General features: G+C 35.4%; 2 protein-coding genes across 2 annotated transcripts; one reads left to right on the top strand and one right to left on the bottom strand.

The window, feature by feature from the left end:
- Positions 1-4852: 4852 nt before the first annotated feature.
- On the top strand, positions 4853-23643 carry LOC132279285 (kinesin-like protein KIN-4C). Its single transcript, XM_059781218.1, has 28 exons — positions 4853-4962; positions 5413-5596; positions 5692-5838; positions 5942-6094; positions 6207-6460; positions 9485-9663; positions 9908-10032; positions 11013-11049; positions 11225-11316; positions 11406-11522; positions 11596-11709; positions 11805-11888; positions 11984-12191; positions 12502-12602; positions 13383-13481; positions 13685-13798; positions 13860-13976; positions 14065-14145; positions 17605-17676; positions 17758-17851; positions 17932-17963; positions 18041-18126; positions 20274-20345; positions 20462-20689; positions 20775-20910; positions 22030-22140; positions 22227-22718; positions 22907-23643. The coding sequence occupies exons 2-28, from the start codon at positions 5468-5470 to the stop codon at positions 23234-23236; spliced, it is 3804 nt and encodes a 1267-aa protein (XP_059637201.1). The 5' UTR covers positions 4853-4962; positions 5413-5467; the 3' UTR covers positions 23237-23643.
- Positions 23644-41221: 17578 nt separating this feature from the next.
- On the bottom strand, positions 41222-48127 carry LOC132278434 (argininosuccinate lyase, chloroplastic). Its single transcript, XM_059780222.1, has 7 exons — positions 47587-48127; positions 46536-46799; positions 45906-46022; positions 43742-43890; positions 42751-43042; positions 42326-42490; positions 41222-41839 (listed from the first exon to the last, which is right to left on the bottom strand). The coding sequence occupies exons 1-7, from the start codon at positions 47917-47919 to the stop codon at positions 41585-41587; spliced, it is 1575 nt and encodes a 524-aa protein (XP_059636205.1). The 5' UTR covers positions 47920-48127; the 3' UTR covers positions 41222-41584.
- Between the last annotated feature and the right edge of the window lie 12821 nt (positions 48128-60948).

The raw sequence follows: 60948 nt of genomic DNA, 5'->3' as shown, positions 1-60948 counted from the left end.
TCCAAGCTTATACTGGTGGGCACGGACTATCTCGTCATCACTTTGAGGATTTTCTTCTTGGTTTCCTTGACTTAATGCCCTTTGTGATTTTGCATTTTCGGTTGAAGTCATTGTTGTAGCATGGTGCGTTTCTTGATGCAAGTCTCTCGAGTTGATGCTTATAATGAAAGATGATGTTATTTCGTCATCCGAGTTAGGAAGTATATTGTTTTCTTCTTCGAACTCACTTCCCTCATCTTCTTGAAGGTTGTCGGGTATATCTGGAACATCTTTCTTCGCACCATGATTTTCCATGCTAAACTCCATGTCGTGGGCTCGAGTAACAAACTCTTTAAATGTGCGAGGCTTAATCCCTTGTAGGATGTAAAAAAGCTCCGAGCGCATGCCTTGCATACATGTTTCAATTGCAGAAATTTCAGACAAACGATCCTTGCAGTCAAGACTTAGAGCTCGCTAACGGTTGATATAGTTAACCACGGGTTCACCCTTCATCTGTTTTGTGTTTATAAGCTCCAGCATACTTACAGTACGACGAGTGCTTTAGAAATGATTGAGAAATTCTCGTTCCATCCGCTCCCAACTGTCAATACCTCTAGCTTTGAGGTCTATGTACCAATCAAATGCATGCCCTTTGAGGGAATGAACGAATTGCTTGACAAGGAGATCTCCGTTTGTACCAGCATTGCCGCAAGTTTCTACAAAATGTGCGACATGTTGCTTGGGATTGCCTTTTCCGTCAAACTGTTGAAACTTTGGAGGTTGATACCTAACCGACATTTTTAAGATGTCAATTCTTTCTATGTAAGGCTTTGAATACATGCGAGCACTTTAAGGAATGCCATTATATTGTTCTCTTATGCAATTCACTATCATGTCTTGAAGTTGTTGGACAAAAAGTGAGGTGACAGAGGCAGCTTCAATTGTTTGATTAGCGAAGATGTCATTTTGATCGTTAATTGGAGTGGTCTCTGACATGGAATTAGAATAAGGATTCGGTTTTTGCTTGACTCAACATTGTCGTCACACAATTTTAACTTTTCTGTCAGCGAGGCAATTTTCAGATCTTACTCCTTGAGGGAGTGTTGTAATCTTTCAATTGCACAGGCCATAGTCGTCAATTGTTCTTCGTATGAGGTAGTAGTCGTTATCATGACTGGCATAGTAACGGAGTCAGAAAAAATCTTTGGCCTTGGGTGGATCAGCCTTGAACTTGAACTTGTGACTGGAGCAACTTTGGAAGTTATAGGAACCTTCTTTCTTGCCCCCAGCGGGGTGAAGGCGGTATGAGTTTGAGTTGTTACTTTGATAGATTTGGTGGAATCTACTTTTATCGCATCGTGCTGTCTTTTGGCAGGAACAGATGATTTGACTATACTCCACATCATTGAACTTGCAGAGGTGTTTGTACCACTAGACGAAGTTGCAACCTTCTTATCACTTTTTGTGGTGGTATTGATGTTATCCGTCATGGCCGCGATGTCCTTGGGGGTATTCTTGTTCTTCGTCTGAATCTTGTTGGAAGTTATAGAATCTGACGATGAATTTGTTGAGGATTTGATGTAGGAGAAAGATATGAGAGGCAGAGGAAGTCCCACGGGGCATGCCAAAAATTTGTACACACAAATTTCGTAGTTTGCAAATAAAGAACAAAATAGGGAGCAAATAGAATTTTATTAATTTATAAAAATTGAGTGCAATCCTCAGAGGTATTCTTTACAAAAGAAAGAAAATATCCTCTGATTCGATCTTCTTTGTTTGTTGGATTCAAAGGTTGTTGGAGCTTGATCTTGAATCGAGTTGTTGACAATCTTCTTCAAGTATTTGTAGTTGAAGAAGATCGCTGATGATTTCTGATCGAGGGCTGACGAAACTTGATCTCGAACAATGTTGTTTGATGATTCTTTGAACTTGTTGAATCGTAGGGAAAGAACGACACGATTTTGATGTGCTTGTTGTTCTTTGTTGAATTTGAGGAAGAACGACACATCTTTGGATGTGCTTGTTATTCTTCGCCTTCAGAGAGAATTTGTTGAATTTGATGAAGAACGACACGATTTGACGTACTTGTTATTGATCACCGTGGAATTTTAATGAAGAACGACACGATTTGATGTGCTTGTTGCTCTTCGCCTTTGGGTTTGGGTATGGATGTTGGGGATGAGTATTGGTAGAGTTTTTGTATTTCTCTCTGGAATTTTGGATTTCTGAATTTGTCCCTTTAGATTTTTGGCCCTTTAAATTTTTGAGTCTCTCAATTTCTAGACCTTTTCAATTTCTGGACCCCATTCCTCCTTCCTCCAGGCCTCTATTTATAGGTTTCTTGAATTAATAGGATGATGACACATGTCCTCTACTAATAAGGACAAAATCATAATTGGGCCGGGCTGGCTATGTTGTGATTATTGTCTATAAAATAATCATTCCAAATATATTTTAGCAGGAATAATTATCTTTTTTATTTAATCATCTGGGCTGGGTTAATTAAATAATTTAAGTAGATCAAGTTTGGGTCAATTAAATAATTTAATTAAACATGAGACCCATATTTTATGGGTCAATTTGTCAAAACAAAAGTCCATAAAATTTTAGTATCTACAGGTGGCAGCTGCAATAGTGGTGGAGGTGGAGATAGAGGAAGAGAAAGATGGTGGGCAATTATGGGTAGAGAGAGCTAAGGGGAGAGAAACTGAGGGTTAAATTAGTTTAATAAAATGGTTTGGAAATGTTAAAGGGTAATAGTGTCAATTTACCATGTGTTAGATATGGTAGGGGTGTCTTTGTTAACTTTATCAAATCTGAAGGGTTGTGATTGTTCAAAAATAGACTAATTTTCATCTGACTGTCAATAGGACAAACCTCAAAGGGCGTCACTGTAATTAATCCAAAAAACTATTATTAAATAAAATAAATAAATCTAAATGAAATTGTCTAGAGAATTTGAAAGTTTCTTGTGTTTTTTACTGATTTTATTTATTTTTAATAGAAAAGTTAAGTCGATAAAGAAAAATTATATAATGATTGAAAAAAATGATTTTTAAAAAGTAAACATCTCATCACTTATTAGTTATTTGTGAAGCAAATAAAAATAAGAAGCCTGGTTACTATTATGAACCTAATAATTTCTCAGCTTACCATTTTCTTTCAAGTATGATATGCATAGTGAAAGTATTAACCTAATGGAGAACCGAACTCCCCATTTATTAGATAACTCATGTAGAATCCAAACACGAATCCCATTTTCACGGTTTAATGAATGATCATAAAAATACACTTTATGAAGATCTCTTCATTTTCTTAGGGATCGAACATCAATTATGACCATTTGATAAGTAACTTATTAAAATAGATGTAGATAAATAATACTTTCTGAAGATGCATGAGAAGTTTTCTCCTCACATGACTCAAGAAAAAAATAAAAATATTCGATTCACGATAAAAACTTTCAATATATAATCATTTCCTTTTTCTTTAGTCCAATCTAAGGTCTCGTTTTAGAGAATCATCATTTGTTTTTGTTTCTTAATTTTGGTTAAGTTTTCTAAAGGGACAGTGGTTATGATGGTTCATAAAAAAGGGCACACGCACTACTAAAGACAAAAAGTGCTGACCGTTGTAACTCAAATTTCAAAAACCAATCCGCCCGTTATTTTGAACCAGTCCAACCAATGGTCCCCATAGGCCCCTTACTCGTATTTTGTACAGGGCACGAGTGTTTGGTGACTTTGGCCAATTTATAGCAGCAACGTACGTTGTAGGGACATTAGTGATTTTTTTTTTTTATTTTTTTATTTTTTATTTTATTTTAAAATTGTATATGTATTTAATAAAAAAAGAGAAAACAATTTTTTTTTTTAATATTATTGAAAATAGGATTTAGTCACAATAATAGTATATGAAATTATAAAAAGACTCAGACACATTCCAAAGATCTAAAAATTAGAATAAAATAAAAAAATGTGAAAAAACACGTAAAATCTAAACCTTAGGTGACTAAAAAAAAAAAAGCCTTAGGTGGTATATATATATATATATATATGAAAAAATTAAAATATAAAAATTTATAAATGCTCCAATAAGAAGAGAGATCTTATTCCGAATGAATTAAATGTTCTCTAATTAGGTGCATTTGATAATATAATTTGAAAACAATTTAAAAATAATTGACGTCAATAATTTATCATTGAACATTGAACGTTTAAAATTTAAAAAGATTAATAAATCTCGATTTTTTTATTACCACTTTAAACTTCAACACTTAAAATTCTCTCCTTAAAATCCTTATTATTTAATTTCAAATTTCTCAAATAACACTTTTATGTAGCCCGACAAAAATTAAGATAGAATTAACTATTATAAATGTTTTAAGAATGTGAAATATTATAGAAGCATAACATTTTAATAAAAAGAAGAAAAAATTCATTCAATTGTAACGGGTGAAACATTTGTCGCATAAAATTTTAAGTTATTATTAAGTAATGCTAGTTTTTTTCTAACTTCTTAATGTTTTTGTTACCATCAAATTATATTGCATACTTTTTATTACTTGTCTGTCATTGAATAAAAAATGGAGTCCACTCTGACATCAAGTGTAATCATCATTAGACCTAAATAAAACTTTCCAATAATACCATTCATCAACTAATTATATATTATCGTCGATTCGTCACCGAAGTAAAAGTGACTGCATTTAACGCAATCCTATTCAAAAAAGAGACAAGAATGAATACTGGTGATTAGCGCACGTGAGGCTCAAGGAATACCCACTCAAAACAACGGGTATCTCACGTGACAACCTTGCTATTTGAATTCGGACCTGGCCGCCTTTACATCAATTCAATTTAATTCATCTGGATCGTTGAGTTAACCTCTCAGCTTTTTTTTCTCGTTTCGATTCGAACCAATCAGTCATTATCTCTCTTTCTCTATCTCTCTACACCGATTTCTTCTCTCACATCACCACAGGTACGATCACATCACACATTGATCCCTTTCATTCTGATATATTTTTTCAGCTGAAACTCATTAATTTTTTATTTTCTTTTATGTCTGATTCGATCTCTGAAAATAGATACACTTACATACAAGTGTATACACAAATATATGTATTGGCACTGATATTGGTAATGTTGACATGATACGACGATTTTCTTTAGGTGCAAAATTTCAAAATGCAGTGCATGGAACCCTAATTTGCGTATTTAGAATGCACTGTGAGGAGTTGAAACTTAATTGCGATTGTTTCAGCTCAAACTCATTAGAAATGTCCATTTTTATCTGATTGGGATATTGTGTTGACATGATCTGATCATTCTCTATATATGCACATGAAATGCGTGGTACCCTTGTTTGAAAAATGTGATTGATTAAGAATGCATTGTATTGAACCCTAATTTTGATATTATATTTACTCAGTGATTTGTATCTGCTAGAGGTTTTGCATTGCAATTTGGTTTGAGACTAAGCAGAGATGGAGAATTCTGAAATCAAGGACTCATCTCAATGTGTCAGAGTTGCAGTTAATATTAGACCTCTTGTAACTGCAGAGCTTCTAGTTGGCTGCACAGACTGCATTACTGTAGTTGCTGGTCAACCACAGGTATTGTATCTCAATCTGTTTAGGCTCGAAATTGTTTGACCGTAAAAAATAGAAATTTTGATTGATTTATTGTTTTTGATTGGGTGCGCAAACAGGTTCAAATTGGATCGCATGCATTTACATTTGATCATGTTTTCGGAAGCACAGCAAGTCCATCTTTTAGAATTTTTGAAGAGTGTGTTGCTCCCCTTGTTGATGCACTATTCCTTGGCTACAATGGCACAGTTCTTGCATATGGCCAGGTTTAATTTTAGTGCATTTCATCACTATTAGATTTTCTTTGATAGTAAATGTGTAATTGGTTTAAGATACAACCTTGTTTTCTGTGCTTATCTATTGTTAAAGACCGGGTCAGGAAAAACTTACACTATGGGGACGAACTATAACGGAGAAGAACATAATGGTGGAATCATTCCTAAAGTGATGGAAACTATATTCTCAAGAGTAGAGTCGAGGAAAGACTCCACGGAATTTTTAATTAGAGTATCATTTATTGAGGTAAGAAATGCAAACTATATCTTGTATTATTATCGGCCTTTTCTATTTTCAGATTAAACATGAAGTATATAGAGTTGATGTGATTACATATGAATCTGCGATGATTTCCCAGATTTTTAAGGAAGAGGTATTTGATCTTCTGGATCCAAATCCACCAGCTTTTTGTAGAGGTGATGGGGGTTCTCAAGCAAAGCATGCTGGAGTTGCAAGATCTCCAATTCAAATCAGAGAAACCGTCAATGGGGGTATAACACTTGTTGGTGTAACGGAGGCGGAGGTTAGGACAAAAGAAGAGATGGCTTCATTTCTGCTGCGCGGTTCATTATCTCGGGCTACTGGAAGCACAAACATGAATGCCCAATCAAGGTGCGATGTATAGGTGTGTTTGTGTGTGGTAAACATGTGTATCATGGTGATTTTCTCTGATGTGTTTCTGGTTGTTTTTGTTTTAACTTCCATTACTTTAGAAGAGAATCACCGTATGGTGCGTGTGCATTTCTGCTCAAAAAGTGAAAAGAAGTACCTCACAGTTTTTTTTTACTCGTCCTTTGGTTTATGACACTAATATTAATTACACCATGTAAAGCATTTGTCATGTTCTAGTATATGAAAACATAGCATTTGTCATGTTCTAATACATGATTTTCTTGTTAGGATTCAATTCACTTTTGTCTTCTATTTCTTTATTTATGTTTTCAATTTTTATTTCTACTTCAAGTTTTGGACTTATTGTTATTATTGTTATTTTTTAATTCATTATATACTACTGTAATGCCAGGGACATCACATTGGGACATCACATTATATCATTGTAGTACATATCAAAACCTTTACACAATTAACCTGTATGTTTTGCTTTGACAAATGAGATGTGCTATACTGCTATATACTGGCACTTAATAATGTCAAAACATAAGGACTCGTATAACAATAATGTTTTTACAAAGATGTACTGCCAATTCTTGATAAGTAATATTACTGTACATTTTGCCTCTCATTGTTAGTTCCGGTTTCTTCTCCTACTCAATGCATATAAAGAGAATTATATTTCTCTTATGTGGCGATATATTGAAATGTAAGATGTTAAAAATCTACTTGCTCGGTATATACTTTTAGTGTTACGGCTGTCTGGAGGAGCAAAATCACGAGGTCACACTGAAGTTAATCTTTATTAAACAAAGAATGTACCAGGTAAACCCCAAGGGGTTGGCCTAGTTGGAAAAGACTTGAGCCCTGGTGCCTCATGAAGCATCAGGTAAGGATCGATTCCTGCTAGGTGCAAACAATTCCTTCGCGGGGGGCCGGGGTGGGGGGGGGGGGGGGGTGAGTACCAACTAGGAAAAAAAAGAATGTACCAGGTACGCAAATGCATATTAAAAAAAATAATAAAAAGGAAAAAAAAAAAGAAAAAGGGAAACCTGAAAACTGTCTAATTATGAGCTAAAATATGAGATGCATTCCCCTTTAACTTTCATATATGGGTGACTGTAGCAAATTCTAACCAATACCTTTAACTAATGAATCTATATTTCCAATAACCACGAGACTCATTATCTTGCAAATCATCCAAAAGATTGCACTAAGGATTAGATTTTAGAGATCTCTTCCTTAGTTTGTCAAAATCCTTAAATATTAGGGAAGAAAGTGATAGACAACAACTTGCTTCAAATGTTATATGTTTGAGGAATTGATTTAGTAATCAATCTCTAAGAGTGTAAATAGAAATAGAAAATGGGGGAGGAAGAGCCTTGAACCCAAGATCTCCAAGAGCTCCAACACCACGTTAGACAACTCTATCTCAAAAGAGTTAAAGCTGCTAAGGAATTGGCCTAAAAATGTATATAAGTTCCCACAGAGAGCTTCTTGGCCATAATTCATTGGTGGAATGCCCCACCAGAACCAATCTTCTTCAGTAAACATCTTTAATCTAAGCTTAAATGTTGTAGAAACCATCAATTTGTCTGTATCATGATTCTATTTATGTTTGCTTTATATAAATAAATATATATATATGTAAGGATCGATTCCTGCTAGGTGCAAACAATTCCTTCGCGGGGGGCCGGGGTGGGGGGGGGGGGGGGGGGTGAGTACCAACTAGGAAAAAAAAGAATGTACCAGGTACGCAAATGCATATTAAAAAAAATAATAAAAAGGAAAAAAAAAAGAAAAAGGGAAACCTGAAAACTGTCTAATTATGAGCTAAAATATGAGATGCATTCCCCTTTAACTTTCATATATGGGTGACTGTAGCAAATTCTAACCAATACCTTTAACTAATGAATCTATATTTCCAATAACCACGAGACTCATTATCTTGCAAATCATCCAAAAGATTGCACTAAGGATTAGATTTTAGAGATCTCTTCCTTAGTTTGTCAAAATCCTTAAATATTAGGGAAGAAAGTGATAGACAACAACTTGCTTCAAATGTTATATGTTTGAGGAATTGATTTAGTAATCAATCTCTAAGAGTGTAAATAGAAATAGAAAATGGGGGAGGAAGAGCCTTGAACCCAAGATCTCCAAGAGCTCCAACACCACGTTAGACAACTCTATCTCAAAAGAGTTAAAGCTGCTAAGGAATTGGCCTAAAAATGTATATAAGTTCCCACAGAGAGCTTCTTGGCCATAATTCATTGGTGGAATGCCCCACCAGAACCAATCTTCTTCAGTAAACATCTTTAATCTAAGCTTAAATGTTGTAGAAACCATCAATTTGTCTGTATCATGATTCTATTTATGTTTGCTTTATATAAATAAATATATATATATGTATATATATATTAAATGATGTTAAGATGTATGGTAATTAAAAAACAAAAGAATATTATTGATTATGAAAAAAACTACATCAAAATTATATTGTTTTGAGGAAAGTGGAATAATGATAACAAGAGCATGGAAAATATTGAATCTTTATTCTAGAATTAATACTTAAATCAGGATAATAGAAAATAGTGGAGGAAGAAAGTTTTTGTTCTTTTCTTCTCTTTATTACAACCATGAATAGTCGAGAGATGAGAAAAAAAATCAAATATTAATAGTGGGGTAGGCGTTTATTTTAGATGCATACTCATTCTGGAGCTTTGAATCTAGTGCAACATGTGTCAATGGATAATGAATTCCCAGAATTCCTGATGTTTAATTTTTGCATTCACACTTTTTGATGATGTACTTCGGGCATGCTTCTTCTTGACGGGATATCATGTGTTTCCAATATACTTCGTGTTTAATATTTCATTTATCCAAAAAAACCTGTTGAACTTTTCCCTTTTTACTATTTTGGCATACATCTTATAGTTTTGCTTCTCCACCCTTATATACCATCCTATCTACACATCATCACATGTTATACCATTTGGCATTCATAATCTATCCATTTTGTTTCAGTCGTTCACATGCCATCTTTACAATTTCCATGGAGCAAAAGAAAAATGCTTCTTGCCCAAGTGGAGAAATGCATGATGATGTTGGTGATGATATATTGTGTGCAAAACTTCACTTAGTGGATCTCGCTGGTTCTGAACGAGCAAAACGGACAGGAGCAGATGGGATGCGTTTCCGGGAAGGTAATTTAATGTTTATGATATCTGAAACTTAAATTACAAATAAAGCGTGATGAATATCATGATATTGACTTGTGCTGGGTATGGGGTGGTAGCAAGATCAGCCTCCTGAATCTTGTTCCCTTGTTTGCCAAATCCTTAAAAAGTTGTTATGTGCAAACTGTCTATTTGTTGCAAAATTTTAAGCTATTTATTCATTTCAATCTACTAAGGTTAAAGTACTGTTTTCTTGATTTATTTGTCTTAGGAATTCATATCAACAAGGGATTGCTTTCTCTTGGCAACGTGATAAGTGCTTTAGGTGACGAGAAGAAGCGGAAAGAAGGAGGCCATGTTCCATATCGGGACAGCAAATTAACACGGCTTTTACAGGTATGTAAATAAATATCTTTTAATGTTTGAAAGTTTAGCTGACTATTTTAGAATGTACTAATTGAAGATAAACGTCCTTCTTTTCATTTTGGGCTGTCTGTCCCAAAACAAGTGTCTCTCTTCAAATATTAAAAAAAAATGAATCTTTGCTATGTTGTCCTCAAGTTTTGAAAAAGTTCCTAAATAAATATGGTATGTTTTTAAATTTTTAAAAGTTTAATTTTGGAATTTAAAAGGCAGACATTCATTAATTGCATGTATCTTTAAAAAGTTTGAGTCCCGAAAGGGACATTAATTTGGGGACGGAGTGTTTGTCGCCCTTCCAATAATCCTTTGGAGGGTCCATTGAAGTGTTGAAGAAATGAAATAAAACTCATTTGAAGTCTTACCAAGAATCTATTGCACATCTTTGAAAACTCTTGTGCTTTTATTGAATGATTAGTGATTAATTATAAAATCAGCCATTCATTTCTCTTTTATATTTCTTTCACAAAGTGACAATATGTTGATTGCTTTATGCTAGGAAATGTTTGGGATGATGTAGTATCACATTATCAAGCCTAGAAAGAAGGAAAGGGAATAATTTAATGTAAAAGGCACTGTGACAGAAGAAAAGGGGATACTGGAGGACGAGCAAATTTATTTTTATAATACTTGATTTAACATTATGCTTTTGCTTCTTATTCATGATCTTCATAATTGTGATCATGATCGTGATTGTCTCTTTCTTCTTCTTCTTCATTTAATTTTTAATTTATTATTATTTTTTTTAATTTTTCTTTTTGGCATGTGCTTAGTGATGGAGATGGTGATCAAATGGTTGTCTTGCATGCTTTCCTTGAGTTTTCACACATAGTTGCTTTATTTAGTAGTTTATTTTTAATGTGACCGGTGGCAAAGTAATTTTGTATGCTCACCCGATGTTGGTTTACTTAATGAAGAAAATTTCTATTGCTAATAATTGTAATGTGATTCGCTAGGATTCCCTCGGAGGAAACAGCAAAACAGTTATGATAGGTATGCTGTTCATGTATATTCTGATTATGTTCAGTCAATAGAGAGCCTTTTAAAGTAACTTAGCTGAAGTTAAAAAAAAAAAAAAAAAAAAAAAAAAAATAGTTACCTTAGGCATCTCATAATTTGCTCTATAATAACATTTTATTATTTTTTGCTCTTCTTTCTTTGAATGTAGCTTGCGTAAGTCCAGCAGACACAAATGCGGAGGAGACTCTGAACACTTTGAAGTACGCAAATCGTGCCCGCAACATTCAGAACAAGGCAATTGTAAGCTTCCTTCTCAAAGACAACTGATTTGTTGTTTTTGTTCCATTATGCTTTCAGCTTTTGATGTCTCATTTTCTTTCTTTTTGTAGATCAACCGAGATCCAATGACAGCTCAGATGCAAAGGATGCGGAGCCAAATTGAGCAATTGCAGGCTGAGCTTCTTTTCTTTCGTGGAGATGCTAGTTCACCATTTGAGGAACTTCAGGTATGCATTTTTAGGTCAGTATGTGTTCTTTGATATATTCTTTTTGGCTGTTGAATTTATCTTTGTTTTCCAGATTCTCAAGCACAAGGTCTCTTTGCTTGAAGCAAGCAATGCAGATTTACAACGAGAACTTGAAGAACGTCAAATTACTTGTGAGCATCTGGCACAATGCGCTATTGAAGCTAAGGTTTGTAAATGAATAATTGTATTCTTATAATTTTTTTCATGGTTACTTTTGAAGGCACGGTCATGGGATGCCTAATACATGGATCTAATGTTCAGGTTGAAAAAGATAGACTGATTATGAACATTGAGTCAGCTCGCAATGGTAAATCTTGGGATGCAACGGACTTGAATTCGAATCAGGTTTGTATGAATTGCTGCATGGAATTTTCTTATGGTTATTGCAACTTCCGCTGAGTGCTACTTACCAACCTATGTTTCAAAACCTTCTTTCTCAGGATTGTGATTTGTTGAAAACATATGTTGCAAAAATTCAAGAACTAGAAGGAGAACTGTTGCACCTGCGAACTTCGAATAGTTCAAGCCATAAAGAATTTATTCATCGTCTTGACTTGGATGATGGTGCACTTCCCTCGAAGAATTCATATTTCACAAGTCTTCATGAAATTTCCAACATGTCTGATAGAAAAGTTTTGGACATTCCTGGTAAGTTCCTATTAGTTGTTTTACAAGTAACTTGTTCATGTGATTTTGGACATTGTTTTTTATTATCAAGTCTTGATGCTTTTGCTGGGATTCAGCAGTCTGGATCAGAACTAACATTTTTTAGTTTGTTGCATGCAATGTTTTAAGGCCATTGAATATATGTTGGTTGTATTAATAGTTAAAGATTTCACTCTTTACGGTAGTTTTTTTTCCCTCCGGTGTTACACTACATTGATCTTCGTTTCAGTTCTTTGTTTCTATTATTTCCCTACTTGTTAAAGAATGTAAAATTACATTGTTTTAATCCCAGTTGAGATTGAAGACGAAGAGAAGGAGCTAGAACATTCTTCTCTTCAAGAAATGTTGGATAGAGAACTTAGTGAATTGGACAAAAAACTTCAGCAAAAGGAGGTAGAACTTTGCTTATCTTTATCGAACATTTACTTTAGCTACCTGCAAATTGTAGTTATTTATTTTTAAATTTTGGTTGGTAGAGATTGAACCATTTGTTGTTGTTTCAGTGTTTTATGCAAGATAATGTTAACATTGAATTAGAGAAAATGACTTGCATCAATCTAGAAAATTGACAAGAATGATGCATATTGGAGAGGGGCAAATATTTTCAATTACCAGGCTGCAAGCTTAGATGTACTTGATGTAGACTTAAGAACATGCACGTCCTTGCCATTTAGTTAGATGGCTTCACTTCTATACCTGTTCATTTCATTATTTTCGCATCTCTGATTTTGATGTCTTTTAAGATTCACCTTTGGTATAAAGGCTTTACTTATCATCCTAGCCTGTTAAATCTAATGGTGGAATTTAAAATACTAAGTTTTGGAATTGTGGACAGGATATTATGCTTGTTTTCCTGTTAATTTGGTTTCTTTGAACTACAAACTACCGTTTCTCCCCAATGGTGCAAATTACACTTCATAGCTATTGATTTAGATTTCTACAGCTGTAATTGTGAATATAATTTAGTTAGTTTCATAACTATGTGATGATATGCTGTTAATAGTCCCATCATACTATTGGAAATGAAGAAGATGGCAAGAATGTGGTATATCATGCAAAAGGGTTGGAGTTATTATATATTTCTATCTAGGTGTTAGTTTTTAATTTGTTTGCCCATTGCTGTGGCGGTGTGGCCTCATTTATTAATTTCATAGTTTTTGTTGTTTGCTAAAGGCTGAAATGAAGCGGTTTGCAAGTGTTGACACCTCAGTTCTTAAACAACATTACGAGAAGAAAGTTCATGAACTGGAGCAAGAAAAAAGGTCTCTGCAGGTCAGTTTTCTAATCATGAAGCTTATGCTTTGAGTTGAAGTTCACTATATACTGTTTGTAGAAGATGTTATATTTGGAAAATATTATTATAGGAACCCATAAATATTCTAATCTCTTGTAGGTTAGTTTTCTATTCATGAATTTTATTCTTTGAGTTTAAGCTCATTACATACTGTTCGTCTAATCTCTTGTCAAATTGACAGAGAGAGATTGAGGATCTGAGGCATAATCTTGCAAATATTTCTTCCACTTCTGATGAAAGCTCTCAAAAACTGAAGGAAAATTATCTTCAAAAGTTGAATGTTCTTGAAGCACAGGTGAATCCTATCACTTTGCCCCCAACCACAATTACTTCCTTGATAACTGTTCTTTTTTCAGGTTGCAGTGCTGAAAAAGAAGCAAGATGCTCAAGCTCAACTCCTTAGACAAAAACAAAAAAGTGATGAGGCAGCAAAACGTCTACACGACGAGATTCAGAGAATAAAGACTCAGAAGGTGCCATTTTATTGTGTATATGAAACCTGTGTACTTGAATTAGCTTTTCTTTGTAGACTTAGTGTTGATGCAATTGTGCATTATACAGGTTCAACTACAACAAAAAATCAAGCAGGAGTCTGAGCAGTTCAGGTCATGGAAGGCATCAAGGGAGAAAGAAGTTCTTCAGGTATATATATTATTATAGATTTATTCTATCCTTTCGTGATTAATTTTTTGTGATTTGTATAATGTTCCTGAAGCACAGTTGAATTAGAATAATTTATTTAGTGAAAGTTTCATGTATTTCATAATATTGCTACTTCAGAAGTCTTAATTAATATCTTCCTGTAATTTTTTTGTTTTGTTTGTTTTCATTCACTATTTCTAGAGAATTCAGCCATTTTTGTTGTTTGCTCTTATCTAGAAGAATATGAATCATGTCTTCATTTGAATTCGTTTTGCCTTTCTGTAATCTGATAAGAAATGGATTATCATCTGGCTTTGAACCCTCACGGACTCATCCTTTTTTCCTCAAAATGGGTATATCTTCTAAATGTTACAATGATCTCAATTTTACTTTAGCAAATATTTTTATGAGCCATATAACATTATTTTACCCATTGATTTGAATTTTTTCTAGTTATTCTTTTCAACATGTGTAATTGTTTGTGCACAAATGCAGCCTTAGAAGTTAGCACTTCTATTAGGGTTAGTCCTATTGCCTATATTAAGAGGAGCCCTTTCTTCCTAGTCCGTTTAGGTGTATAATCTCTTTATTTTCATTTGAATGTAAAGAGATTTTTTTTTTTAATCTCAATGTGCTACATTTGTCCCTTTTATTTCTTTCTTCTTATCTTAGAAAAAAAATATTGAGGCATTCCTGCGAATATAATAGAGGAAATAGATGACAAACATTTAAAGGCTTGAATGAGGATGATCACCCGTTCACAGTTCTGGTATTTATATATTAAAAGAGCACATATTAAATATTACAGGAAAGGAAACCAAATAAAATCGCTGCAGATTCTATGCCTCCATGATTCTAGACTAACATATCTTAGTTTAACATGGTAAATCAAATCCCATGATTCTAGGCTAACATATCTTGGCTAATATTCCCCCTCAAGTTGGTGCGTGGAGGATATACATCACGAACTAAAATTCATGATTTTATCTCGAAATACATGGCTGATTATCATTTTCCTATCTGAAGTGCCCAACTTGGACAGCACCCTCAAATACGGTCTTGATGATGCCCTTTGTAAGAATGTTTGAAAGTTGCTGAGAGGTAGTGAGTTAGTGACAAACGAAGTGCAAATTTGACTGAAGATGATCTTCTCTTGAATGAGGTGCCGATCAACCTCTTTATGCTTAGTGCCATTTGATGAGTGTAGATTTATGAATTCTGTCGTTGCTCTTCTACACTTCGTACAAAAATAAAAGAAAGACCTGCAAAGACTAAATTAACAATTAAATAGTGATAAGCAGGGTCGAACACAGATCCAAGATTTTTAACTCAAAGTTAAAACCAAAATTGAAGGAATAACACTTTTAAAACAATTTAATGATTTTTTTTTCTATTGAACTAAAAATAAAATAACTAAATAAGACAAATAAATTCTGATCAAATAATAAGAAAAATCTCAAGGAAAGAATCCACCACCATAGCTTATTATAAATAAATTTGTATATTTCTCTTTATGTAAATTTTCCTATTGTAAGCAAATCACTTCACCAGTCCAATTACAACTTGGAAAGATGAAGGAAAATAATAGCGTGAAATAACAATTGCTTGAGAACATATTTTACCCTTCTATTCTGTGTTCTTATTTTGATAAAAAAAAAATAGAAAGAGGATTCTTCGTGTTTGCCAATTAATGGTAATTCGGAGATCATGCTGAATGGGATTTGCTTCAATGCTAATGGTAGACTCTATGCCTAAATATATGCGTAAATAAAATAAAATCCCATGATTTTAGGCTAACATATCTCGGCTTAATATTGTAAGTCAAATCCCATGATTCTAGGCTATTATATTTATTTTGAGAAAGTTTGGTTTGTTCACAGAAAATTTGATGGTTCATGATGTTGTGGAAATTTGAAATTTGGGATGGTTGGTGCTAGGGATGAATTTAATGCGTAAACTTGATCCGTCATGCCTGTAGTTTTAATTTTAATTTTTATTTTTTATAAGCATATAATACGGTGGTTTTTAGAAAAGAAAGTAGTTGTGAATATAGATAATGACTTTTGTATGATGTAGCAGTGATCATAGTGAAAAGAAATACGAGAGAAAGAAGTAAATTTCCTGACTATAGTCTTACAAAGGGCCTATATCCTTTTCTCTTAGTCTTGGATATACCAGCAAAACGCATTTAGAATGAGTTTTCTTGGTCTATGTTATTTGCTTGTATCAAGAGAGTTTCAAGTAAATAGGGCTAAAATTGATTATTTGGATGTAACTTTCGATAATTAAAAATACACTGAAATTTGAGGGTCAAGGACTCGAGAGATACCAAAGAAAACATGCATTTTCATTACTTGGCCTAGATTATTATTAAAGATGGAGAAATTGGAGATGATAATATGTGTTATGATTGAGTTTGTCTTTGATAGAGCAGAATAGTGATAAAAGGTTTAGCGAACAACCCCAAATAGTTAAGTAAAGACTTTATTGAGTTGAGTTGAGTTATTATAATTGGATGAAGAGAATTACTCACTACAAATTACGTAATTAATTTTTGTCTCATGCTTAGTCTTAAAAGTTTGTCTTAATTTCAGTGCTGGTGGCCCTTAATACTCTTTTGCGTAACAATAACATGCTTTTAATGCTCAAAGTAATGCATAAGATCTATAAAAAACTAAAACTATAGTGATAAATCAATAGTAATAAAAATTACACATTGAAAAATGGACAACATGCATGGTATTCCAAACATAATATGGTAAAATGTCCTGTGGGGGCTAATGATATACATATATATATTATATAGATATATGGGCTAATGATATGTTGTGATGGTTTTTTTTTCATATGGACTTTCAAGGCTTTTATAAGTGAGACTAAAAAGGCCCAAAAATGAAATTATCTATCGCTCGAGGGGCCACATGTCAGAGCTTTTTCCTAATATACCATTAAAGGGGGGCCATGTATATGGCTTTGAAAAATATTGGGGCCATTCTTATTTACAGTCTACCCCTGCAAATAAGGGAGAGTTTTCTTATATAGGGATTTCTACTTTTTCTATTTTGGGTAACTGAATTTCACAAATCATGGATACACATAATGGTTTTTATAATTACTGCTGCATCCATTTGGGGGGCAAAAATTTTGCTGCTGCATTATGCCATTTTATTGTTCCATAATTGGGTTTATTTGTTCGAGAAATTGCATTTTACTTTGTGTTTTGGAGTACAAAAATATTTGGATATTGCTGATGCCAATATGTATTGGCAATGTCTGAGTAGAATTTGTATTTCAAATCATCCTAGGAGTTTTGAAATTTGAATAAATTATTCATGGGTTCTGTATTTTGGATGTTCTGATATTAATTTGCTATTATTTGGATTTCGCAGTGCTTGTTTTATCTTAATTTTTTACTATGGTGAGTTATTACATCTTTGGACTACATTGTGTTAACAACAGCTTAAGAAAGAGGGTAGAAGGAATGAGTACGAGATGCATAAGCTATTGGCTCTGAACCAGAGGCAAAAGATGGTAAATTGATGTTCAATTAGGATTTTAAATTCTTTCTAGTTCTGTTGCATCAGTTTTAACTTTCAGTATTTTCTCTGTCAGGTTTTGCAACGAAAGACAGAAGAGGCTGCTATGGTTACAAAACGGCTAAAAGAGCTATTAGAGTCTCGAAAGGCTTCATTGCGTGATACATCGGGTTACGAAATTTACTGCTTCATACAATACATGTTTATTTTGTATAACAATTGTTCATTGAAAATTTTTCCCCTCTTGCAGGTGCTGGAAATAGCAACGGTCCTGGAATTCAGGTATCCATAACTAAATTTGGAAATATTTAATTGTTTTTATTCATGCATTTCTAAGTAATAACCTTTCTCTTGAAAAGGCACTGATGCAGGCAATTGAGCATGAACTTGAAGTAACAGTACGAGTACACGAAGTACGTTCAGAATATGAGCGTCAAATGGAAGAGTGAGTGCCATTGCTTGCTTATTATTATTATTTTTTATGAAGAATAATATAGATGCCAAGCATTTGAATCTTGTGATGGTTGAGTACTTGGTATGAATTAGCTAGTCTTTGCTAGTTAAGAGATTTAGTTTTACTTAGTTGCATTTGCTTTCTGATTGATTTGATTGACTCATGCAGACAAATCCGGCTATCTCTGATTTAAGTTTTTTTTATCTTATTATTTATGAAGCTTGTATTTAATCAGAGAAAAGTAATAGCTGTAATTTTTTCTTTTTTGTTTGTAGGAATTTTGTGTTATAAGATATATATTCTTTTTCACATCTTGGATTGCAAACCTTGCCAGCCTTTTATTTTCTAAGTTTCTTATTTTGACTTCCACACATCTCTTTTTATCTAAATATCAAGAAACTTTAACTGCATATATTACAATCCATTATGGTGATGTTCGAAGAATAGAATAGGCGAGCCTCTTCCACATCAATAACTAATAGGTGATATTTTTAGTGAGACCAGATCCAATAATATCAAGATACTTTTATAGCATAAACAGTTCACTTTTTAGCATTTATTTATATAAGTTTTGCATGTTCATGAAAATGAGGAAGCAAAGTACAAAAATATGTGAAATGGGAAATGCATAAAATTCCATGGGTTCATATTGATTTATTGAATGTACTGGAAGCTATCACCATCCAGTTATAATTTAAAAATCCTATTTTCAAGCACTAAAGCTTGTGCATGTGAGAGGGTGATGAATTAGGCCTTTACCATTGTTTGGTCCTGTCAATGTGGCGCTAGCTTTCTGGCTGGGAGACTACCTGACTTCTGTTTCATTTACATTAAGTTGTGACATGAACAGGTACAGGAGAGAGAGATTGTTAAAACAAGGATATGAGAGCTGCCAGTGAGTGTTGGAGAAATTGGGAAAGCAATCATTCTCAGTTGAGGTTATTGGAAAAGTAATTCCATTTGACCAAGAACTCTTTGTTAAAAAGCAAAAAAATGAAAACAGAATACCACTCAAATATTGTTGCGGGATTTGTGATTTTAGCTAATCTGGATTAACAAATTTTATTCACATTTTGCTGCCAAAAGGTATTGGTATTCAACAAATTCAGTCCGTTCCCTTGGTTATTTATTAAGGGTTTAGTAACCATATCAGTATTGTGCAAATTTGTTGTACCCTCGATTGCATGTTTTTCCTGGAGGGAGTTGTGAAATGAAAACAGAAGTCCACTCAAATTTTGTTGCGAGATTTATGATTTTAGTTAATCTGGATTAACAAATTTTATTCACATTTTGCTGCCAAAAGATATTGGTATTCAACAAATTCAGTCCGTTCCCTTGGTTATTTAGTAAGGGTTTAGTAACCATATCAGTATTGTGCAAATTTGTAGTACCTCTACTGCTTGTTTTTCCTGGAGGGAGTTATGATCCTGCAGAACTTTTCTTGCCCTAAATTTGTTGGTAGCCTTTTACAATCACTTCGACAGCATGGTGTATGAGTAGGAAAAAAGCTCTAGATAATTATTTCAGCATTTAATAGTGCATTTGAGGATCTGGTTAGAGTTTGCCATCTTTGTCAAGGTATCATAGACATGAAAAGGGCGAATATGGTTATTCAATTTGACTAAATTCAGTTCCTGCCCCAAATGCTATTTGCTGTTTTGGTGTTGCCAACTAGATAAATATTTTGTTTTCTTTTTTCATGAACTGTCAAAAATAGAATACAAGTTGTGATCAAGAGCAGGACTAGAGAAGTCGTGAAATGGGTTTAGTTCGCATATGTAAATCTTAGAAGTTGAAGGTCTTGATAGCCTTTTTTCTCAAAGTAACAATTTGCACAAGTTTTATCTTTTGCTGCACGGATGTAGAGTAACAAAGGTTTTACAGGTATTGATGTCATGGTGCCACAAATGCTGCAAATATTTTTTTTTCTCATTCTCTGGATCATCTCTATAAATTTCAGGTCTAACACAGACCTTGAAACTGCAATATGGTTGTTTAGGTTTAGAATAGTAATGCATCTACTACTTTCCCCATTTCATAATTTTCTGGATGTGTATTATGGTTGTATAATTATAAAAATGTTTGTGGTAGATTCCTACTGCCAGTATTAATTGAAGTAAATCATTTTTGAATTATAGGAGGGCTAGAATGGCAAAGGAGGTCGCAGAGCTGAAGGAAGAAGCACAGCTTCTAAAGCAAACAAATTTGAAGTCAGATATATTTTTGCCAATTTCACTTTATACAAAGTTTTTTTTTTTTCCTCAGCATAACTTCATGTATCATTGCTTTAAGGCTTCCCTCTCAAATCTCAATGGGTCTATTGCAGCAATTGTTCCCAGACAATGTCTCCTAGTGCAAGAAATTCAAGGATTTTTGCGCTTGAAAACATGCTTGCCACTTCATCCAGCACCCTCGTTTCTATGGCATCACAGTTGTCAGAAGCAGAAGAGAGTGAACGTGCATTTAGTGGCCGGGGACGTTGGAACCAAGTTCGATCTCTTGCTGAGGCAAAAAATATTATGAATTATCTATTTAATATAGCATCCTCTTCTAGGTAATTATTACAAGAAGTCAAAGGAATCATTAAAAAGCAAAAGGTCACTATAATTTTTTGAATTGTCCTTTGCTGCTTTTTGTAGGTGCTCGTTAAGGGATAAAGAAGTTGACTGCAGAGAGAAGGACTCAGAAATAAGAGACCTGAAGGAAAAAGTAGTCACTCTAATTAGACAGCTGGAAATGCAGAAGGCTGAACTTGTTCGTCGGGAGAAGTTGCAGGTTAGTTCCTTTGCTTTCATGTTATAATTTGATTTAAGACATATATAACAAATAGAAAATACTGCTGGTTGATAAAAAATGTATTTAATTTAGATTAAATTTACTATTATGACCAGATGTTGACATCTTGGCTCTTGGTCGGTTCTTTATTTTTATCAATATGTGCTCAATATAGACATTTTTAAGTCTTGCTATCATCACAGCAGCAAAGTTTGTTTCTGCAACTAATTAATAGTTAATACTGTTAATGGAGAAAGGATGATATTGTCCTACCAAAAGGCCCCCCTTCCCTTTCAAACTGCACCCTTTTCTACACTATATATTTATTAATTGCCTTTCTGTTTCAACAAACTTGTTAGCTTCTTCAGTAAACGTGCAATTTGAGTCCATGGTTCTTAGTTTGTTTTCTATCACTACTTGTTGTCTTTGAACTCCCTGGTATCAATTTTTCTGCTTGAATTAAGAGACCTGAGATCCCTTCGCTTCTGAGTTTCTCCTTAGTGCACCAATCTTACTACATTTGCCTCTAGTTTCTTCAAAAACTCCGCTATTAAATCTTTGAACTGGCAGATTCTTGATATCTGAAAATTTTGTTGCTACCTTTTGCCATGACTCAACAGTTAAGGCTCTTGTAATCACAAGGTTTATGTCTGCCGTTGGCATGGGATTGGTTCAAAGAAAGAAAAGATTTATCCGTATCCATTAAGACCAGAACCCACCTGACAACCCACCATTAAAGCTCTGAAATGCATTACCCAGAGATTAGCTCGAGGCATCAGTAGTTCACCATGCTATCATAGTTTGACTAGCTTCTCTTCTATCATATTGGTGTAATATACTAACAAACATTTTCTGTGATTTTAAGTTTAGACATTTAGTGCCGCATAAACAGCCTTGTGTTTGTGCCGCAATAGTGTCACACCACCACCCTAAAAAAAACCTCTTTTTTTCCAGACAAGTGTGGCATTGCTGCATGAAACTATTTTTTTTTTTTTTGGGTAAAGGACATGTTGCTCTGTGTTTGCCTATTTTCACAATAACCATTTCCATTTGACTTTACCATACTTTATATATGCTAATCATTTTTATTTGGTTGTGGTCTTTTAAATTTTGTTACAGAAATTAACTCCAAAAGAAACGTCCACTGAATATACAGTAAATTCTGGGGCTTCCATGGCAAACAGTGAAGAAGGGCATTGCTCCTCATTTTTTACGCACACAAAATCACAAGTAAATGAGTTGGTGCAATTTTCAGTTTTTAAATTAACTGTTGCTTGGTTTAGTAAAATAAATGAATGGTCTTCATTTGCCCACAGGGAATCCGGAGCTCCATTGTTTTAACAGATGGAAAAAATGTTGAGTCATTGGAAGATATGGATACTTCAGAATCCGAGCATTCAAGTGATGATGACTGCAAGTGGGAACAATCTGAGTTAATCACAAATCAACGGCGACTCAAGAAAAGGAATTCTAAATATGAAACATGCTGCTCGTGTGGCAAACAATCTTCATGCAAGACGATGAGATGTGAATGCCGAGCTGTTGGGGGCAATTGTGGGATGTCATGTGGTTGCCAGGCCACGAAATGCAGCAATAGAGAAGTGGATTTGATTAAGGAATCAGATCACTTCCCACAATCAAAACTAGCCGAAGTCACAGCAGAACTCGCTGATGAAACAGAAAGGAGCCGCGCCCTCGTTTCTCATGGTGCAATGCTACTTCAAAATGCACTATCCGAGAAGCCTGCTGAGACAAATGATGACTGTGTGCAGAGAAGGAAGCCTTTATCTGACATTGGGAATACAGCGGTATGTTTAATTGCTACACTTTTTTCGACAAATTATGCTCATGCTTATCCACTCACATGATCACTGTCAGTCTTAAAACTCTCAAAACACAACTACCAGTTCATGGTGTTTGTTGTAACATTATTATGTGATTAGATCAACTTCATATGCATTCTGTTGTTCCAACTTAAGGTTTTCAACTCCTACAGGTCAAATCAAATGCGCCCAAACCCGATCAGAGAAAGAAATGGCGAAAATCAGTAATTCAGCTTGTTCCTGTAGCCGCACTTTCCTCTCAGCCAGAAAACACCGAAACCCCGAAGAAACCAGAGAGTAGCTTGGTGGTTGAGGCAGACGTGCCATTAAAGTTGCCAAGAGCTATGCGGTCTGCAGCCTCGAATAGTAACAACCCGTTGAGAGAGAGGAATGCTGAGCAGCAAGATGCTTCTGTTGTTAATAAAGAGGGTGGTCCTCCAGCTCTAAGAAGTCCACAGCTGCAGGCAAGAACGTTAGAGGACAAAGAAAACCGCGGTCTCTAAGCTGTTATTCCTTCAAGAAAAGTTCCAGTTATCTGAAATGTCGAGAATGTCATGGCTGGTGAGGATGGATCAAACCTCTGCCGATCAGGCTTCTCTGGTTGATGTAGCAGAGGCAGGTAGGTTTGTGTAGTAATTTAGAACCACATTGATTGGGTTGGTGGCAGTTTGTTCTACTGCTTCTCCCTATTATTGTATTTGTTGTTTTGAATGCAACGAAAGCTTCTTTTCATGTAGGAGCCCTCCATTATCACTTCAAAAATTAAAGTCCATGGTCTACATTTACTATGTTGACACAGCAGGCTGTTCTGCCCTTTTGCCACTGTATAACTCTGTGTTTTAAGTAAAACTAAGTGAAAATTGTATAATCTAATGAAATTATGAGGATTGGATATTCATTTGTTCCATAACTATTTCCATCTCTGGCTGTGTTACTAAAAGGTGGGCTTTGTTAGATGGCATATGTCCCAAAGATAACAAATTGGCTGGTTTTGTTGCTAAAGATGAGAATATTGAGCCATTTTTTTTTTTTTTTTTTTAATTCAAAGAGTAAGATTTAGGGACCAAATTTTGTGAGTAAGTGTTGGGGAAACGGAAGTTTTAAAAAACTTTATGAGGGTTTTTCAAATAAAGATCTTGATTCATGTGTAGAAACAAGTTTTATGCATGAAGAATATAATGATCCATTCAATTTAATGATAGAAAACTTACATCAAGGTTTGAGTAATCTTAAATCTCTCCTCTAAAGTGAATGTTCTTGTTTATTCTAGATCACTTTCCTAGATGCTTCTTCCTTGGATCTCCATCTTTTTGGTAATGGTCTTGCCTTTAGGAATCACCCATAAGCCTCCATGAATGACCTTGGAAAACTAGGCTTGTGGGAGCCTCCATTAGATAAGAAAGCGAACCCTAAAAATTAGAGAGATAATATATTCCTTTTTCTTTCAAAAGTTTCACCTAAAATATACATGGACCATGTATATATAGGCAATATAAAGATAAGGAAAGGAAATAATAAATCATTCTCAATCTCTAATTCACATATCTCAAATTTAATAGGATTCCAATATCAAGTTGGGTTATAAGTGAGAATCCTTTGGGCTTATTATTTTCTTGGCTATAATGAATTAATAATTGGCCCGATCCATAGACCCAATTTAATTAATTTATAAATTAATTTCTACTCCATTAAAAGAAATTAATTGAATTTCAATTAAATAATAAATAACCTCTAAGTCAATGTTGCACTTTGACCCCTCTATGCATAATTAGTTATTAGATAAACAAAACTATCAATCCGACTACTTAATTAATATATTTATTTTGGTACCTTTGATTATTTCTGACTTGATCATAATAAAACATTTGTTTGACAAAAATAATAATTTAAATAAATAAATATATAATAAATCATTTTGTCTAAAAACACACGAACGCCTTCGAATTTACTTTGTGATCAACCATTATCAATACAAAATAAATACAAGTAGCAATGATGTAGATATTGAAAATATAACCCTCTAACTATTAATTACATAATTACCCAAAGTGTCGGTCTAAGGATTCCAAAGAATCAGCCGAACAAATCAAAGTAATTACTAATTAATAAAAAAGGCTACACTTCTCTCATGCTCAAGAGTCAAATGCCATGATAGTGACATGGAGCAATTGCATACGACAGCTTTCGCAATATATCTCAACCTAACGCGGATCCAGTTCAAATCTTAGTTAATAATGAGTCCATCCATAATTACCGACTATGAACAATTTATGATTACTATTTATATTCATGTATTGATCGCCATCACATACATATATAAATATTTCTTGCAATCAAGTGGACACTATCAATTCCATAATGAATCGAAACATAATACATTGAATTCACCAATCATATAAATCATAAATATTTGAGATATGTCAGGAACATATGTCACTATAATCCAAATAAGAATTTGCTATGCCAAGGCATGTAAATCCCAACAAGAAGATGGTTGGTGGAGCCTACTACCCCACTCATATAAATTGAATTCGACAACTACCCGAATTCAAATCTTATTAGAAGTAAAATTGTGAATGTCAAAGTCTTCAACTTGGAATCTTACCATCATTCAAGCAAGATAGATCTAAATGCTCTAATTTTCTAAATTTAATGTTATAAGAAATCATAAAGAAATATAAGAGACAAAGTCTTAATATAAGATAAATTCTAAACCATGGACATTCACATTATTTCGTGAATTAGTCGGGCAAAAGCCCTGGATACCTTGGTTATCAATATATATATATATATATATATATATATATATATATATATATATATATATATATATATCGATTGGATGTGAATGCGCATAAGAAGATTGTCCGATCACAAAGAAACCAAACTATAGGACCAAAATTGGGCCCTACTTCAAGTGAATTAGGGCTCAGCTCGTTCAAATTTAGACTCTATATATATATATATATATATATATATACAGTAAATATATATATATATATATATATATATATATATATTTCGATTGGATGTGAATGCGCATAAGAAGATTGTCCGATCACAAAGAAACCAAACTATAGGACCAAAATTGGGCCCTACTTCAAGTGAATTAGGGCTCAGCTCGTTCAAATTTAGACTCTAGTGAGACTTTCACTAGTTGCTATATATATGAACCTATTACATTAGGCACAAGCCTTTAGACTAAAACCTAAAAGAATAAATAAATAAAGAGAATAAAGTGTCAAGGAAAAAAAAAATAGAGCCAATGTTAGTATTTGTATAGAAGCACAAAAACATTGGCTGTATTAATGTTGCTTGGAGAGAAATTAACCCATTTTCATAATTTCCTATTCTTACAAGAACTTTCCTACACACACACACACACACACACACACAAAGGTCACGTCAGTCAGAATTCTTTCTCAATTATTTCTCAGATCATGGGAAAGAGTACCGGTTTGCGGCTAGATACAGTGTAATCGAGTTTCTCCCGCAGAGCTGCTTCGAAAATAAAAAAGAAAGGTTATTGCGCCTCATATATCCTTTCTTCATGGTCAGGTCAGTCAAAATTCTTTCTCAATTCCACGTTGGTGAAAGGTTCCTTTTCTTAGTCCTTTGAAGAAGTAGCGTGACCCTAAGAACCAGGTTTCGTCATCTATGGTAAATCCAGTACTCAAAAGAATCTCTTTTTATCTTCAATATACTTTGAGACGTCTTGCAAAACTACATTTCAAGCGGAAGATAATGACATATAGACCCTATCGTTAGTAGAAACGAAACCTTTTCAACCATATTGGTTTAAGCCCTAACCCCTGATCCTTTAACAAATTCACTGTTTTCTATCGATTATCTATCTACCAGACAGAAATTGCCTTCAAAACACACATAGACACACTCAAATTTAGAAGCTTTTTTCATCATCTCTGTAGAGTTTTTTCTTTGCATATTGATTGAAGCCTAGATATGGTAGTGATTGCCAACAAAGCCTATTTGGGTCATCGCACCAAAAGAAGGAAAACATCATCAAATTCATCACCGGATTGGTCTGGACTTCCCATTGACTTGTGGGAATCAATCCTAACCTGATTGTCGATCTTCAACTTGCTTGGTGCCGAAGCAGTATGTCGTTCTTTGTGCTCTCTTGAAGAAGCCCGAATATCATCACTAGAGATTCCACTGTTTGATCAACCATTGCTCTTGCATCCTAGCCCTGATCAAAATAATAAAATTAGGCGTTGCTTATAGAATTTTGCAGAGAAAAAAGCCTACAAGCAGCTGATAAAAATCCCATAAGACTTCAATTTTTATCCCATAGGTGGTTGATTTTTTTGGACCCAAAAGCAGTCCAATACATCTTCAGTCCATTCTTGGAGGTTTTGATTAAATTTCCTCCTTTTCGTATTACCAGTGAAGTTTGCAAAGCAAGCATTGATTCCTTCTTTGTCCGGGATATTAAGAAAGGTGTTCTGTCATCAGCCCCAATTCATTGTGACAACAACTATTGGGTTGCAGTAATATATGATTCAATTGATTCAAAGATTGCCTTTTGGAAGTGGGGAGACAGTGAATGGATTGCCATTGACGGTGCACATCAATGCTATTGTGATATCATATCCTACAATGATCACATTCTTACTTTGGGTGAAACAGGTTCAATTGAAATCTGGGATTTTAAAAATTCTTTCCCTGAAAAAAAGATGGAAATTAAGCCTATTTTTCCTGAGAAAAGTTGGAATTTGAAAAGTCTCTTGGAGATGATCTTTGTACTATTCAACGTTACATGGTGGAATCAAAGGATGATCTTTTGCTTATTTTGAGGCATATTGGGAATCACGTTGTTGGGATGGTGTACTTGGTTGTTCATGAGGCCGATCTTTTTGATGAAGAGAATCAATGCTGGATTTGTCCTCACCTGACAAAGCTGATTCATGTTTACAAACTGGATTTCAGTCAGAAAAAATGGGTAGAACTGGCATCATCATGCAATTATCAAGTGTTATTTTTGGGTCCAAATCAATTAGTATCACATTCAGCCAAGAGTTTTCCATATTGTAAATGCATTTCGATTTACTTCACGGATGAGTACTATTGTGATCATTTGGGTGAGAATGACATATGTGGTTATGACACATGTATGTTTGACATGGGGAATCATAGTATAGAACTAATTAACGAAGATGAAGATGATTGACAGAAAATTGAACCAGCACCTATTTGGGTTGTTCCTAATCTATGCTAGTTATAGAGACATCCTATGATATGATTTAGCAGACTTATTTCTTCTTATTTTTGTATTCTTATGGACTACAATTTCGTGCATTAATACTCAAGTAGTTTTTGATTTGTTGGTCCTTGTAATGGATCTATATTATTTACCATATGTTAATATGTTAATACATGCATCTTCAAGCTTATACTATATTCTGATGACCAGTGCTAATTTTCTATAGATTGTCAATATTGCTTGGAGAGAAATTAACCCATATTTATAATTTCCTATTCTTACAAGAACTTCCCTATACCTTCACACACACGCATATATATATATATATATATATATATATATATATATATATAGGTCAGGTCAGTCATAATTATTTCTCAATTCTTTCTCAGATCATGGGAGAGAGTACCGGATCGTGGCTAGATACCGTGTAGTCAAGTTTCTCCCGCAGAGCTACTCCAAAAATAAAAAGAAAGGTTAGTGCGCCTTACATCTCCTTTCTTCATGGTCAGGTCAGTCAGAATTATTTCTTAATTCCACGTTAGTGAAAGGTTTATTTTCTTAGTCCTTTAAAGAAGTAGAGTGACCCCAACAACCAGGGTTCGTCATCTATACTAAACCTTGTACTCAAAAGAATCATTTCTTATCTTTAATATACTTCGAGACGACTTGCAAATCTACCTTTTGAGCAGAAGATGATGACATATAGACCCTATTGTTAGCAGAAACGAAACCCTTTCAACCTTGTTGGTTTAAGCCCTAACCCCTGATCCTTAAACAAATTCATCGTTTTCTATAGATTATCTGTCTACCAGACAGAAATTGCCTTCAACACACATATACACACACTCAAATTTAGAAACTTTTTTCATCATCTCTGCAGAGTTGCTTCTCTGCATATTGATTGAAGCCTAGACATGGCAGTGATTGCCAACAAAGCCTATTTGGGTCATCCCACCAAAAGAAGAAAAACATCATCAGATTCATCACTGGATTGGTCTGGACTTCCCATTAACTTGTGGGAATCAATCCTGAACTGATTGTCTGTTATCGACTTGCTTAATGCCGGAGCAGTCTGTCGTTCTTGGTGATCTCTTGCAGAAGCCCGAATCATCACTAGAGAGTATACTGTGGTGTGTCGTCAATTCAAACCCAAAGTTTATATGCAAATGTGGCCAAGTTTTACATTTATAAATTGCCACTACTACCTTTCACTAAAAATATAGCTAGGGTGAGTAGGGATAGTCCCAAGGGATTGAGTGTCGTACTAGGTTGAGGAATCTAAATTAGGGTAAGTAGGTCGAGTGATCAAATAGTGGTTGGTTGGTTGAATTAAACTACATGCAAATTAAACTAAAGTAAGCAATAATGCAATAAAGAGAATAAAAGAGAGAGAGATCTTGGGGTTTAGAGATTACCACTAAGAATAGCTTTTCTACACCTTAAATGAATGATTAATGAGGGGAAGAACATGTATTGCAATATAGAGTGTGTGTATGGTTGTTTCAACAAGCATGAATGACAAATTAAGCATATATTGTCTAAGTAACATGGTGGATAGCACAACATATCAAATTAAGCCATTAATCCTTTCTTTAAGCTCATAATCTAAACACATCACAAGGTTAGAGAAATATCTTACTTGCTTTTCATAAGTATGGAACATCAACAACAAGTATGGATTGTCCTCCCATACTAACCTAATGGCATGAAATTAAACTAATTAAACTAAGGGAGAGGCACAATCCATCAAGCAATGAGTATGAACCATCAAATAAACCACAAGAACATGACATTAAGCACTATGTCTCGACAATCTCTAAATCTATAGCATCAACACACAGAGACATGCATCAATAACACAAGAAATAGAGACAAATACATGAACATCTATTCTAGCATACATAGACATATGGATAGAATGAAATGATCAATTGGAAGCATTAAACCACATAAATATTTGAATAAACAATATGTATATATATAAAAGTGTCAAGACATGAATCACAATACAAATCCCCTCAAAAATACATAAATCAAGAAGTAGAAAGCATGTTTAGGGCTAACTTTAGACCCAAGAGGATGTCTAGCCACTCATAGATGATGTCCTCCAACCCTCAAGGGCAAGCTCCATGGAAGAAATTTGCTCATTGGTTGATGAAGAGTCTCTAGCCTCCTCCTCTTCTTTGCTTACTCCCTAAGAGTTCTACAAGGTATGATATGATATGATGTGATACAATGTGATATTATCTCCCCTCTATAAAAAGTAGTCCTTATCCTTATATAGGTAGGTCAAATGAAACCTAAAATGAGCTGGGGTCGTACAACAAATATTCTCCAATGATTGGATAAGGGATAACTTTTGTGAGCTGGAAATTTAACTTTTTCGCACTGGAGGAAGTTTAATCGATTGAACCTTGGACTTGGATCGATCGAACATGGCTGAGATCTATCGAACTGAAGTTGGATCGATCCTCGATGGCGGCGCCTTTTTGGATAAAAACAAATCTGAGATATTTTGAAGATATTTTTGGGAAAAGGACAAAAGTGGTTGATAGGGTGGTATAATTGGATAAGATTAATCATTTGGATAAGGACAAGAATGTTCGATCGATCACAGAAGGAAGTTGGATCGATCGAACTTTTAAGATTTTTGAACAAGGACAAACATGGCTCAGATCCATCTTGAAGTGCTGAGATCAATGAAAGTTTGATCGATCGAACTTTTCTTGAGATTGATCGAAGTTGCTGAAATTCCACCATTTGCTTCCTTTTGCTCTACTTTGCTCTTTTCTTTGATTCATCCCAGAATTGCTTCAATTATGTTCTTATTTGGCTGACTTAGCTTGTTTTGGGGATAAACACCTGAAAATGGAAATAACACGAAATCAATACAAAACGGTAAAATAAGATAGATAAAGATTCTAGAACACCTAAGCTTAAGGGATTTAAATACGCACTTTTCAGCGCTCATCATACTGTTTGATCAACCATTGCTCTTGCTTCTTGGTCATGGCCATGACAACAAAATTAGGCGTTGCTTATACAATTTTACAGAGAAAATAATCTACAAGCAGCTGATAAAAATCCCTGAAGATTTAGATAATTGCAAAGCATCGTCCAATCGGTGGTTGATTTTTTAGGACTCAAAAGCAGTCCCATTCATCTTTAGTCCATTCTTGGAGGTTTTAATTAAACTTCCTCATTTTCGTGTTATCGGTGAAGTTTGCAAGATAAGCATTAATTCCTTCTTTGTCCGGGATATTAAAAAAGGTGTTGTCATCAACCCCAATTCATTGTGACAATTATTCGGTTGCAGTAATATATGGTGCAATTGATTCAAAGCTTGCCTTTTGGAAGTATGGAGACAGTGAATGAACTGCCCTTGACGGTGTACATCAATGCTATTGTGATATCATATCTTACAATGATTATATTCTTGCTTTGGGTGAAACAGGTTCAGTTAAAATCTGGGATTTCAATAATTCTTTCCCTGAAAAAAAAAATGGAAATTGAGCCTATTTTTCATGAAAAAAAGTTGAAATTTGAAAAGTCTCTTGGAGATAATCTTTATACTATTCAACGTTACATGGTGGAATTAAAGGGTGATCTTTTGCTCATTTTAAGGTATATTGGGATCATTTTCACTGGGATGGTGTGGTTGTTCATGAGACTGATCTTCCTGATGAAGAGAATCAATGCTGGATTTGCCCTCACCTGACAAAGTTGTTTCATGTTTGCAAACTGGATTTCAGTCAGAAAAAATGGATAGAACTGACATCATTAGGCGATGATCAGGTGTTGTTTTTGGGTCCGAATCAATCAGTGTCACATTCAGCAAAGAGTTTTCCATATTATAAAAGGGAATTCAATTTACTTCATGGATGAGTAATATTGTGATCATTTGGCTGAGAATGACATATATGGTTATGACACAGGTAGGTTTGACATGGAGAATCAGAGTATAAAACTTATTAATGAAGATGAAGATGATTGGCAGAAAATTGAACCAACACCCATTTGGGTTATTCCTAATCCATGCTAGTTATAGAGACATCTTAAGATATGATTTAGCAGACTTGTTTCTTCTTATTTTTATATTCTTATGGGCTACGATTTTGTGCATTAATATTCAAGTAGTTTTTGATTTGTTGGTCCTTGTAATGGATAGATATTATTTACCATATGTTAATCTGTTAATACATATATCTTCAAGCTTATACTACACTCTAATGACCACTGCTAGTTTTCTATATATTATCAATGTTGCTTGGAGAGAAAATAACCCATTTTTATAATTTCCTATTCTTACAAGAACTTTCCTATACCTTCACACACACACACACACATATATATATAGGTCAGGTTAGTCAGAATTCTTTCTTAGATCATGGGAGAGAGTGCCGGTTCGCAGCTAGATACCATGTAGTTGAGTTTTTCCCGTAGAGCTGCTCCAAAAATAAAAAGAAAGGTTATTGCGCCTCAAATATCCTTTCTTCATGGTCAGGTCAGTCAGAATTCTTTCTCAATTCCACGTTAGTGAAATACTCATTTTCTTAGTCTTTTGAAGAAGTAGAGTGACCCTAAGAACCACGGTTCGTTATCTATGATAAACCCAGTACTGAAAAGAATCTTTTCTTATCTTCAATATACTTTGAGATGTCTTGCAAATCTACCTTTTAACCCTATTGTTTTAAGCCTTAATCCTTGACCCTTCAACAAATTCACCGTTTTCTACAAATTATCTGTCTACCAGACAGAATTTGCCTTCAACACAAACATATATAGACTCAAATTTAGAAACTTTTTTCATCATCTCTGCAGAATTTATTCTTTGCATATTTATTGAAGCCTAGACATGGCAGTGATTACCAACAAAGCCTATTTGGGTCATCGCACCAAAAGAAGAAAAACATTATTAGATTTATCACCGGATTGGTCTGGACTTCCCATTAACTTGTGAGAATCAGTCCTGAACTGATTGTCTGTCGTCGACTTGCTTAGTGTCGGAGCAGTCTGTTGTTCTTGGTGATCTCTTGTGAAGCCTAAATATCATCACTAGAGAGTCCACTGTTTGATCAACCATTGCTCTTTCTTCCTAGTCCTGATGAAAAAAAATAAAATTAGGCGTTGCTTATACAATTTTGCAGAGAAAAAAGTTTATAAGCAGCTAATAAAAATCCTAGAAGACTGGGGTAATTGCAAAGGATCATCACATGGGTGGTTGATTTTTTTGAACCCAAAAGCAATCCCGTATATCATCAGTCCATTCTTGGAGGTTTTGATTAAACTTCCTTCTTTTCGTGTTACCGGTGAAGTTTGTAAAACAAACATTGATTCCTTCTTTGTCCGGGATATTAAGAAAGGTGTTCTGTCATCAGCCCCAATTCCTTGTGACAACAACTATTAGGTTGAAGTAATATATGGTGCAATTGATTCAAAGGTTGCCTTTTGGAAGTGTGGAGATAGTGAATGGACTGCTCTTGACGGTGTACATCAATTCTATTGTGATATCATATCTTATAATGATCATATTCTTGCTTTGGGTGAAATAGGTTCAGTTGAAATCTGGGATTTTAAAAATTCTTTCCCTGAAAAAAGATGAAAATTGAGCCTATTTTTCCTGAAAAGAAGTTGAAATTTGAAAATTCCATTGGAGATAATCTTTATACTATTTAACGTTACATGGTCGAATCAAAGGGTGATCTTTTGCTTATTTTGAGGTATATTAGGAATCATATTCGCTTGGAAGGTGTGGTTGTTAATGAGGCCGATCTTCTTGATGAAGAGAATCAATACTAGATTTGTCCTCACCTGACAAAGTTGTTTATAAGCTGGATTTCAATAATAAAAAATGGGTAGAACAGGCATCAGTAGGCGATGATCAGGTGTTATTTTTGGGTTAGAATCAATCAATGTCACATTCAGCAAAAAGTTTTCCATATTGTAAAGGGAATTTGATTTACTTCATGGATGAGTACTATTGTGATTATTTGGGTAAGAATGACATATATGGTCATGACACGGGCAGGTTTGACTTGGAGAATCAGAGTATATAACTAATTAACGAAGATAAAAATGATTGACAGAAAATTGAACCAGCACCCATTTGGGTTGTTCCTAATCCATGCTAATTATAGAGACATCCTAAGATATGATTTAGCATACTTGTTTCTTCTTATTTTTGTATTCTTATGGGCTACAATTTTGTGCATTAATATACAAGTAGTTTTTGATTTGTTGGTCCTTGTAATGGATAGATATTATTTACCATATGTTAATTTGTTAATACATGTATCTTCAAGCTTATACTACACTCTGATGACCATTGCTAATTTGGAGATAAATTAACCCATTTTTATAATTTCCTATTCATACAAGAACTTCTCTATACCTTCACACACACACACACACACACACACACAGGTCAGGTTAGTCAGAATTATTTCTCAATTATTTCTCAGATCATGGGAGAGAGCTGCTAGATACAGTGTAGTCGAGTTTCTCCCGCAGAGCTGCTCCAAAAATAAAAAGAAAGATAATTGCGCCTCACATCTCCTTTCTTCATGGTCAAGTCAGTCAGAATTCTTTCTCAATTCCACGTTAGTGAAAGGTTTCTTTTCTTAGTCCTTTGAAGAAGTTGAGTTATGATCGGTTGATCAACTATACATCAACCTTCGCAATAGCACGAATCATTATAAAATAGGGCTATTGGTCGGGTAAGTCGAACCACTGGGACTGCGCTAGTCTAAAGCAACCTAAACGTCTAGAATCATTCTTAGGATGATGAGGTGTAATACAGAGTTGTTGATTGTTTGTCACTTATACTATGAATTGAAATATGCATTAATGAAAAACTTGCAAGAATTTAAGAGATGAAAGACGAGTAAAGAAGACTAAGGAAGTGAATCCGCCTCCATCCCTATACACATGCTAGATTAGACCTAAATTAGGGGAAAAACAACATATGATGGTCAAGAACTACATAGCAACACATAGTTGCCATGTAAGTAATCAAGAGGTACATTAGGTCTCAAACAAGTATAATCCATCAAAAGGGTAAACATGTTTAGACTACCTAACTAAGGTGTAGCTTATACACGTTTACTTAAATGAAAGACTATCAAATTCTTGACAAAATGATGAAGCACATGGAGCTAGAAATTAAGCATACACCATTAAAGGATTTCCTAAGCAATGGTCTATCAAAGCCACCTATCAACATGCCATTAAATCATTTCACAACCTTATTTCCATTCTCACCATGTAAACTCAAGCAAAAAGATTAATACAAGACATCACCTAACATAAGATAATGAGCTTGAAGAAATCATCCATATATATATAAAAATTCATTACACCAAATAAAGTGCTCTTAGCTATGAAAAAGACCATAAATATACATTGCAATCCCCCAATATAGACTACCCTAGGACATGCTTACAAGGGAGGGACTTCATCACCTCCCTAGAGAAAGAGTTAGTTACCCATTGCTAAGCTAGAAGAAGGAAGAAGCTCCATCTTCATGGCCATTTTCATGCAACCTTCTTGGAGCTTGAAGAACACACATCTTTTGCTCTCTTCTCTCTCCTCTAATCTTGTAGAATATATCATAATGTTTTGTGTGGTCCTTCCTCTCTCTTATCAAGCTCAAGTCAAGGCTCTCTTTCCTCCAAGGAACACCTCCAACCACTTCATAAAGAAGGAAGATAGCATTGAGGAAACCAATGTGCAAGTGGCTGAAATTGAGCCATTTCCGAGTGCAATCTGCCTGATTTTCGAGCACTCGAAGAGTGGTCTCAAGCACTCTAAATTAGTGTAATGTGCAACATGCTCTTCTTGCTCAGCACTGACCTACTTTGGTAAAACTGCTATAACTTTGTGCCCCGAACTCCGAATGATGATCTGTTTGAAGATTTGGAGAGCTGATTCAGTGCTTTAAAAACTTTATGTTTTGATGAAGACCCAATTCTCAAGTCTGGTTGGTCGAAAATGGGGAGAAAGGCAGTACTTCAGTGCTGCCAGGCAGTTCTGCGTACCTCTGTTAAGAAGATCATAACTCTCTGCTCCAAACTCCGAATGACGAACCGCTTGAAGATTTGGAAAGCTGATTCAGAGCTCTAAATCTTTCATGTTATGATGGAAGTCCAGTTCTTGAGTTTACTAGGTCAAAATGGCGAACAAAGTTCGGGCTTCACTGCTGCCAGAAATTCAGCTTTTGAGCACATTGTTGATCAAAACTCCACAAGGGCTTATTTTTGCTCCCTTTTGGCAATTAAACCTGAAAATGCATAAAAACACACAAATGAAGATCTACAGAATTAAACAAATAACGGACTTAACTAATGCAATTTAGGGCGCTTGAATATACAGTATTCGGCGCTTATCAAGTTACCTCAAAAACTAGGGTTCGTCATCTATCGTAAACCCAGTACTCAAAAGAATCTTTTCTTATCTTCAATATACTTCGAGACGTTTTGCAAATCTACTTGTTGAGCGGAAGATGATGACATATAGACCCTATTGTTAGCAGAAACGAAACCCTTTCAACTCTATTGGTTTAAGCCCTAACCCTGATCCTTTAACAAATTCACCGTTTTCTATAGATTATCTGTCTACTAGATAGAAATTGCCTTCAACACACAGAGACACACACTCAAATTTAGAAACTTTTTTCATCATCTCTGTAAAGTTTCTTCTTTGCATATTGATTGAAGCTTAGACATGACAGTGATTACCAATAAAGCCTATTTGGGTCATCGCACCAAAAGAAGAAAAACATCATCAGATTCATCACCGGATTGGTCTGGACTTCCCACTGACTTGTGGGAATTAATCCTGACCCAACTGTCTGTCTTTGACTTGCTTGGTGCCAGAGCAGTTTTTCGTTCTTGGTGATCTCTTGCAGAAGCCTGAATATCATCACTAGAGAGTCCACTGTTTGATCAACCATTTCACTTTTTTCCTGGTCCTGATCAAGAAAATAAAATTTGTTGTTACTTATACAATTTTGCAGAGAAAAAAGTCTACAAGCAGCTAATAAAAGTTCCAGAAGACTTAGGCAATTGTAAAGGATAATCCCATGGGTGGTTGATTTTTTTGGACCTAAAACATCTCCAGTCCATTCTTGGAGATTTTGATTAAACTTCGTTCTTTTCGTGTTACCGGTGAAGTTTGTAAAACAAGCATTGATTCTTCTTTATCCAGGATATTAAGAAAGGTGTTCTGTCTTCGGCCCCAATTCATTGTGTCAACAACTATTGGGTTGCAGTAATATATGGTGCAATTGATTTAAAGCTTGCCTTTTGGAAGTATGGAGACAATGAATGGACTGCCCTTGACAGTGCACATCAATGATATTTTGATATCATATCCTACAATGATCATATTCTTGCTTTGGGTGAAACATGTTCAGTTGAAATTTGGGATTTCAATCATTCTTTTCTTGAAAAAAAGATGGAAATTGAGCCTATTTTTCCTGAGAAGAAGTTGAAATTTGAAAAGTCTCTTGAATATGATCTTTATACTATTCAACGTTACATGGTAGAATCAAATGGTGCTTTTTTGCTTATTTTGAGGTATATTGGGAATCATGTTCGCTTGGATGGTGTGGTTGTTCATGAGGCCGATCTTCCTGATAAAGAGAATCAATACTGGATTTGTCCTCACTTGACAAAGCTGTTTCATGTTTACAATCTGAATTTCAGTCAGAAAAAATAGGTAGAACTAGCATCATTAGGCGATGATCAGGTGTTGTTTTTGGATCCGAATCAATTAGTGTCACATTCAACAAAGAGTTTTCCATATTGTAGAGGGAATTTGATTTACTTCACGGATGAGTACTATTGTGATCATTTGGGTAAGAATGATATATATGGTCATGACATGGGCAGGTTTGACATGGAGAATTAGAGTATAGGACTGATTAACGAAGATGAAAATGATTGGCAGAAAATTGAACCAGCACCCATTTGGGTTGTTCCTAATCTATGCTAGTTATAGAGACATCCTAAGATATGATTTAGTAGACTTGTTTCTTTTTATTTTTGTATTCTTATGGGCTACAATTTTGTACATTAATACACAAGTAATTTTTTGATTTGTTGGTCCTTGTAATAAATAAATATTATTTACCATATGTTAATACATGTATCTTCAAGCTTATACTACACCCTCTGATGACGGATAATAATTTTACTAGATTGCCAGGTCATCTGTGCTTAAATATGGCCCTCTTTTTGAAAGTTGTCTTTACTGACAAACCTAAAAAATTCAAAAAAACTTGAAACAGGCCTCAAGTGGCGAACTGTACAATTTAATGCACCCTGCACCTTCTATCACATCCAAACAGAACAAATTTAACTCTTCATGGATATATTGATTATTCACTCGATCAAATCTCACAATTATGGGGCTTCCACTTTCTTTTTTTTCAACAAGTAAATGAACAATCAAATAAAGAATCGCACTCTTATGGGTCTGGAAACATAGAAATTTTGATGACTTTGAATATGTAAAAGGGTTAGAAAACGTCACCATTTAAAAAAAGAAAAAATGAATCAACTATCACAATCAACTGCTTTGCTTCAAGGGGGCTGCATAATGATCTTAGTCAAAACAAATTTATTATGCCGATTTCGGTGTTGCCTTGGGGTGTCATAACAATACCAGAGTCACACATTACTGTTGTTGGGGTGCCTTGGATTGTTGTGTTGATCTTCAATATCACACATTACTCTTGTTGGGCTGCTTTGTATGTCTATAATGTTGTATCTTTCCCATTGGGCCTTCTGGGCTGTACTTGTATAGTTTTACTTAGTTAGCATTGGGTTAACTACTGGGCCGTACTTTTTCTACAAATTGAATGTTAAATTTGACTTTCAAAAAAAAAAAAAAAAACAATACCAGAGTCATCTTGGTTTATCATTACCAATTAACAGAAAGGAATGTCTTTTTAAGACTTAATTAACTCAAATGATCATAATACACACCGAATAAACTATGCCAATCCAATTCATTGGTCCAGTGGTGTCACGGGTGAAGTCTACTTCAACATTTGAAATGGTGGTTTAGGCTTTCTTAGCTTGGAAACACAAAACAGAGCTGCAATTTGAAATGGAAACTCGTGTTAAATACTCAGAACAACCTATGACTCAAACAAAAATACTTAATCAGAAGGAGATGTTTTGGGGATTTTAGCATACCTCAACAAAGCAGTTGGATATGGAAAAAGCTACTTCAGCTGAGATCCTTAGAAATGACCTTTTTTTTTATTTTTTATTTTTTATTTTTTATTTTATTTATCAAAAGCAAGGATAAAAATGGTTCAGAAACTCTCTTCCGGACAAACAATTTGGCTGCAAGAACAGCCACTCGCCAGTCCATCTCTGCTTGATTCCTCGCAACCATTTTACTCAGGTGATTCTTAGTGCTTCCCTCCACAAATTCTTTCCCGGTTCCCAGCTTTTAACTTTCATATTAAGAGACCCTTGGCTATTCAAGTACTGCTTGAAGCTAGATACATTACTTAATTAGCAGTGAGATCTTTCGGCAGCTAATAGCTTGATTGGCGTAGGGAAAGAAAGTAATGCACATAATCATCCTTCAGAACAATATGCAACTATGGGCGGTATTGCAAACAGATGCACTAGCAGCGCGACCAATTCCTAGTTCATAATATATTTTTTTTCAGAGCGTGCACGAATGGCCACTTAAGAACCGAAACATGATGGTGTAGCAAGGTCCCTTTGGATTGAGAATCAATGCTTGATCTCATAGCTCCAAGAGTAGGTTTATTAACTCCATGGCTGCTCCCATGCATTTTCGTAGTTCTTCTTCTCTCCCTCCTTTTTGATATGTGCCTTCTCAATCCATTGATTTCATCTACAACGGATTCAACCTAACAGACATATGGATTCAACCAAACAAACCTTATTCTAGATGGATTTGCTACCATCATCCCACCAAGTGGAGCTCTTGAGCTTACTAACAAATCTTCAACTAATGTCAGAGGCCATGCATTGTATTCCCAACCAATACAATTGTTCACCAAAAATTCTTCTTCTGTCAACTCTTCTAATTCCTTTAGTACATACTTTGTTTTTGAAATCGTCCCCAAAGATGTCAACCGACGTGGCTATGGCCTACTTAAGGTTTTCGACTCTTACAGGTCATGTCAACTGCACCCAAACCCGATCAGAGAAAGAAAATTCAGCTAGTTCCTGTAGCCGCACCTTCCTCCCAGCCAGAAAACACTGAAACCCCGAAGAAACCAGAGAGTAGCTTGGTGGTAGAGGCAGACATGCCATTAAAGTTGCCAAGAGCTATGTGGTCTGCAGCCTCGAATAGTAACAACCCATTGAGAGAGAGGAATGCTGAGCAGCAAGATGCTTCTGTTGTTAATAAAGAGGGTGGTCCTCTAGCTTTAAGAAGTCCACAGCTGCAGGCAAGAACGTTAGAGGACAAAGAAAACCGCGGTCTCTAAGCTGTTATTCCCTCGAGAAAAGTTCCAGTTATCTGAAATGTCGAGAATGTCATGGCTGGTGAAGAAGGATCAAACGTCTGCCAATCAGGTTTCACTGGTTGATACAATGTGGTTCTAAATTAGAGAAACCACATTGATTAGGTTGACGGCAGTTTGTTCTACTGTAAATCTTCTTTTCATGCAGGAGCTCTCCATTGTCCACTTCAAAAATTCAAGTCCATGGTCTACTACATTTACCGTGTAGACACAGGCAGGCTGTTCTGCCCTTTTGCCACTGTATAACTTGTGTTTTCAGTAAAACTAAGTGGAAATTGTATAATCTAATGAAATTATGAGGATTGGATATTCATTTGTTCCATAACATCTGAACTATTTCCTTCTCTGGCTGTGTTGGTGGGCTTTGCAGATGGCACCCCAAGATACCATACTGGCTGGTTTTGTTGCTACAGATACTGAAAATATTGAGCATTTTTTATTTTTAGTCATAGAGTAAGGATTTAGGGACGAGATGGTCGGTGGAGTCCACCACCCCACTCACATAAATTGAATTCAATAACTATCGAATTAAATCTTATCCGAAGTAAAATTGTGAAAATCAAAGTCGTCAACCTGGTGAGAGAATTTTTTTTTTTTTTTTAATCAAACAATGATTTACAACACATATATTTGAGGTTCCCGCAAGCAGAATCTTATCATCATTCAAGCAAGATAAAACTGAATGCTCTAAATTTCTAAATTTAATGTTATAAGAGATCCTAAAAAAATGTAATACAGTCTTAATAGAAGATAAATTCTGAACCATGGACATTCACATTATTTCAGTGAGAACATTATTGATCTGGTATAGTGATGATTTTTATCTTCGAAGTAGTACGACTTGCAGGAAAGAAAAAAAAATGGAGCTCTAAATGCAGGTAACTCTCATATAAAGGGTGCCGACGAAACCCTCGAGTCTCTGATACATTAAATAATTGTTCATTAAAGATCTGGTAATCTTATACAGACAAAATTTTCCTTTTCTGGTAATGTTCTGAATGGCTATAATTAGCATACTGCAATTCCAATTCTTCACTAATAGAACCTCAAATGTAGTAAGCACTGTGTCTCAGAGAACTTTCATGGCACCATTCATTATTGATGGTCTCAGTCTCTGTTGATGCCAAGTTTTTCTACCCAATAATTGAGTTGAGTGGCAACACATTCTGAACCTGTGGAGCCATATGAACAAAATTTTTTAATTGAATTGTCTGCTCCAAGGAACTCGTAAACATCCTTGTCAAACACAGGGCTTATATTCCTCATCTCAGCAAGACTCAGGTCCTGAAGCTGGCAGTTTCTGGAAACACACAACGCGACAGACCGTCCAACTATATCATGAGAAGTTCTGAAAGGAATTCCCTGCAGACAAGACCATGAACTTAAGTGACACTCTTATCGAAACTACAAACAACAATTCTGGCATAAAACTATTGAATTCTCTAATAAGATAGAACATCGGGATTTGGGATAAACAATTTTGGAAACAGTAATAGTTCCAGTACAACGACCAGGAAGTGTTGACTGTGAAATTTCAATTTCATGGACATGGCTGTCCATGTCTTTGTGTCATGAAAAATCATGTTGTTTACAGTCCCATGTTAGCACAATGTCACTTTACAATTGGCAGAACTTCCATCTTTTTAACCAAGTGAGATTTTTTTCTGAACAGAAGAGGCACACTATATTAGAAAATACACCTAGGGATTATTAATCATTTGGACAAAAATCTGAGTTGATAATTGGTGATGGGAATATTAGAACCATCTGAAGTTGATGGGTGAAATTTATGTAAAGAAGGCAGTTCTCCAATGGTAAAATGATGGGTGATTGAGGGACATAACTTGCCTTCTTCACCAGATAATCTGCAAGTGTCGTGGCATCAAGATGACCAGCTGGTAAAGCCTTCTGTATTCTCTCCCTATTAAAGGTAATGTTCTGCGCAAATTCTGCTGACACTTCCAGCATTCCTATGATTGTTTTCACGCTGTCAAATACAGGCTCCTTATCTTCCTGTTAAAAAGGGGGGCAAAAAAATAATTGCGATCAAATCCAATATATACAACTTGCATACGAATCTAAAATGAGAAAGAAACAAACCCCATAGAATCTAAGTCATATAGTGTACAAGTGCAACCCAAAAAATTGTATCATAGGGATTATGTACACCAAAAAGGAAAACAGTGAGGTAACAAGCAGCATATGAGCAGGTGGGGCAAAGTAACAGTAATGCTATATATATATATATATATTTGGATTTGAAAATACTTTACCTGTAAATCACGATTGTAAGCATGAGGAAGTCCCTTGCATAATACAAGAAGGGAAACCAGGTCTCCAACAACTCGAGCAGATTTTCCACGAACAAGTTCCATCGGATCTGGGTTTTTCTTCTGAGGCATTATACTACTCCCAGTTGAAACAGAGTCATTAGGGATAAGAAATCCGAACTCCTCTGATGCCCACAATACCCATTCTTCACCAAGCCGAGAAAGATGAACGGCTGTGATGGAATTAGCGGAAAGAAACTCCAAGACAAAATCTCGGTCTGAAACTGCATCAATGCTATTTCAAATAATGATGTAACTAATTATTTGATGAAGGAAGCTATTAACAACAAGGGAAAAGCAAGTAGGAACATCACACAAATGCAAATGAACCACAAATTCAGTTGGTGGGGGGCAAGAATCAAGAAACAAAGATGACCTTAAATGCATTATTAAATTTTTTTCTACTAAGATAGTAAGCATGGTGAAACAGTTTTCTTCTTATAGATAGTTTATTACTTTTTGGGATTCATATAGGCAACCTTTCCAACAGTAAAATGGACCCAACTGATAAACACATACAGTAAATGCATATGGTCTAATGTAACAACAGAGTACGGGAGGAATGATGCATTCTATTTCCCTGCAATATCCATGATGCGCATGCTTCCTCTGGAACATTCACCATCTTGGCCACTAGAATCTCAAAGCCCACAGTTGATTGAAGCTGATGAGCTTAAGAATTCTATAAGGAACCTTTTACTGAAAATGATATGCTGGCATGGATAATCGGTGTGGCCCAATAGAATGAGACTCTGTGGTGGGCCGCTCCTGATGGAGAGCAGTGTGTGCAGTAGTCAATAGGATTCCGACCAATGTTTTTGTACGTTGCTGAAGAATTAATCAAACAGTTTGTTCTTTTTTTTTTGATAAGTAGAATTAATCTAACAGTTGACATTCCAGAAAGTTAAATATGTGAAAACTGATTCAGCAGTACCTGTTCCTCATGGGAGCAGTGAATCCCAAAGCATCAGAAGTCATAAACCTATCAATTGGAAGACCAGTGCCAGCTAACGCACATGCACCTAAAGGGCAGAAATTCATCCTAACTCTGCAATCCAGTAAACGACCAGCATCGCGTTCAAGCTACAAGGCAACATTGTGGCCACAGTTACATCATGGAAGTTATATAAGAATCATATCAAGCTTTAGAAACTAAATATGTGATGTAGTCCATTCCTCCACAAATCAAAAAATAAATAATTGAACAAATAAATACATAGATTTTTGGGAAAGCAAAAAACCAGGGGGTGGCAGGGGAAGAATCATTCAAAATTGTAAAACCGTTACCCTCCATCTCCGGAAAACCACTCTTAGTCCAGGTCATCCCTTACTACCTATTGGATCTACCTTAAGTATGATTATCCTTATTGATGACGACTATATTTATGTGGGTATAACATTCAACTAACAGATTATTCTGGTAAACATAGTAGTGTCATGTACTACACACACTATAACAATTCACATGAATAGAACTCAATGCCATGTTAACTTAAAATTTCTCCTTCACATTTACCTCAACAATGAGCATCGAGTATTCATTAGGAAGTCATGATAGTTCTAGCTTCTCAGCAAAAGCAGATTTTTTCCCCTCATTGTAATAAATTGGAAGCAGGTTTAACATTATATAAGTTCCAATCTCAGTTTGTGACATCATTATTAAGAGAGTCGACAAACTATGCAAGTCGGCTTGATATCAAAATTCTTTCAGCACAAATGAATATTAAAGGCTTAAATGTTGGTGATCACTGATTACTGTGAAATTGTGAATAAATTTTAAAGATCTATATAACATTTGCTCATTGGAAACACCAAAATAGGTTCAAAAAATGAATAGTAAGTGGATGTAAGAATGACAAGACCAATTCAGTCTTCAGTCTTCAGTCTGTGAGTTTCAGTTTCTTAGAGTAGCGAGTGATCAGTCTTACACTTTTAGTTCAGAACTATTATAAGTGTTTAAACCTGAACGATGCACAAGTGAAAAATAAAGACCTTCTGTTATGTTCCATACTTATTTAGGAATGAAAGCAACAAAACTTTCTGGTGTTCATGTTCAAGAGAGTAGTTAAAGAGAAATACAGAACAAATTCTCAAAAGAAAAAAAGGGAAAAATCTTGATATATCAAAAGAGAGTGCATATTAAGCTATCAGGGTGGCCCAGAATGAGGGGAGTCCAGTTTTGGACACATTATAAAATGCTTTTGTTAAAAATTTGTTCTAAGTATTCTTCACAGTTAACCACAGAAGGTATTCATAGGGAACATATTTTTGTAGGAACTCTGCCGTTTGTGAGGAAGCAATAAAACAGAACATTTCCATAACCAATCTCCCATATAGTGAAAGAAGTTACATAAATTCCTTGTGCATGAAGCAGGTTAAAGTGAAAGATTGCTGGCTACCTCAGGTTTCTTACAGTGTTTTGACTACAATAGTAGGATTCCTGGGAGCTGGCAGAACTTATCCAGCAATTGGTCAAGGTTTTAAAATATGAAACTTATAAAGAAAAATCCTTGCACTTACTGCCACGCGAGCAAATCATGTGCACAGGTTCCAACTTTCAAGAAAGATATGGTTATAGATCTGATAACATATAACATGAGAGACCCATCAGAGATTCAGAAAGCCAAGAAAGACTGGCGCCTAGATGGTCAATAAACTAATAAATCGGTGTACTAATATGCATTACTTTGAAGAAGGAAAGCCATTGATCTGCCTGGTTGGTAAAAGGTTTTAAGGCAAGATTTGAAGGAAAACATACTATAACACGCGGTGTTTATCAAAAGCTCTGGATATATCAAATGACATGGTGAGAAATTCCCTTACAAGCCTTACCATGTTTGTTCTTACAAGAGCCTCTCTTTCCCCTTACATTAGCTTTATAAGATGTTTTCAGCAATTAAATCAGTTAAGTTTTTGCTATGTCATGTGTGAAATTGTGAATAAGAATATTTGACGTATCTATGATGTCAAAAAATTTGAAATGTTGGATATTGTTGTCATAGATTCCACTTCTCATTATAAATGTGATACTAGAGGGGTATAATAATGTCTGAAGCAGCCAGCAGCTACCAATGGTTCATAAATAAATCAATTTATACCTGCTCAACATATGCTAATAGAAGATGTTGCAATAGAATAGGCTGCGCCCTTTGTAAATGTGTATAACCAGGAACAATCAGACCCTCATTCTTCTCAGCCAAGTTGACCAGTGCCACCTGCAGATTACATCGCATAACTTCTGAATGAGTGAAAAGGCATACAATTGAACAACTCATACATAAAGCATTACTGTCTGCCAAAACACCACTTCCTATCACAATGGATAAGTTGATGAAAATTATGCTGAGTCTTGTCAATTATAAAATAAAGGAAGAAATGCATAGCCTTATTGTCTCTAAATTACGTAATTCATTTCCTCTTCTTTTTTGCATTGGAGAAAATAATGATTGGAGTGAGATATGTATATATATATATATATATATATATATATATATATACATACTTATATATATCATTTGTCATTCACATGTAAGGGAGTGAAACAACTAACAATGACTATTGAACCGCAATATCACACTTCTCAAAATTCAAAAGTATGTCTAGCAACATAAATGGGAAAAACTTACAAATCAAGTTGTTCCCTACGAAATAAGATTTACATAATTTCTCTTAGAAACCAAAACCAAAAAATCAAAGCCAAAACCAAAAAATCAAAGGAAGTAAACAACCTGAAGATGTTTAATGCTTGCAAGGATTGTACCAATAGCATCACGACACCACAGGCGAAAATCAGTCAAAACTTGATCATTTCGACTTCGAGCCGTATGAAGCTTCTTTGCAGGTTCACCAATCAGATCAGTAAGTGCTGCTTCAATGTTCATATGCACGTCCTCTCTGTCGGTCCTCCACACAAATTCACCCGCTTCAATTCGTCTCTCTATCTCATGGAGTCCTAGCAAGATACTATCCCTATCACTGTCGCTAATCAGTCCCTACAACATTGCAGTAAATCAGCAACCATGCACACATTTAAATATCCTCTGTTTGATTTCTAAAATTATGTTAAGATTCTAAAAGAAATCTAAATTGTTAAACACTATGCTCCATTTGGTTCCGGAGAAAAAATTATGAAAAAGAAAATGAATTTAATTATCTAGAACTTTTAAAAAACAAAAATCTCCCCTTAACTATGCTTTAAAAAAGACCCAAAAAAAAAAAAAAAACTACCGTCTGCTTCCTGAGGCTCTGGTTGATAAGGAAAATTATTATGTTGGCAAGAGAAAGTAATAGAAAGCAAAGTGTATGAAAAAATAAATAAAATTTCTTGCATGTATTTAGTTAGGATGAAAATTTTACAAGAAACTTGTAGGACTTTTTAACCATTATATAATTTAACAACTTGAAAATATCACTTTGTACATTATTTCGAAGGAAAATTTTGGAAAAAGTTGAACTGTTATAAGAATCTTATATACCCAAAAATTACTACTTTCTTGCATCTAAAAACTCTTTGAAAAAAATCAATTTCCTGCATTTTCCATAACTTTCTGTGGTTAAACAAAGCCTGAGAAAACATAGGGCAAGAAAACAAATTTTCTCATCAACCAAACAAAGTGTTATAGAAACATTAAAACCTCTACCTCACTAAGTGTTTTTGTTACGCATGTAAACAAAAACAGTAACTGAATCCAAACTTTCTTTCCTCACCCGGAAAGCAAACATTGTGAAATCAAAACCCTAATTTGGATGGTAGAAAAATAAAAAGTTGGGCAAACTGACCTGGTGAGCGAGCATTTCGGCGTGAGCTCGACTTCCCATGATGTCGTGCTTGTAGAGGGCCTTGTCGTAGGAGATCGACTCCGTGAACTTCTCCACCGCGTCGGTGACGCTATCCTCGAACCGTCCGCCCCATAGCTTCGCCTCCTTAGTCTCCGGTGGCGGCGGATGAACACCGCCGTCGTGGATAGACGAGTTCATGTGTTGTGAGGCCGCCGGTGGTGGTCTCTTGGGTAATGAAAAAGAGAGTGATTTAGGGCTCGAATATGTGTGTTTGGAGAGAGAGAAAAGTGGGGCAATTGAAGAAGATGAAGAAGAACCTAACAGTGTCTCCATTTGTGTGTGCGCGACGGCCAAGGGTGAGTTTAGTACAGGCTACAGAGAGTTTGTCGCTCATTCGAGTGGGTTTAGTTGTGAGTTTACTTAGTGCCCCACACGTGCCACTCAGCCTGTCAGCCAGTCCTTTCTTTTTTTCTTTTTCTTTTTTGCATCTTTTTTTCATGCCCTGGACTTCTGTTTGGGAAAGAAGAAAGTTGAACGGAAGGAGGGGAGGAAAATGGATGTTGGAGAATATTTTTAAAGAAAATATTGTGTCTTTATTTTTTTATTCTGTTGGATGAAAGTGAGGGGAAGAAGATAATTTATTGTGCTTGTTAAAAGAGAAAAGAAGAGAAAATAATATGTAGTTGAACTAACCTCACTTGTCTACTCTTTTTGTTCATATTTAGAGTAATAAAAATATTGCTCTGATTATTCTAAAGCTCTAACATGGTGATATCAAATATATCAATCGAATTGATGGTTTGAATTTGAAATTAAAAAAAATTTAATTAAAGTTTAAAATTAAATTTTATCGGATCCGAAATACACATTAAAAGAAATTTAATTAAAATTTAATTTATCCAAAATTTAACCCACTACAAAACTCTTCTGGGATGAATTCTTGGGCTACGAGGTGTTGTAACTTGTAAGAAGTGCACTGCGTGTGTAAAGGGTTGGGCTTTCTCAGCCCATTGACTGACTATTGAACTGATATCCCGTTCGGCTTGACCTCATCATGTGGGCCATATAACTTCATCTTGTGGGCCATATAACTGCTCCAAACAACATTTTATTTTGAGATTCACAAACTGCTACAAATAATACATTTTTTTTCTTTCTTAAAAACAAGTGTTGCCTCACTCATGTGGTATGCATATTGAATACATTCAATTTTGAAGCAAACAAGGGTCTGAATGGTGAAAAAATTAAAGTGTTCCCTCTGTAATTAAATAAAAAATTTTGATAAACAAATTATGAAATGTGAAATAACTAATTGTCCCTCTTTTTATATATATAATATAGACACACTTGTGATATCCTGAATACGTTCTAAACTTTCTTAACATTCAATTTTGGTGCAATCAAAGACCTAATATTTGTTCATTAAAGATCTGGTAATCTTCTACAGACAAAATTTTCCTTTTTTGGTAATGTTCTGAATGGCTATAATTACCACATTTCAATTCCAATTCTTCACAAATAGAACCTCAAATATAGTAAGCACTGTGTCTCAGAGAACTTTCATTGCACCATTCATTATTGATGGTCTCAGTCTCTGTTGATGCCAAGTTCTTCTACCCAATGATTGAGTTGAGCGGCAACACATTCTGAACCTGTGGAGCCATATGAACAAAAGTTTTTAATTGAATTCTCCGCTCCAAGGAACTCGTAAACATCCTTGTCAAACACGGGGCTTATATTTTTCATCTCAGCAAGACTCAGGTCCTGAAGCTGGCAGTTTCTGAACAGAAGAGGCACACTATATTACAATCGGCACAACTTCCATCTTTTTAACCAAGGGAGATTTTTTTTCTGAACAGAAGAGGCACACTATATTAGAAAATACACCGAGGGATTATTAACCATTTGGCTGAGTTGATAATTGGTGATTGGAATATTAGAACCATCTGAAGTTGATGGGTGAAATTTATGTAAAGAAGTCAGTTCTCCAATGGTAAAATGATGGGTGATTGAGGGACATAACTTGCCTTCTTCACCAGATAATACTTTACCTGTAAATCACGATTGTAAGCTTGAGGAAGTCCCTTGCATAATACATGAACGGAAGCCAGGTCTCCAACAACTAGAGCAGATTTTCCACGAACAAGTTCCATCGGATCTGGGTTTTTCTTCTGAGGCAATATTTTTGTACGTTGCTGAAGAATTAATCAAACAGTTTTTTTTTTTTTTTGATAAGTAGAATTAATCTAACAGTTGACATTCCAGAAAGTTAAATATGTTAACTATGCAAGTCGGCTTGATATCAAAATTCTTTCAGCACAAATGAATATTAAAGGCTTAAATGTTGGTGATCACTGATTACTGTGAAATTGTGAATAAATTTTAAAGATCTATATAACATTTGCTCATTGGAAACACCAAAATAGGATTCCTGGGAATTAGCAGAACTTATCCAGCAATTGGTCAAAGGTTTTAAAATATGAAGCTTATAAAGAAAAATCCTTGCACTCACTGCCACGTGAGCAAATCAAGTGCACAGGTTCCAACTTTCAAGAAAGATATGGTTATAGATCTGATAACATATAACATGAGAGACCCATCGGAGATTCAGAAAGCCAAGAAAGACTGGTGCCTAGACGGTCTATAAACTAATACATCAGTGTACTAATATGCATAACTTTGAAGAAGGAAAGTCATTGATCTGCCTGGTTGGTAAAAGGTTTTAAGGCAAGATTTGAAGGAAAACATACTATAACACGCGGTGTTTATCATTATCAAAAGCTCTGAATATGTCCAATAACATGGTGAGAAATTCCCTTACTGGCCTTACCATGTTTGTTCTTACAAGAGCCTCTCTTTCCCCTTACATTAGCTTTATAAGATGTTTTCAGCTATTAAATCAGTTAAGTTTGTGCTATGTCATGTGTGAAATTGTTAATAAGAATATTTGATGTATTTGTGATGTCAAAAAATTTGAAATGTTGGATATTGTTTTCATAGATTCCACTTCTCATGATAAATGTGAGACTGGACGGGTATAATAATGTCTGAAGCAGCCAGCAACTACAAATATTTGAACCTTCACAATGCTTTAAAAAAAAAATAAAAAATAAAAAAAAAAATCTACCGTCTGCTTCTGGTTGATAAGCAAAATTATAATGTTGGCAAAGCCAAGTGAATGAAAAAATAAATAAAATTTCTTGCATGTATTTAGTTAGGATGAAAATTTTACAAGAAACTTGTAGGACTGATACCTTTTTAACCGTTATATAATTTTTACAAGAAAATATCACTTTCTACATTATTTCCAAGGAAATTTTTGGAAAAAGTTGAACTGTTATAAGAATCTTAATTATCTACCCAAAAAGTACTACTTTCTTGCTATCTAAACTCTCTTTTAAAAAAAATCAATTTCCTGCATTTTCCATAACTTTCTGTGGTTAAACAAAGCCTGAGAAAACATAGGGCAAGAAAACAAATTTTCTCAGCAACCAAAGTGTTATAGAAACATTAAAACCTCCACCTCACTAAGCTTGTTACGTATGTAAACAAAAACAGTAACTGAATCCAAACTTTCTTTCCTCACACGGAAAGCAAACATTGTGAAATCAAAACCCGAAAAATAAAAAGTTGGGCAAACCGACCTGGTGAGCCAGCATTCGGCGTGAGCTCGACTTCCCATGATCTCGTGCTTGTAGAGGGCCTTGTAGTAGGATATTGACTCCGTGAACTTCTCCACCGCATCGGTGACGCTACCCTCGAACCGTGCGCCCCATAGCTTCGCCTCCTTAGTCTCCGGTGTCGACCGATGAACGCCGCCGTCGTGGATAGACGAGCTCATGTGTTGTGAGGCCGCTTGAATGTGTCTTTTTGGAGGGTGTTAAATACAAAGATAGAACTCTGTTCTGTCTTGAATATTGATGTGTAAGAGAAATGTAATACAAGAGTATATAGGATTTATATAGGAGAGAGGTCATGTGTCTCGTTACTATATAGCATAAAGTTATATATGGTTATGAGCTTTAATTAAGATAATTACTGTATAAGGTAATGCTGATAATAATATATTGTAACGATAATAATACATTGAAGAATGCTAAGTACAATTGCTCGTCTCATTAGTTATTTTAAGTCTCATTAAGTACTCGTTCTTTATTTTCAAGGAACGTGAAATATGTAACCTACCTTTAAACGAAACTTACCTTTAAAAGACAAAACTACCCCTTAAATCCTTTTTCATTACCTTTCTTATATCTCCTCCCTCAATCCATATACGTATTTCTTTCATTTTTATTTCAATTGTTGCCATTGGTTATTTTATTTATTTATTTGTTTTAGCCTTTTTTCCATCCTTCCTTTCAAATATATATATATATTTTTTAAACACGAAGAAATAAGAACAGGGGAATGTTCACCAAATTTATTAAACCAAATTATTATTAAATTTTAACCCAAAACAAATAAGAAAAGGGGAATGTTCACCAAATTTAGAAAAAAAAATTAAGAACAGGGAAATGTTTACCAAATTTGTTGTTAAACCGGAACAATTTAGAAAAAAATAAGAAAAAAAAAATGAATTGAGGGTATACTAAAAAATATGATGGACTTATAAAAAAGAATATATTCATTATAAAAAATTTATTTCAATTGTCGCCCTGTTCTTAATTTTTTTTTTTAAAATTTGGTGAACATTTCCCTGTTCTTATTTATTTTGGTTTTAAAAAAAAAAAAAAATGAGAGGAAGGACAGAAAAAAGGCTAATGGCAACAATTTAGAAAAAAAAAGGGAAAAAAAGAAAAAAAAGAAGGAAATAGTTAACTAGTGGCAACAGTTGAATTAAAAAGGAAAGAAATAAAGGCAGTAAAAAATATATATATACTACACGTATATGGATTGAGGGAAAAGATACAAGAAAGGAAATGAAAAAGGATTTAAAGGATAGTTTTGTTTTTAAAAAATAAGTTTATTTTAAAGTAGATTATATATTTGAAGTTTCTTGAGAATAAAGAAAGAATAATTAAAGAGACTTAAAGCCAATGAAATGAACGATTGTAAAAACGCCCTTTAACTTATTATATATGTAGTAATATATTCTAACAATATATGGTAAAAATATATTATTAAGAACAAATTGAAGACCACGAGGAAGAACCTAACAGTGTCTCATTTGTGAGTGCGCGACCGCGAAGGGTGAGTTTAGTCCAGACTACAGAGAGTTTGTCGCTCATTCGAGTGGGGTAAGTGGTGGGTTTAGTCCAGACTACAGTGCCCCACACGTGCCCCTCAGCCAGCCCTCCTTCTGCATTTTTTTTCATGCCCTGGACTTCTGTTGGGGAAAGAAGAAAATTAAATGAAAGGAAGAGGAAAATGGATGTAGGAGAACATTTTTAAAGAAAATATTGTGTGGTTTTATCTTTTTACTCTGTTTGATGAAAGAGAGGGGAAGAAGATAATTAGTTTGTTTGTTAAGAAACAAAAGAAGAGAAAACAATACTTATTTGAACTAATTTCACTTGTCTACTCTCCTCTATTATCATTTCTATTATCCTTTATGGCCTTGTGCTCCCAATTACAATTCAAAAGCTTTAATATGGTGCTACCAAATATACTCTTATGCACGCACGAACAACTGACCCATTATGTTTCTGGGTCCGTTTATGCACTTATATTGTGTTTGGGAGCATCAAAGTGACGGTTTGGATTTGAAATTGAAAGAAATTTAATTAAAATTTTAAATTAAATTTTCTCCTATCCAAAATTCAAAATATAGATTCAATACTCCCAAAATTACAGCTTTTAACAGCTTAATTTTTTATATTCTTGTATAATTTGAAAGACAGTAATATGTATACATACATATATCAACCCACTACAAAACTCTTCTGGAATGAAATATTGGGCTATGAGGTTTTGTAAGAAGTGCACTGCGTGTGTAAAGGCTTGGGCTTTCTCAGCCCATTGACTGACTACTGCACTGATATCCCGTTCGGCTTGACCTCATCTTGTGGGCCATATAATTGCTCCAAACAACAATTTATTTTGAGATTTACAAACTGCTCTAAATAATACAATTTTTTTCCTTTAAAATAAGGGTAGAGTGTAAAACACCTCAATATGCATATTGGGTGCAGAAACCTCGATACCACAGTGAATTAGCACTATTGGTAGATTTTGAAGTGTCAGGCTTGAATTCTCTGTATCTACTAATTTAGCTTCTAACTCTTATTGCCTTGTAAAAAAAATTAAAAAATATATATGCATAGCCTTGTAAAAAAACCTTTATGTTTTAAAAATTCATTACCATTCAATTTTGAAAAGACTAAAGTGTCCCTCTATAATAAATTAAAAAATTTGGTAAAAAAAAACTAATGAAATGTGAAAAAACTAAATTGTCCCTCTTCATATATATAATATAGGGTTGTGGGCAAAAAACACCCTTATGGTATGCATATAGAGTATATAACCAACTCCCTATAGTTCTAACCTTCTTTAACATTCAATTTTGGTGCAAATAAGGACTTGAATGCTTAAAAGACTAAAGTATCTACAACTAAATAAAAAATAGGTAAAAGAACTAATTAAATGTGACACGTGTGTGTGTGTAAGGACATTATCACAAGGGTATTCTTAAAATTTTGTATCTTAAAAATGCCATTTGCAATGCACATAAATTTTTTTTTTTTAAGGAAGAATGACATTATGCCCTTCTTTGCCATATTTTTTCAAACTTAACGGACTTATATACTCAAAATAAAGTATATGAGTGTTATTTGCCTAAAATGTAAACATTATATGTGTTTTTCTAGCATTATAAGAAAAGATAAAGGTGCTTCCGAAAATTTCTATTTTAACAATGACTTCAACCCTTCTTTGAGCTATATACACAAAATAAATGATTGTGATGTTATTTACCCAAAATTAAAACATTAAAGATGTTTTTCTCATTTTGCCCTTAAAACAATATGACAAAAAAGACACCCACCCACTCACTTTTGTCCTACTTAAATTATGAACCTTCATTTCCAAGCTCATCATCATAAATGTAGGGCTGCAACTCGGACGGGCCCAATCTGAAATAATCCAAGCCTGGCCCGAAATTTTATGGGCTTAGGCAATGTTTTTCTAATTTCGGTTTAGGCCTGGGTTATATAATTTGAGCCCGAATTCAATTTGGGCTGGGCTTGGATTGATATGGATGAAGCTCGAAGCCTAACCCGAGCCCGAAAATATTATATATATATTTATAATTATACTTAATTCACAAGAATGTAGTAGCCTAGTTGGTAGTGTGCTTATGATTTATTCTTAAGGTTTCAGGTTTAAATCATGAGTGCATCATTAATTGATTTATTTTTCACACATAAATTCTTCTAAGGCGGGCTTAGTGCGGGCTTGGGCTGGACAAATTATGTATGGGCTGGGCTTGGGCAGCTCGGCTCGAGTTTAAGGCAGGCTTGGGTTGGGCTTAGGCTGAAGATTTCCTATATGAGCCTAGCTCGAGAAGTGCTAAGCCCGCCCAACCCGCCTGAGTTGCAACCCTACATAAATGTCATCTTAGCTTTTATCCGGTGCAAACACATCTATTACCTATCTTCCTTCACAGGCGGAGCTAATGAAGGGCTAACATGGGCTGTAGCCCAGGTCCAAAAAAAAAAAAAAAATAGTATTACTGTACATCAGTTCACAGCCCGGTCCATATGCAATACTACTCTTCCTCTTAGCCCAATATATTTTGCAATCTTGGCTCCCCTCGAGACTTCCTTGATTTCTTTTTTATAAGAATCATCTTCAAAATTCCATTTTTTGATAAGGTTACACAGGAAATATCAAATTATCTTAAATTTATACTATCATTTACAACAAAAGAGTAGTTTTAAGATTTTAGTATACGCATTCATTCCACTTCTCAATAAATGCACTTTAATAAATGACGTTCTTATCCTAACTTGTAAATAAGAGAATAAAAAAATTATGAAATTAGAGACACTTTTGTTATTTTATTTAAAAAACGGAGCTCATAGATATAAACATAGAGTGTGAATATGGTTTCCTAGAATTATGTACAAAAGTTGAAATATTTGAATGCATTCATGAATAGAAAACAAAAAGATGAAGAATACATTCATATATTCAATGCAGTTAATATACGTGATTAATACTTAATAGAATTATGTGTTAGAGTTTTATAGAAACTCTTTAATTATATCTTTGTCTAGTGTGATAAAGTTTTATTGAAATGAAAATAAAATAGGTAATTTGTGATACAGTTTTAGATTTAATAAATAATAAATAATAGAGTTTTAGTTTTATTTTATATATCAATTAATAAATAATTTTTATATTAATAATTTTTGTCTAATCAGATTTTTTTTAATTAAAAAATTCATAATAATAAATAGATAAATAGGTTGATTTAAATTTTATTATATAGATTTTATAGTTTTATGGAGTTTTTTTTTTAAATTTTTTTTTATAAAAACTTTTTTCATATCAATTAATAAATATTTTTTATATAAATAAATAAATAAATACTTAAATACTGAAACTATTTGCACATTTAATAATAGTATAGATAAAAACTTTTTTTATATCAATTAATAAATATTTTTTTTATATAATAAAAAAATAAATACTGAAACTCTTTGGCAGAGTTTCTGTATTTTTACTCTGAAATTTTGGATTTAGAATTCTCAATTTCTATACACATTTCTCTATGCCTTTATTTATAAGCTTCTTGAATTAATAAGATGATGACATGTGTCTAGGGGTGCACAAAAGAACTGGAACTGGAACCGCGAGAACCGGAACCATTTTTTCTGGTTCTCATGGTTCCGGTTCCGCTTCTTAATTTCAGAACCATGGGTGTACGGTTCTGGTTCCAACCCGTGGGAACTGGTAAGAACCGGAACCGTATATATATATATATATATATATATATATATATATATATATATATATATATATAAAATTAGTTATTCTAAACTAATGGCCTACAAGCAGCCACGTGGGTGAAAACTCATCTAAGCATCTAAACCAATCTCCTCCATCTGAGCATCTCTATTCTCTCAACTCTGAATAGACTCAAAATCTTACTTTTATACAATTATTTTTATTTATCTATACCTTTTAATTCATAAGGTATGCTTAAGAATTGACGTCGGTTCCACTGGTTGCCCATCCATGACCTGTAATTTTGATGATTAGTTATTGAAGATGCAAGAAATTCATACTCTCTTTCTCTCTCTAGAATTCTTACATTTCAACAAAAAGATCTCCCCTCTTCTTTCCATTCCTTCTCCTATTTATAGATTTTTACAAATATTGACGGATTGCTGGATTTGGGCCTGTTCCTCCATAAGTCCTGGTCACCTTTGATGGGCTTATTCGCGTTCGGCCCATATGGCAGTGTCTTTTTATGGGCCGACCCAGCTATACGGACCGGATGTTGTGTTTGCAAGTCATATCCGGCCCATGTCATCCTGGGCCTCCTCAACTGCCCCCATAATTGCCCCTTATTTAATAAGGGGGTAATTATTGATGGCGTCTCATCATGACGTTGACGGCTCGAGAAAACCATGTGGGGGAACGGACGGTCAGATCCAGAATCAATGTTCCGGGGCTCGATGAATTTCTCGCCTTCCTGACGCTTCGGCCCTCGGGTCCCCCTCGCCTTTATAAGGCTCTAGAATACCACTTCACGCCTTTTTACCGTCTCCATCATCAGTCAAATCTCTCTCTTTTTAGAACAGTGCTAAGCTTTTTCTGGTGAAATCCTTCAAGAGTCATTCTTCCAGCGATCTTGCAGTGCTCTTTTTTGTTCTCTACCTCAGAGGTTAGTTTTGTTCCTTTTTACTTTCGGCAGGCTTCTTTTTACCCCTTTTAGATCCTTCAAACACTTCCACCATGGTTGTAGATCTAGATGTTCTTCGTATGAGACTTAGACTCCCTGACGACATCGAAGTTAGGGTTTGCCCTAAGGATGTTAATATTATGACCGGTGCCGGCCTCCTGCCCGGCGAAGTTTTATTTACGAACCTTCAACTGAATGTCGTTAGGTTCCCTCTGCACCCCTTCTTTAGTTATGTCTTCAATAGACTGGGGATATCCCCCCTACAGGTAAACCCCAATTTCTTTAGAATCATATCTGTTATGCTTCTGTTGATTCGTGACAGAAGTCTGGACCTTGACCTCATAGATCTTCTTCTGTGTTATAAGGTCAGTAAGATCCGAACTAATGAGCCCTTCTACCACCTCTACCCGTTCGAGAAGATGTCCATATGTACGGACACAATAAAATCTGAAAAGGGTTGGAGGGATAACATCGTAGGCATTAGTGGGGCTTGGTCTTCGCCGGCTGCAGAGGGTTACCCAATCCCGAGCGCCTTTGGCGTCTGTTCTGTTTCCTCATATAAGAAATTCAAATCTCACAAACATGATTGCCCCTGCGAAACATGTGTTCCCCGCTTTTGTACTTTCTTATGCCGCTCCTTAGGAATACCTTGTGATGACTTGAGCTACAGTGTTTGCAGGGATAGGAGTAATTACTTGAAGAAATACGTTCTGAACGATATTCCTTCCTGCTCAGACCTCCTCACTTCAGACAACCTCCTAGCGCTCTCATCACTCGGCTACAACATGAGCAGGCTTCAGATTCCTTCTTTTGGCAGGAAGAAAAATACTCCCCCAGCCACTCCTGCTGCTGGGGCAACCTCTTCTCCTGCATCAGCCTCTTCCTCAGCCACCATCTCTGACACTATCCCGAGCACGGTGGCTACTGACTCTGTTGTCAACACCCCTGCTGCCAACCCGAGCGCCTCTCCCCAAATTACCACAGCCCCTGCTGCCGCGGGGGGCGCTCGGGACAAAGAACAAGGCAAAAGGCCTCATCCTGACAGTGGAGTCGACCCTGAGGAGGAACCTCTCATAAGAAGGACCCGGGTCTCCGGGCCGGGTGCTCTCTTGCATCGCCCGGTCAGGGCTCCTACCCCCTCCGGGCCTATTGCAGCTGGTGCCTCTGCTTCTGCTTCAGGCTCCCCTTCTCTGCCCACTTTACCACCATGGGCCCCTCGGTACACCCGAACGGATGGGACGTTCGTGAAACCGAACGAGACCATGCTGAAGGATGGCCAGATCGCCATGGCGTACTATAGGAGCATGTGGACTCCGAAAGACCTTGAGGCGGCGAAAGGCCTATCCGAGAAGGATGTGTTCAGCCGCTTTCCCCAATCTACCATGGAGGTGACTTTTATTTTCTAACTTATGAATTCTCTCATATTATTTGGTCTTGTCTTCGCCCGACCCGACTATTGGCTTAACCGTTATTAATGTACATCTATGCAGACTTTGTTCGGAATGATGGCTATGCAGAAGCAGGTAGAGATGGGGAATGCCAGGGCTCGTAAGTTTTCTGATAGCCTGGAGGTGGCCAATAAAGAAAACGACCTTCTCGCCAGCAAGAATACCGAGGTACTAGCTCGGCTTGAAAAAACTGAACAAGAAAGAGATGTCCTGAAGAAGGAGAACAACTCTCTTCAGGATGAGAATGATGCCCTCCAGTTGGAAAAGAGCGTCTGGCAGACTGAGCGTGACTCAATCAGAGACGAAAAGGCAGAGCTCCAGCGCCTTCTGGCTGATGAACAGTCTGCTCGGATGGCTTTTGAGAAGAGAGCTCTGGACGAGCGTACCGCTCTGATTGATACAATCAGCAGAGTGAACGGTGGGATGCTGGCTCTTCATGCTCGGTTCTCAAGGGTCGGCGCTCTTAGATATGCTCAAGGATTCCGAGAAGGTTTCTCCGACCGAATTCCGGATGAGGGACAGACCAGCTCCACTCCAGATGAGGTCGACAAGGATCTAGGGATCGACCCTCTGGGGGTCTATGTTGACCCAGAACCCACCGAAGCGGAGCGCATATTTGATGAGTGCCAGGACATTGCTTGCTCAAGGATCATTACAGCTCCTCCTACCGCTCTGTCTCTAACCGCTCCTCAATCGTCAACTGTGGTACCTCCCATAGCCACTGTTGACGTTGAACCCCAGCAGAATGATTCTGTCATTCATCTTGATTCCCCACCTCGTGAGGGTGAGACGGCTGATGGGACCGAGGAGGCGGGTCGACACAACCAGGATGCTGTCGGTACTGAGGCAGCTAGCTAGGACTCCTCCGGACTCTTCGATTCCATACTTTTTGTAACAATGTGACTTAAATATCTCATTTTTTGTAAACTCAATGCTTATTATGAATGAAATGACAGAACTCTTTTTCCCTTTTCCCTTTGTGTTGTGCTTTGTTCAACCTATTTTCAATACATATATACCTTTTCTCTCTTTTCTTTTATATTAACTCTGTCGTGTGCTTGTTTATGGCAAGTGCTTGGCGCTCGGCTAGAATGCCACTTGCCACTTGGCTTTAAATTTTTAACAAGTGTCTGGCGTTCGGCTTGTGGTGCCAGCTACCACTTATCTTGCTTAAGTGCCTGGCGCTCGGCTAGAATGCCACTTGCCACTTGGCTTTAAATTTTTAGCAAGTGTCTGGCGTTCGGCTTGTGATGCCAGCTGCCACTTATCTTGCTTAAGTGCCTGGCGCTCGGCTAGAATGCCACTTGCCACTTGGCTTTAAATTTTTAGCAAGTGTCTGGCGTTCGGCTTGTGGTGCCAGCTGCCACTTATCTTGCTTAAGTGCCTGGCGTTCGGCTAGAATGCCACTTGCCACTTGGCTTTAAATTTTTAGCAAGTGTCTGGCGTTGGGCTTGTGGTGCCAGCTGCCACTTATCTTGCTTAAGTGCCTGGCGCTCGGCTAGAATGCCACTTGCCACTTGGCTTTAAATTTTTAGCAAGTGTCTGGCGTTCGGCTTGTGGTGCCAGCTGCCACTTATCTTGCTTAAGTGCCTGGCGCTCGGCTAGAATGCCACTTGCCACTTGGCTTTAAATTTTTAGCAAGTGTCTGGCGTTCGGCTTGTTGTGCCAGCTGCCACTTATCTTGCTTAAGTGCTTGGCGCTCGGCTAGAATGCCACTTGCCACTTGGCTTTTATTATATATATATATATATATATATATATATATATATATATATTTAGCAACCCATTGAAGAAGAAAGTTATTTTTGTAAACTTCAGTAATTTGCACATTCATACGTACTTGATTGACAACAAACAACATCCAATTAAAGCCGAAACTTAGCTTTTATTGGTAGTACCTTTTCAGAGACGTGGCGTTCCAGGGCTTGCTGACCAACCTTCCCGCCATGGTTTCCAATGTATATGCTCCCTTGCCTATGACTTCTGCGATTCTGTATGGGCCTTCCCAGGGTGGCATCATTTTTTTGACTATCCCCACCTTTCTTTTCAGAACCAGATCGCCAG

The sequence above is a fragment of the Cornus florida genome, unplaced genomic scaffold (genome assembly GCF_030987335.1).
Source record: "Cornus florida cultivar Cherokee Brave unplaced genomic scaffold, ASM3098733v1 CherokeeBrave_3.0.0_Hap2_Chr10, whole genome shotgun sequence".
NCBI classification, from domain to species: Eukaryota; Viridiplantae; Streptophyta; class Magnoliopsida; order Cornales; family Cornaceae; genus Cornus; species Cornus florida.
This window is presented reverse-complemented; position numbering and strand designations above follow the sequence as displayed.

Excerpts from the sequence above, each read along its gene's own strand:
- LOC132278434 (XM_059780222.1), bottom strand. The coding sequence starts at position 47,919 with ATGGAGACACTGTTAGGTTCTTCTTCATCTTCTTCAATTGCCCCACTT. Across the intron at positions 43,891-45,905 it reads TATTAGCATATGTTGAGCAG|CTTGAACGCGATGCTGGTCG; the intron begins GTATAAATTGAT and ends GTTGCCTTGTAG. Across the intron at positions 43,043-43,741 it reads ACTGCTCCCATGAGGAACAG|CATTGATGCAGTTTCAGACC; the intron begins GTACTGCTGAAT and ends TATTTGAAATAG.
- LOC132279285 (XM_059781218.1), top strand. The coding sequence starts at position 5,468 with ATGGAGAATTCTGAAATCAAGGACTCATCTCAATGTGTCAGAGTTGCA. Across the intron at positions 17,677-17,757 it reads TGAACCAGAGGCAAAAGATG|GTTTTGCAACGAAAGACAGA; the intron begins GTAAATTGATGT and ends TTTCTCTGTCAG. Across the intron at positions 20,911-22,029 it reads TTCGTCGGGAGAAGTTGCAG|AAATTAACTCCAAAAGAAAC; the intron begins GTTAGTTCCTTT and ends ATTTTGTTACAG.